Source organism: Sander vitreus, chromosome 6 (genome assembly GCF_031162955.1).
Source record: "Sander vitreus isolate 19-12246 chromosome 6, sanVit1, whole genome shotgun sequence".
NCBI lineage: Eukaryota > Metazoa > Chordata > Actinopteri > Perciformes > Percidae > Sander > Sander vitreus.
Window position 1 is genome coordinate 20242123 of NC_135860.1, and position 72089 is coordinate 20314211.

The 72089-nt window shown below is 39.7% G+C and overlaps 1 protein-coding gene and 1 pseudogene across 2 annotated transcripts; both read left to right on the plus strand.

Moving 5' to 3' along the window:
- The first annotated feature begins 13020 nt into the window (after nucleotides 1-13020).
- Nucleotides 13021-25462, plus strand: LOC144519898 (uncharacterized). 2 transcript variants are annotated; one of them, XM_078253411.1, is made up of 9 exons: nucleotides 13021-13117; nucleotides 13553-13570; nucleotides 20341-20405; nucleotides 22920-23202; nucleotides 23431-23594; nucleotides 23774-24056; nucleotides 24285-24448; nucleotides 24628-24910; nucleotides 25139-25462. In XM_078253411.1, the coding sequence occupies exons 3-9, from the start codon at nucleotides 20342-20344 to the stop codon at nucleotides 25311-25313; spliced, it is 1416 nt and encodes a 471-aa protein (XP_078109537.1). In that variant the 5' UTR covers nucleotides 13021-13117; nucleotides 13553-13570; nucleotide 20341; the 3' UTR covers nucleotides 25314-25462. The 2 variants fall into 2 exon arrangements, with proteins under 2 accessions (XP_078109537.1, XP_078109539.1); XM_078253413.1 differs by having other exon boundaries at nucleotides 13022-13117; nucleotides 13558-13570.
- Nucleotides 25463-38291: 12829 nt separating this feature from the next.
- LOC144519020 (uncharacterized) lies at nucleotides 38292-47192 on the plus strand (annotated as a pseudogene).
- Nucleotides 47193-72089: the final 24897 nt, after the last annotated feature.

Sequence of the window (72089 nt, forward strand, 5' to 3'; positions counted from 1 at the left end):
AGGGGTAAAAGAAAGAGAGAGAGAGATAGAGGAGGGAGAGGTAAGAAAGAGAGAGAGAGAGAGAGAGAGAGAGAGAGAGAGAATCGGGAGCGAGATCCAGATGACAGCCACACAGAAGTAGTCGGGTGGAAAGGGCCAAATGCTGGAGCCAATTAATTCCCTCCACATGTTTTGAGACAAAAGCCTGTGCACTTGACCCTCCTGTGAGCTGGGAGAAGAGAGGGATGGGTGTAGACATTGGGGGGAGGGAGGTGGGGGGAGCAGAAGGTTTAAAAACTGAAGAAGGACTAAGAGGATCAAGGGGCTAGAAGAGAACAATGGAAGAGGGGGACATAGGTACACTTCAACTTTGAGAGACAAAATGATAAGAAAAAAAATCCAGAAAATCACATTGTAGGATTTTTAATGAATTTATTTGCAAATTCCTCGGGAAAATAAGTATTTGGTCACCTACAAACAAGCAAGATTTCTGTCTCTCACAGACCTGTAACTTCTTCTTTAAGAGGCTCCTCTGTCCTCCACTAGTTACCTGTTTTAATGGCACCTGTTTGAACTTGTTATCAGTATAAAAGACACCTGTCCACAACCTCAAACAGTCACACTCCAAACTCCACTACGGCCAAGACCAAAGAGCTGTCAAAGGACACCAGAAACAAAATTGTAGACCTGCACCAGGCTGGGAAGACTGAATCTGCAATAGGTAAGCAGCTTGGTGTGAAGAAATCAACTGTGGGAAAAATTATAAGAAAATGGAAGACATACAAGAGCACTAATAATCTCCCTCGATCCGGGGCTCCACGCAAGATCTCACCCCGTGGGGTCAAAATGATCACAAGAACGGTGGGCAAAAATCCCAGAACCACACGGGGGGGACCTAGTGAATGACCTGCAGAGAGCTGGGACCAAAGTAACAAAGGCTACCATCAGTAACACACTACGCCGCCAGGGACTCAAATCCTGCAGTGCCAGACGTGTCCCCCTGCTTAAGCCAGTACATGTCCAGGCCCGTCTGGAGTTTGCTAGAGAGCATTTGGATGATCCAGAAAAGGACTGGGAGAATGTCATATGGTCAGATGAAACCAAAACAGAACTTTTTGGTAAAAACTCAACTTGTTGTGTTTGAAGGGGAAAGAATGCTGAGTTGCATCCAAAGAACACCATACCTACTGTGAGGCATGGGGGTGGAAACATCATGCTTTGGGGCTGTTTTTCTGCAAAGGGACCAGGACGACTGATCCGTGTAAAGGAAAGAATGAATGGGGCCATGTATCGTGAGATTTTGAGTGAAAACCTCCTTCCATCAGCAAGGGCATTGAAGATGAAACATGGCTGGGTCTATCAGCATGACAATGATCCCAAACACACCGCCTGGGGAACGAAGGAGTGGCTTCATAAGAAGCAGTTCAATGTCCTGGAGTGGCCTAGCCAGTCTCCAGATCTCAACCCCATAGAAAATCTTTGGAGGGAGTTGAAAGTCTGTGTTGCCCAGCGACAGCCCCAAAACATCACTGCTCTAGAGGAGATCTGCATGGAGGAATGGGCCAAAATACCAGCAACAGTGTGTGAAAACCTTGTGAAGACTTACAGAAAACGTTTGACCTCTGTCATTGCCAACAAAGGGTATATAACTAAGTATTGAGATGAACTTTTGTTATTGATCAAATACTTATTTTCCACCATAATTTGCAAATAAATTTATTAAAAATCCTATAATGTGATTTTCTGGATTTTTTTTCTCATTTTGTTTCTCATAGTTGAAGTGTACCTATGATGAAAATTACAGGCCTCTCTCATCTTTTTAAGTGGGAGAACTTGCACAATTGGTGGCTGACTAAATACAGACAGACAGACAGACAGACGTGGAAAGCAAAACATATAGACTAATGTTCATATTATTGCCTGTAGTATTCAATTCAACTGTCTGTGAAAGTGTTGTCATGGTAATGTATGACCAGTGAAAACATCCTTTGAAGTCTGTGATGAGATCTCTTTGATCTTTAATCAGGTTAATGACCGTGTCACCTGCTGAAACTGTCAGCTGTGCCACACTGGAGCTATTCAAAGACACAGAGCAAGCTCTCAAATAAAGGCTCAAATTGCTAAAACGATAAGGGGTATCAGTCAAATGATATAATCGTGACTACCACAACGCCTTTGTGAACGCATCAATATAAGTTTATGTGGATAAACCTAAAAATGTGGGCATATCAGCGATTTAAAAAAGTGGTTCGCTATGAGTTTTGCTGGGAAATGTGGAGGATGTTTAACATGGCAGCGAATGGAGGAAGATTTGGAACTGTTGTCATTTGGAAGCTCATTGAGCCAAATGTATAACTCAAATCGCATAAATGAGCACATTGGCTGAAACTAGACAATAATACCTACGTTTTGATGTATAAATTGTGTATGACAAGTATAAATTGTGGGTGTGAGAGCAATTTATAGAGAAGGGACAAAGATCATTTTTTAAGGCTCCACACTCTACTTGATGACATCACTCACTTTGGCAGATGCCATACACACTCTGTTTAATCGATAGAAAATTCCTGAAATGATCACTAAACTTAAACAGCTTCATCACAAAAACTGTAAAATATATCAAACAAGAAAAAAACATATATCCTAATACCTGAAGCTTTTGTAAACATTTTAAAGTTTGTTTGGTGTCTGTAGGTGAAAGTACAAAGGAGCTGAATCTTTTGGGAGCAGAAGAAGATTTTAAGGATTTGAAGCATGCTCTTATTGACTTCAAAGTTAAAAAAAAAGTGTTAAAAAGCTTAATATTTTAAAAAGTATAAATAGAAAAAAAGTTGAAGAAGTCCCATCATTAGCTGAAAGAGCTGAAAATCTTAAAAGTTGAATGGTTTTAATAGCAGAACGTATACAGAAGTTACGGAGAGCTAAAAAACTTACGGAATAACAAGAAGTTTATAAAGTACCAAATAACAATAGTGGGAATGCTGCTGACTCAACATTCCCACTAAAAAGAGGCAGTGTGGTGGTGAAGGGGGTAGGAGTGAGAGAAGGTGAAGGAGAGGGGGAGAAAACATGAGCATGGAAGAAGATAAGATAGGCAGAAATAAAATAGGGTTTAGAGTGAGCAAGACAGAGGACAGCAATAGATAAAGTTAGGAAATCAGATGCAAATTGTACCAGGATTTAGAAAAGGTCTTTATAATAATGTTGTTTTTGCAATCTTTTTTTTCTTTTGTTGTAAATGTTAAACCTTTGTACAGTATTTGGCACACTTATTCTTCTTCTGTGTCCCTCAATGGGATGTACTATTAGGGCGGTGTGTGGGCATAACAGTTGCACATGACAATGTGGCTCTAAGAGGTTAAAAACGTTTGTATTGTGTGCCAACTAAAAGCTTGGAACTTGGACATTGTGTTATTTTCTGGCTGCTAGACACTGGGCAGCCTTCTCCAAAAGGCAACCCCATTTTCGGTCAGTTCAGCTAGGTGTGGACTCTTGAGGGTGTTTTAAAGAAGAGTTAATATACTAGTCTTGAGTTTTGAAATGGCTGTAACATTAGAATTGTAAATAACTGTAACGGCACAGTAGTTTACATAGCACTGTTTGGAAAAGGGGATGGAGGCCTTGTTCACACAGTTAATAGCAATTTAAATATAGACAGGTGATGGTGCCATTGATGCTACAGGTATCAGTGAGAGGATCAAAGTTGAACCAGGACACTCATTTAAAGCAACATTTTACAACTCTGAAAAGCTATTGTGACAGCAATTATTTGCTCATTGGTTTGATGCTACAAACTACACATGGCTGATGAATGTGACCTTGATGTGGGCTAAACCTTTTGAAAAACATGGGGTAATCCAATGCTATTTACAATAACAACTCCGTCCTTCATGTTCAAGCAAAAGAATAATCACTGAACCTTCCGAGCTGCATGTGCAAGGTTGACCATAGTAGTGGATTATGAGCCATCAAAATGCAAAGTAAACACTATGTTTACTTACTTGTAGCCCAGCAGCACAGTCATATCTGAGCAACTACCTTTACTTTTGTACGCATAGTTTTACACTTTGCCACATATTCATTATTATTGCCTGTAGCTAGCTTACCAAAACTATGAGAACTGTACCATTAGATTATAACGGATATAGGTCTATGTGATAGGTCTATATGATCTTCATATGATTTTTAAAAAGTAAAATCACATAAAATCACAATTTAAAATCAAATAATACTTTTAGTCCAAGTCTAACTAAAGCAAGTCCTCCAAATGTTTGTTCATATCTCCAGAACTACAGATTTTCTGATGTCACACACCAATCTGTAGTACACATTCATCATTAGTTTGTGCCTTCCAAAACCACTACAAATCACTTTTGGAAAAACATAAATCAATTTTATGAGGTGTTATTTGCATGACTTTATCGCCACACTTCCTACCCAGTCTTCAATGAAATGAGTGTATCAAGTTGTGTGCTTATGGTCACGTAGGAACTAATCACTCTGCAGCACATTGATTTGGTTTAGTTACAAGTAGTTTTTTTTAGTTTTTTAATTAGTTTGAACTGGAGTAAAATCTGTGCTAATTGCTACCTGGCAACAGCTCAAGCATTCTGACTAGGTGTAGAGATGTGGTTTGGCAAAGCACTTTGAATTGCCCTGTTTCTGAAATGTGCTATACAAATAAAGCTGCCTTGCCTTGCCTTGCCTTTGGCGAGGGTGAGTCCTATCAGTGCTAAAATGACATTCAACACCTCCAAAATATCTTATAAAAAAAAAAAAGAAAATCAGTTTAGCATGATAATATTTAATCTGTAGATTTATTTGCTTAATTAAACCCACCTGTTTGGGATGAACATGACATTTATGAGTTTTGAACATACAGGAAAAGCACAAAACCTTCTCTAGTAGACTTAATCAGAGTAAGGTGTAATGTTATCAGCCAGCGTTATTATACCATGGAAAGAGAAGATTTAGACTCTTGATTTGGATAACTGATTGCTGCCACCAGGCTTGTGTGTGTGAAACAGCAGCCAGTGACAAGGAGAGCGCTGAGAGAAGCTGAAGAGGTAAAAAAGAGATTTGAGGTTGAGGGAAAAAAGAAAAGACAGATAGTCTGATAGTTTAAGTCCCTTCTTGGTCACAAATAGTTTTGCTTTATTCTGTCAAATCAGAGATATCGCCATCGGTAAATATCGGTATCGGCCATAACAGCAATATTAATATCGGTTATCGGCATCGGCCACAATTTTCACATCGGTGCATCACTAACTGTGTACATTAAAATAGCCATTAACTTGTTTTTGGCGTGCTCGTCTTAAACTTTAACCCTCTCACTGTGTGTTTATCTCCTACCCTCAGAGTTTTTAGTTTTCACTATTTTTAAGTATTTATTTATTCTCGGGTACGATTATTATTGACTATGCAGTCCCTCCAGGATTTCTCTGCCTTTTTTATAGATTGTTGCGGCCAAAAATTCTGGATTTTTTGGGAGCTTTTGTAAAAAATTGTGATTAAAAGTTGCAATGTCTTTTGTATTGTTGCAATGAAGCTGCGAAACAGTGAAAATTGCAAATAAAAAATTGAGATTTTTTTTTTTGGTATACTTCTTTAAAACTAAAAAAGAAACTTGTTTCAGGGAGAATAAAACTACTCTGGGCTGAGTTTTCCTAGTAACCTTACCAAAAAGGCTCAGGATGCTGCAAATGTTGGTATAATATGAAAATGGCTGGTGGATTTAAGACAAAAAAATATAATTCATTGAATGAATCAAATTTGAACATATCTGTCAGTGACTTGTTGATCTTTACATTGTTAGTTAATTTCCTATCCTGGGCTGTGACACACATTCATATGGTTTGATAAAGTACTTTTTGGACTTTAACTTATCATTGCACTTACAATAACGAGCGTAGCTGTCCTCAATTTAGGTCATCGTGTACGGCTCAGTAGTGGGGGGAACTGAGCAACAGCCCGGCCCGCTGCAGAGAACCGACAGGGTTGAAACAGCAGAAGCTTTCAGCGACTTTAGAGTGGAAAAATGTTATAGCTTACATTGACAGGTTGTCAGGACGTTCTGAAATTTTTGCACGGTCTTTCACTGTACATTTTGTTGGTAAATGTGAGATGTTTGAGGTACACATCGTCTTCATATCAGAAACAAAGAAATTTATTTGGCGACGTACGTGTGTTAAGTCAACCCGTTTTCACTCCTGCTTGGTCAGTGGCTCTCAGAGTCACATACTGACGCAAAGTCTGGCAAAGTGGGACTGCTGGGATTGGTCAAAATTGCGAGTCGCACCGAATTCACGGTTGGTTGAATTTGCGTGAATATTTGTGATCGCGACATCACGAAATCCTGTGATTTCCCTCACGGGAAAAGTTCCCTCACGGGAAAAATAAAGATCTTTGGATTTTTTGATTTGACTTTTTTGTTTACACGTCATCAAAGTTGATTGATACATTATGGTCACCTAAAAATGTCTTGTTTAGCATTCAGTAGCACCTTGCCAACCAAAGCTAGCTAGCTACCACTAGCATTAGCTGTTAACTTAAGGAAAAGTCTGCCGAGTTTAGCGCCATTGCAACCGTGTCATCCTCCACAGCTCTACCCTCTCATCCAAAAATTGTCAGGTCTGGTTTATAAAAAAAAAACAAGACGGAGATAGCATAAAAGAGAGTATAAAAATACTCAAGATGTAGGCCTACAGTTCCGTTTACCTCTTTTCCCTTCTTCCCTCATTATTTTATCATGGCTTGTGTTGTCGATTCAACCAGTGGGAACTGAAAATGCCTACCACATACATCCTGGAGAAGTTGTTGCTGACAGGAAATCAGACTTCATCCATCCATCCATCCATCCATCTTCATCCGCTTATCCGGGGTCGGGTCGCGGGGGTAGCAGCTCCAGCAGGGGACCCCAAACTTCCCTTTCCCGGGCCACATTAACCAGCTCCGACTGGGGGATCCCGAGGCGTTCCCAGGCCAGGTTAGAGATATAATCCCTCCACCTAGTCCTGGGTCTCCCCCGAGGCCTCCTCCCAGCTGGACGTGCCTGGAACACCTCCCTAGGGAGGCGCCCAGGGGGCATCCTTACCAGATGCTTTGCCTTCTGGCTCAGCTCTCTTTTCGTCACAACGGTGCGATAAATTGAATGTAATACCGCACCTGCTGTGCCGATTCTCCGACCAATCTCCCGCTCCATTGTCCCCTCACTCGCGAACAAGACCCCAAGGTACTTGAACTCCTTCGCTTGGGGTAAGGACTCATTCCCTACCTGGAGAAGGCACTCCATCGGTTTCCTGCTGAGAACCATGGCCTCCGATTTAGAGGTACTGATCCTCATCCCAACCGCTTCACACTCGGCTGCGAACCGATCCAGTGAGTGCTAAAGGTCACAGGCCGATGATGCCATCAGGACCACATCATCTGCAAAAAGCAGCGATGAGATCCCCAGCCCACCGAACTGCAACCCCTCTCCACCCCGACTACGCCTCGATATCCTGTCCATAAATACTACAAACAGGATTGGTGACAAAGCGCAGCCCTGGCGGAGGCCAACTCTCACCTGAAACGAGTCCGACTTACTGCCGAGAACCCGGACACAGCTCTCGCTTTGGTCGTACAGAGATCGGATGGCCCTGAGAAGGGACCCCCTCACCCCGTACTCCTGCAGCACCTCCCACAGTATCTCCCGGGGCACCCGGTCATACGCCTTCTCCAGATCCACAAAACACATGTAGACTGGTTGGGCATACTCCCAGGCTCCCTCCAGGATCCTTGCGAGAGTAAAGATCTGGTCCATTGTTCCACAACCAGGACGGAATCCGCATTGTTCCTCTTCAACCTGAGATTCGACTATCGACCGAACCCTCCTTTCCAGCACCTTGGAGTAGACTTTACCGGGAGGCTGAGAAGTGTGATACCCCTGTAATTGGCACACACCCTCTGGTCCCCCTTTTTTAAAAAGGGAACCACCACCCGGTCTGCCACTCCTTAGGCACCGTCCCAGACTTCCACGCAATGTTGAAGAGGCGTGTCAACCAAGACAACCCCTCCACACCCAGAGCTTTAAGCATTTCTGGACGGATCTCATCAATTCCTGGGGCTTTGCCACTGTGGAGTTGTTTAACTACCTCAGCAACCTCCACCAGGGAAATTGACGCCAATCCCCCATCATCAACATTTAGGAGTTCCTCAAAGTGCTCCTTCCACCGCCCTATTACCTCCTCAGTTGAGGTCAACAGCGTCCCATCCTTACTGTACACAGCTTGGATGGTTCCCCCGCTTTCCCCTCCTGAGGTGGCGAATGGTTTTCCAGAAGTACCTTGGTGCCGACCGAAAGTCCTTCTCCATGTCTTCTCCGAACTTCTCCCACACACGCTGCTTTGCCTCTTTCACGGCAGAGGCTGCAGCCCTTCGGGGCCCCTTCGGTACCTTGCAACTGCCTCCAGAGTCGTCTGGGATAACATATCCCGGAAAGACTCCTTCTTCAATCGGACGGCTTCCCTGACCACCGGTGTCCACCACGGTGTTCGTGGGTTACCGCCCCTTGAGGCACCTAAGACCCTAAGACCACAGCTCCTCACCGCAGCTTCAGCAATGGAAACTTTGAACATTGTCCACTCGGGTTCAATGCCCCCCAGCCTCCACAGGGATGCACGAAAAGCTCCGCCCGAGGTGTGAGTTGAAAGTCTGTCGGACAGGGCCTCCTCCAGGCGTTCCCAATTTACCCGCACTACCCGTTTGGGCTTACCAGGTCTGTCCAGAGTCTTCCCCCACCCTCTGACCCAACTCACCACCAGATGGTGATCGGTTGACAGCTCCGCCCCTCTCTTCACCCGAGTGTCCAAAACATATGGCCTCAGATCAGATGAAACGATTATAAAATCGATCATTGACCTTTGGCCTAGGGTGCTCTGGTACCAAGTACACTTATGAGCATCCCTGTGTTCGAACATGGTGTTCATTATAGACAATCCATGACTAGCACAGAAGTCCAACAACAAACAACCACTCTGGTTTAGATCAGGGAGGCCGTTCCTCCCAATCACGCCTCTCCATGTGTCTCCATCATTACCCACGTGCGCGTTGAAGTCCCCCAGCAGAACTATGGAGTCCCCGACTGGAGCCCCATGCAGGACTCCACTCAAGGTCTCCAAAAAGGCCGAATACTGTGAACTCTTGTTTGGTGCATATGCACAAACAACAGTCAGAGTTCCCCCCCCCCCACAACCCGCAGGCGTAGGGAGGCGACCCTCTCATTCACCGGGTTAAACTCCAACGTAGCGGCGCTCAGCCGGGGGCTTGTGAGTATCCCCACACCCGCCCGGCGCCTCACACCCTGGGCAAGAAAAGAGTCCAACCCCTATCCAGGAGTATGGTTCCAGAACCAAGACTGTGCGTAGAGGTAAGCCCCACCAGATCTAACCGGTAGCGCTCCACCTCCCGCACAAGTTCCGGCTCCTTCCCCCACAGAGAGGTGACATTCCACGTCCCCAGAGCCAGCCTCTGCTGCCCGGGTCTGGTCCGTTGAGGCCCCTGACCTTCACTGCCACCCATGGCATGACTTCAGTCAGAAATTTTTTTTTGTGTGGCATAGCGTCAGCTAAACAGTAGGCGAAAGTGCTAGTTGATGGTATATAACAGGAATGGCTACATTCTGCCACATTTTTGAGGCAGCATTACTTTTACTGCACTCTTAGAGAGGAGGGAGGAGCAACTATGCTCAGGAGTTGGACCCCTCTCTCACCATTTTGTGTTCAGTATTTTTCTGCTGGTTACTAAACGTCCGGAACGCATCAGATAGGTAGTTACATAGACTTTTCTACGTTTAATTTTTTTTTAAAGTTTTTTTAAAAAGAAATTATACGAAAGCTGGAGGAAGGACCTCTTACATATAATAGTGCAAGTACTTCAGTCAGCTAAGCCACCAGGCGTTGCTGGTTGTGGATAAGAGGTAGCTGACCATTGGTATTCAGATCTGTGGAAAGGAGAAATTAAAAATTACTTATCCAAAAAAATGGAACAACAAACGCTCTTTGTGGACCTGATGGCAAAGGACAAAAGGACAATTTAATTTTTTTTGCAATTTCTACTCCTCCCTTCTCTTTGCAGCACCAAAAGCCAGAGGAGAAGAAAAAGACACACTATCAAAAATGATTGGAAGAGAAAATGCTCTCATTTGATTGTCTGATAGACCGCCTCCCACCACCTACACATGCTCAACACCCCATGTTAGGAACATCTCTCTGGGACAATAGACTGATACAAATACTCCAGCCGGGGAGGCAATCGGGTGCAAGAGATGTCATTAAAGGGGACCTAAGAGCAAGCGATTGAGCAGAGAGTGCTTCCTTGGAGAGCCGGTGTAGAGTCTGTTCTTTCACTGAGATTCCTTCTTAACACCCATCTTTATTCTTCTTTTGTTCTTGCTTGCTTCTGTCAAATATGTGTTGTCCTTACTGGTATAAGTAAATATATTTTAGCAGTACTATTTCACACTATATAATGTTTTTGCCTGTTATGTTAACTTTATTGGGAAATAAAGACAGATTTTTGTTAACAAAATGTGTTTCTGAACATCACTGACATTCAAAACAGTGATAACTGAACCACATTTACAACACACCATGCAGTGTGTATACAAATATTTATTGCAAACAGACCTACGTAGTACACAGATAAGAACATCTGCATCTGCACCACCACCACCAAAGTGAACATAAAAGAACTATAAAATATATACATACATATGACACTGTTGTCAAAACCCACGCAATCGACATACACACACTTGCAGACGGCATCTTGGAAGTTTGTGATCAATACTTGTTGCCTCTGGTGATGTAGCAGCCAGCTAGCGACGATGTATGATGACGTAACCGTAACCAAGTGGTGTCTCATTTCATAGGGATATGTTTTCACCCCTAACCCTTACCACTCTGTTTCGAGGGACAAGGGCTAGGGGTAAGACAAAGGGGAAGGGGTAAGACAGAGAAATGGGATTCAGCCTTACTGTAAGTTAGTTTCTTACGAAAAAAATTGAGACAGCCAGTGAAGTGATACAGACTGGTGCTGGCTAACACCATCGTGCTAACACATGCTAACTGCTAACGTTACCGGAGGAGCGGGCAAGCTTATGACTTTCTCATAAGAGAAATATGCAATTTAATTTTGGCAAAACAACCGTGTTGCCTAATTAACATTCTTACGGGTTGCTCTGCAGTGTATGGTATGTTACATTATTCTTGTGGCTACCACTGCCAGGTTCACAGTTATGAAATGTTGGACGGTATGATTCCCACTGTTCTAAACTGGCATGCAACCTGTTGTGCCGAAAATCTCCCCCCTGCCAAAATTACTCCCCCTCCTTCTTATCAGTGGCCATAGCAGTTAAGTTTATCCAACAAAAGGTGACTATGAACTGGGTACAGAGCACCGCAAAGGTCTTTTATGACTGTTAACATAGCCAGCATCCAGCTGCTTTTTGATGTCCGCTTTTTTTGACCACTGACGTCGTGGGATGTTGGGTTCAGCGTTCTCAACCTGATAACTCACGTGCCATATGCGATTTGTGTGCTGCAATTTTGCCCGACTCAGTCAGACTGACTGAAGCTGAAGCCTGTAGAAACCGAGAGCAACACTGGAAAAAATGGGGTGCTATTTTGGTATAAGGAACCAGTTGTCTTAATATTGTACATCCATTGTTATTTCCACCAGGCGTAAGCTTTGAGGGAATCATGAGTTCAGTCATGTGTGTATATGTGTGTGGACTGCTCTGTTTTATACCGATTCACTCTTCTTTGTTTGGGAGGGGAAAGGGAGACACACCTGGAGGAGATCTACACTGTACTGAGTGCACTTTTCTAGTTAATCCTGACTCAGCAACTGAATACACCGTCTTATTGCAAGAAATTTGATTGAAATATTATCACCATATTAACTGTTTCCATATGAACCATCATCTTTATCATGATAATTACACAGTTAAGATTTAATACTTTTTTATACAGCCCTATAAAGCTTTTTGTATCTTGCCATTTACATCAAATAAAGTCAGTGCAGTCTACCTTAACAATCATTACCATCCTTAACTGAAGTTTAAAATACATGTCCAAATACATACATCACTATCAACTTCCAATGCCATATGATAATTCCTGTGTGATAATGTCTCCAAATTATCGCTGAGCATTTGACCAAGGACCAGATGGTGTGTACATCAACCATATCACACATTTTATTACTGTCCGCTCTTCTAACAAGAGGTTAAGTACTTAGAGAGAGCAGTCACTGCACACTCTGGAGTGTGTCCCATATGGGAGACTGTCAGCCAGTCAGTGTCCAGAATAATGTCTGGCTGATTTGACCGCTCTCTAACAAGGCAATATGTCAACGTGTCACCAGGAGATTGATACTTATTATTACAGTATGTAGCTGGGAAAACACTCACAATATGAACAGGAATCGCATGATATTTGAATAGCAGGCAAACCCCAACAATAAACAAGTCGGGTCAGCAGAGCGTGGCTTCATTAGAAAAGCAGGCCTGACCTACGTGGCTATGCGGCTTGTCACATGCAAACACACCAATACACACACACACACACACTAGAGAATATAATACGGGGAAGATGGGGTTTAAACAGAAAACAGGAAAACTAGGATAGGGATTGAATAGCAGGTTAGAGGTTGGAAAGAGGAATGGTGTTACTACTTATTTCTACCCCATTAAAGGACAATTCCAGCGTAAAATGAACATAGGGCTTAATAACATATGTGTACCGAGTCAAACGTTCTCTGGGATCTGTTTTCATGCTAATCGAATGCGTCTCTACAGACATTTTATTAAAAAGATAGTTTATAAAAACAGTAGCGTTCGTGTTTACATTCGGCCGCCATCTTAGCATGAAAACAGACAATGAGGGTTGGCTAAAACTGGGCCATTATTTGAACAGGCTGGGTGTGTCCTCTTAAGATATGAAGACGAATAGGGTATAAAAACAACACTTATTTGACCAGAGTTTAAATTAAAAAAGCAGTTGTCAATCATGCTTTGCAAAAAAAAGTATTAAAAGGAATTGCTCTCTATGACCGCATGCAAATCACATGTGCTTCCAGGACGCACGATAGCTTCCAGGTAGGTGGCTAGTAGAATTACTGATCAACTTTATTCTAACTTTTTTTCCATTTTCCATATTAACTGTAAAAAGTGAACTACATCAAATACCACTTTACATTACAGTTTGGTAATGACAAGGTAATAATCATACATGTGTGAAAATGAAAAAATGTTAAGGTCTGAATGTGCATCAGAGCTAGGGTTAAGCTTTCAGAAGATTCGGCTTTGCACAATTCAGCAGGAAGAGTAAAAAGAAGAGTTTGATTTTGAACTGTAAAATAACAATACATAAATACAACATGACTAATATACATACTTATAACCAAGTTATACTAATGTTTATGTGCATTTTACTGATGTTGAAGTTATTACTCTCTATATTGTTGTGATCATGTCCCTTTTTTCTTTTTTCTTACTCTTTATTCATATTTGGGACCTTGATGTCTGGATCAGGACAGATATCCTATAAGGGTAAGTTAGATCCAACAATGTGTTAGTTAAATGTTTTGTCTGAAACTGTTCAGGAAGGGATAGAGATTACTTCAGAGGGAAAACATGGGATTAAATGTATTTAAAATAAAAGTTATTGCAATAAACAAAGAAACAAACAAGAAGAAACACCGACAGTTAATGTTGAATTGTCGGCAGGAGACATCATTTTGTGTACATTGCTATGTACAGCATGCTTATGCGTATTTCAATTTTGTGCCGTGTGGACCCCACCAACAACTATTGAAAATAGCACATAGACAAGCATATCTTTAACTATAAGTAATTATTGAATATTTAGAACAAGTGTTGTAGAGATAACTCTGATTATATAATGTGCTCTGAACCAATGCACAATTTTCTGCCCCACCACCACTCCCTATTTCTTGACAACATTTACCACAAACGTAACATTGTCATAACTCAAATTACAACACATAGTCCCACCCTCAATAACGTTTTTAATCAGTTTTCACCAGATTAGTTGTCAATGTCTTCTTAAATAAAATGCACAAAGGCCCCTTTTAATGGCTTATGTTTTGTCAATGATTTCGTAATTTTTTAATCATCGACAATTTAGACCAATTTTACATCCATCTGGTCCACTTACCTTCCAGTTTTTAAATAAAATCATATAAGGACCATTGAAATTCTGACTTGTATATTTCTCACTAACCTCCCAGTCTAATATCACTAGTGACTTCCACCCAAGACCATTAACAGATACACTGCTTTAATTAAGAGTCACTTTTCTTTTGTTGAGGACGGGGTTTAAATAAGGACTAGAAAAATGTGTTTCCTGCAGAAAATGTGTGTGAATGCTGAATAGATAAATTGCAAAAGCTAAACTGGATTAATAGCTTAAAGGTACACTATGAGTTCCTGCATGGTTTCGGCGCGATTTCATTTTTGTCTCAAATCGTAGGCATCTCTCCTTGATCCGCTAGCTGCCTGCCCCCTGAATACACTGTGAAAAAGCCCGGTCTCAGGAGACAACACAGGGGTCGTAAACATCAAACAAACACTAGGGGCACAGGCTGTGCACCAAAATACAACAAAAACCACTCCAGCCAATCACCGACAAGATGGTTGGGGGTGGGGGTTAGTGACAGTTAGTCATGACAGTTACAGAAACCAAGGGGGTAAGCGTCTATCAACAACCCGTAGATCCTATGGTGCCATTTTGATGCTAACAAGCACTCACCCTCCGTTAGCATTCCATTGACTGCTATTCATTTTGACGTCACTTTGACAGCGAATAACTTTACATCTGAAGCATTTAAAGACTTTATTTGTCCATTGTTTATTTCTAAAGAAACACGACAATGTATGAAAGGCTCCATTACCTTGTATCTCACGGTACGGCTCCGTAGGACTAAACGGAATTACCGTATAGTACAGGAGAAGTTCGCAGGCAGTTTCAACTTACATTAGCTGTTTAAGTTTAATTACTAATGTTAACTAGCATTTTAATTGGCAATAATTAGCCCGTGCCTATGATATCTCCTTACATATACCTATGCTCTCCGTCTCTGCAAGATTCGGAATGATTGAGATTTTTCTTGGCACAGCTACCAGAAGACTTACAACTTTCAGACAGGTTGCTCACGTAACATTTACGTCGTCTCTCTCAGTTGGAGGCTGCGCAGTAACGCTCAGCACTCACCGGAAAAGTGCTTCTAATATCCTTCACTGGTCTCCGTCCAGAGCAACGGGATCTGTTGGTCCACTTTATATACTGTCTATGATGGAAACATGGGGGGAGGGGCGAGCTTGCGCTGTTTTGTTTGGTATTTACTTGGAATGTCAACATAAGCAATGTCATGCAGGGTGGCCTCTAGCTCACCCAGTAAGAGCGTTCGCCCCATGTTGGCTGAGTCCTGCAGCGGCGCACAGTTCAAATCCGACCTGCTGCCCTTTGCTTCGTGTCTTCCCCCATCTCTCTCCCCCTTTCATGTCTAAAAAGCTCCAAAAACTAATCTTGAAAGAAGTGATATCATGCAGGTTTTTTTTGTAATTTTTTTCAACTTGAAACACGTTGCAGGTTTAATCGGTCGCGATTCGGCTGTGGCTCATGTAGCAATTCAACGTGTCCGCTTTTTCATGTAGCAGTCACACATTGTGTTAGTTTTAGGCAATGTGGCCCAGGCGGTAGAAGCAGGGAACCCAGCTGAGCAGCGCTCAGTACTCATATTATGCTCATTTTCAGTTTCATAATTGTATTTAGAGGTTGTACCAGAATAGGTTTATGTGGTTTAATTTTCAAAAAACACCATATTTTTGTTGTACTACACATTGCTGCAGCTCCTCTTTTCACCCTGTGTGTTGAGCTCTCTGTTTTAGCTACAGAGTGAGACATCTTACTTCTGTTCCATCTTTGTTGGGAGTTACACATGCGCAGTACTTAGGTAAGCACAGCTAGCCAGTCAGTTGCAGAGTATGAGGGCGTGCCACACTAGCAGCTAGGCGAGCATTATAACGTGTGTTACAAATGCCGTTTTTCCATTACATGGTACCTGCTCGACTCGCCTCGACTCATTTTTTGGTTTTCCATTATGAAAAGAAGTCCCTGGTAGCTACTAACCAGACATGTATAAAGTACTACAGACCCATACTTGGGTAAAAGTGCTCTATCAAAAAAGTGACTTGAGTAGAAGTTGAAGTGCTCTTTAAGCACCACACTTAAGTAGAAATACTAAAGTATTCAACATTTTTTGTACTTAAGTATTGCATGTAGTTTATTTTAAAATGTACTACTGAAAGTAAAAGTATTGTGTTATGTAGTTATTAAAGAAAGCAGTCAAAAGTTTGAATATCATATTGTTTAAATTATGTCAAATGTTTAGCCATGGCTGTAGCCAAAGGAATTAACAAATATTAAATATATTATATTAAAAATAACAAATATTAACAAATACTGAAATAAAATGTACAATTATCACACTGTGCAAGTAAAATGAACATCCTCTCCAGCACAGTAACGATTAAAGGCCCAAAAAACATATCACACACTAGCTAGTAACATGTGTGATGAACAGGAAAGTTAGCAAGCTAGCAAAGTACAGATAAACCAACAGCTTCACATCACAGGGTAAAACGGTTAACATTCAGTACTCATGGCAGACTGAAACAACTCAGGAATAGCTTAACAATAGCTAAATAGAAAGAGTACAAACTTACATTGTCTCTGACTTCTGAACAGGCGACCGTAATGAAAAGAAACACGAAGCGATCTCGGGGATTTCTTACGTAACTTACGTAATTAGCGTACGTAACTAATGTAGCCGTAACTACACACACTGTAACCTACACAGTCTCTCCGTAGCGTGAGGAATTCACAACAGTAACGAGTAACAATGCAGCACATAAACAATTTATCGGAGTAAAAGTATTAAACTCATCGAAAATATGTGCTCAAGTAAAAGTGGAAGTAGGAGGAAAAAAATAATACTCCAGTAGAGTACAGATACAGCCTTTTGGTACTTAAAGGTGCAATATGTAGCTAATACTGACAGCTAGTGTTTAAAATAGTTACTGCAGTACAAATTCAAAATACTGGATAGAGTCGTCTCCCCCGCCCCCTCCTCCCCAGACTCGAAGTTCACGTTGGTTGCCAGGCTGAGACCGGAGCGTCCACAACAATGTTGCTAGGCGCTTGTCTCACATAGCCAGACATTACTTCACAGCACAGTGGAGTAGCTAACGTTAGATGCTGGCTATATTGACAGTCATAAAAGCCCATGCTCACGTGGAGCTCTGTACCCAACTGACTGACACACTTTTTCGGCTTAGAATTACTGTAGGAACTGCTAAAAATCCCACAACCTCGCCATCCTCTCCACACGCCAGACAGACACACTTCCTCGGTTTAGAATTACGATAGGAACCGCTAAAAATACCACTACCTTGCCGTCCTTTTCCACCCGACTGAAATACACACTTTATTGGCTTAGAATTACGGCAACAATCGCTAAACACACTGCAAACTCAAGGTCCTCTCTTTCCGATTTACAGCCCCCCTCTTTTGGCTTCAAATAACTCACCGTTGTCGGCTACAGCCACTGAACAGGCTACACGTAAACAGCCGTGGCTGCTTGCCTGGTCCTCCAGTAACGTTAGCTAGCAGTTAGCAGGGTTAGCATGGCGGCGTTAGCCAGGACCAGTCGGGATCACTTCACTGGCTGTGTCTCAATTGTTTTTGCGAGTAACCAACTCGGGTACTCTAGCAATATAATTCAATGTGAGTAGCTACACAAATGTTGAAATGACATAAAATACCCGTCCCTAGTAGCTGTGATAAATTAGCCTGAAGCTAATGCTTACCTGTTCAGGAGGAAATTAGCCAACTCTGCGTCCTTTTAGGCTCTAAGCTGTCGCCATCTTTCAAATACATCTCCAATATTTACACAGATGGGTTTGTTACCTCTCTGGTCACGCAACTATTAGAAACATGCCGTTTTTTTTGTCGGGTAAAATCAATCTCCATTGATCCTGCTTGGTTGCTGCTTTTATGGCTGTACTAACCTTACAGCTGTAGCGCGCTGGGTTTACGTGTTTACAGGTATATCTGGCAACCCGGCCTGGCTGTCAAACTGGAGGAGAAAATACTGGCATTAGCATTGTTGTCAGAAAAGATAGTATTTCAACTTAGCATGTTTCCTTAAAGGTCCCATGACATGGTGCTCTTTGGATGCTTTTATATAGACCTTAGTGGTCCCCATAATACTGTATCTGAAGTGTCTTTCCCGAAATTCAGCCTTGGTGCAGAATTACAGCCACTAGAGCCAGTCCCACAATGAGCTTTCCTTAGTATGAACCATTTCTGTGTCTGTAGCTATTGAGGAGGAGATGGGGGGGGCAAGGTGGAGGGTGGGGGTGTGGCCTTGACCAACTGCCACTTTGCTCGTTTGAAAGCCATGATGTCTCTCTCTCATGGGTGGGTCAAATTCTCTGGGCAGGCAAAGCAGAGAAAGGGGAGGTAACCTTTCCCCTTATGACCTCATAAGGAGCAGATTACAGATCGACCCATCTGAGCTTTCATTTTCTCAAAGGCAGAGCAAGATACCCAGGGCTTGGTTTACACCTATCGCCATTTCTAGCCACTGGGGGACCATAGGCAGGCTGGGGGAACGCATATTAATGTTAAAAAACCTTATAAAGTGAAATTTTCATGCCATGGGACCTTTAATATCTGATGACGCATTGGGGTAATTTTTGGATTTATTACAGTAAATATATAACATATTGTACCTTTAAGTACAGTAGTGAAGTAGTTCTACTTTGTTACTATACATCTATGCTGCTAACAGGTACTTTTTTTAGTATCACCTTCGTCAAGGTTCCAAGCGAGCTGAGGCGATTCCAAAAAGGTGACATGAAAACCTGCAGACTACTGATTGGTCGGAGAGAATCATCACTAATCACTGTGTCATCGTTGCTAGCAACAGATGAGGGTGTCCTGAACAAACCCACCATTTTTAAATAGTTTAGCCAGCTGTTTTTTTTTCACATACCCTTCACCATACCTAGAGATTGGCATGGTTTTTATTTCATGGTTAGCTGGTTTGATTTGCATTGAGAGATGATTTTATGGAAAGTACCCCATGCCAATCTCTAGGTATGGTGGAGGGTATGTGATGATGTGGGGCTTTTAATTTTAATTTCAAAGGCCAAGGGAACTTTATCAGGATACATAGTATCCTGGATCCATGAAATAACTGGCCTTTAAAAATAAAAATCTGCCTGCCTCTATGGGAATTTAACATAGGAGTGTACTTAGTTATGTCTTTTATTTATTTACGATACATTATTCATTCACAAAGAACATTGGTGTCGTTAAAGGTTGGATTTTTCCTTTTTTTTTTAATTAAGGCATTAAGATCAATTTCCAAAAGATGATTTTTTATTCCTATTTTTAGTCAACTTTAGCATGGGTTCATAAACTTATGAGCACCACTGTATAACCACGTATGTAGGCCATAGGCTATTATGAATATACTGTATAGGCCTATCTGTGTGTGTGTGTGTGTGTGTGTGTGTGTGTGTGTGTGTTAAATACAACAAATAAAAATGTACAACCCCCGTACATGCTCATCTATGTTGTGAATTAAATTCAAAGTAAATATTGTCATGAACACTTCTGCTCCTCTGACGGAGATCATAAAATGCAACGTATGACAAAACGATAGACAGCTGATGCAGTGGTGCTGCTGTCATATTTAATTGACATTGCTTTTAATGATGGCTCGGAGGCAGAGATGTCTCGTGTTTGTTAAACGGCTGTTGCCTCGACTCCTCTCTCCTCGCAGCTCTCCTCGACTCCTTCACTCGAATCTCCTGTGGGTGGGACTAAGATTCAAGGAGGGGAATCGAGGAGAGGAATCTGGAATGCAAAAACTGGGAAATGGGAAAGGCCCATAGTAGCTTTGTGTTCCAACCCCAGACCAGACATTCACAAGACACTTAATGGCTGGACCCCTTGATGTTTTAGGGAGGGGGAGAAGGTGCGGTGCAAGAAAAATACACAGAAACAGGTCGATTTGGGCATGTTTCTATAAAGATGGCAATGGTATAAGATGGAGTTCAAGTGTGGCTTCTTTACTGACCTTAAAATGAGACAAGCAAATGTTCCTCTTTAAAATGTATACACATATTTGTGTGTGTATTATGTTTATGTATACATGTTTAAAAACAATAATGCATAGGTATTTTATTTAATGTTTAATAACATTTTATGTGAATGTCCTCCACAGGATGATGACTCCATCTGTGGTCTTTGTCTTGTTGGCTGTTCTAGGACAGACAAATGGCCATTTTGGTGAGATTATTCTTTAATTGGTTGAATCAAATTATTGATATTTTCCCAATAAATTCACATTTTAATATTTAATGGATATATTTAATATGTGTGCCCATCTAGCTATCATCAATCTTATCATATTCCATAACTAAACACTGCCCCAACTGATGATTTGTACCATATAAAGATGACTTTGAGCAGATACATTCAAAGTTCAATCAAATACTGTATGCTCACTGCAGGGTTTCCCACAGCACTTTGCAGCTAAGCAGCACATGCCTGCCGCCTTAACTACGTCATCAAAAGAAAATGTATATGAGCAATATCTGCCGTGTTAATCTGTCCTTTTTTCTCCCTTTCATTCCAAACCGTGACCAACGCCAGACTCCCTTCTCTGCAGAACGCATAAAAAGACAAAAAACATGCCATGAGTTGGAAAATAATCAGTTTTTACAATCTTTAAATATGTGATATGCCTCTGAATCGTGTGATGCGTCCGAACAGTGGCATCTGATGGTTGAATGTCATCGCGCTCATCTATCATCGTTCACCAAACATTCTACAACATTCTTTATCTGGGGAAAAAAAAAAAAAACATTTTTGGGGGGAAGACCAGTAGCCGAGTGGCAATCGGGAGAGTCGGGACTTTTCCCAATGGGCAGTGTGTTTCGAGGTTGCGAGGGCCGGTCTGATAATAGTTATAAATTGCAAGTTCTTAGCAACACCATCCGGTGGCCTGGTGTGCGACTGCTGCCCGCTGGTCAAACTGTGCAGCCTCTGCTCAACCCGTACGGCGGGCCGCAGCAGCCTTTTATTTCAATACAAACATAGGCTAATCAGAAAGCACTAACGAAGCGCAGGTCACAACCACGTCTAGGATTTTCAGAAATATAAGGGGATCAGTGAGCGGCCCCTCCCCAATTGGCATAGTCCTGGTCGGCCTAAGACGTAAAGCCATTGAACACCTCTTTTTTTCGTCACGTTTGGAAGTCTATCGGTAACGTTAACAGTGTGTGAGTCTAATGATGGAAAGCCAAAAAAGAAAAGGGAAACATGGCGCTGAGAAGGTAAGACTCAAAAAGGAAAAAAAATATTGTGTTGCTGTGCTGTGTGTTGTTCATTAATCCGAACTCCGAATAGTGTTGTATAGTTTGTATGGTGTTTGTTAAAATTGCAACTGTTACTTAGAAAAGCTGGTTATTTATTAATTAGGGCACGAGCGCCGACAGCGGCAAAAGGCCCTATTGAAACTGAAGGAATTATTATAATTTTCCCGGCAAATGAATTGCCTTTTTGAGGGGCTTAACATATTCAAAAACTCACCAAAATTGGCAGTTGCATCAAGCCTGGTGAAAATTTACGTATCTTAAGGGTTTTGGGAAAGGCGCACAAAAATGGCTCGCTTGCGCCCCCTACAAAGTTAAAAAAATTGAGCCCCTGCAGTGCGTTTAACGTAGACTCACAAAACTTGGTACACATATGTATCATGTCAAGACGTACAAAACACATTGTTGGAGCCATACCCTAAACCCAACAGGAAGTCCGCCATTTTTAATTGAAAGTTCGAAATTCGTGCGATTTTGAACATTTCCACATGTCATACTTTAACGAACTCCTCCTAGAGATTTCATCCGATTAACTTCAAATTTGGTCTGTGCCATCTTAAGACGTTAAAGATGAAAAGTCATTAAAAGAAAAACTTGTCGTCATAGGGCATGGCCGTGGCAGGGCGGGCATTTTGTGCGTTTTGCCATCGAAACAGGAAGTGGGTGTAACTCGAGTGAACATTGTCCAATTGGCTCAAAACCCACTTACTCAGGCCACGCCCCCTTTCATAACATTTGAACCGTTTAAGGTAGCGTCTTGTGTGAGGTGTCATTGAACTCAGCAGAGAGTTCCTTCTTCATTGGTGATGGTTTGGCTCGCCCCTCTATGCTTAAGCCACGCCCCCTTTCATAACTGGTGATCCGTTTAAGGTAGAGTCTTATGTAAGGTATCAATGAACTCTGCAGAGACTTCCTTTTTTATTGGTAAAGGTTTGCCCCGACCCCTATGCTTTGGCCACGCCCCCTGTCGCAGCTAATGAACTGTATGACGTAGAGTCTTGTGTGAGGCATCATTGAACTCGGCACAGAGTTACTTTTCATTGGTGATGATTTGCAGTGTCTGAGTGCCGCGCAAATGCATGGTCGCAAGGAGCAGCGACCGCCAGTAACCCCGACAGGCGCAGAGGTGCGAGGGCCCGTCCAGCGCATAATTATTATTTATTATATATTATTATTTATTATATATTATTATTTAAATTTAATATTGAGTGTTTAATAAATAATTGTTAAATGTAATACAGAGTCTGTAGTCTATCGCAAAAACAAGCCACCCCCCCCCCCCCGGTCTGACGCAAACCCCACCCTACCACCTTAACTAACACATTTTCTGCCTGTTCTTTGGTGGCAAATATGGTCAGATCAACACATGTAATACGTCTGTGCCTTCCATATATATTTTAATGACACATTTTGTAAATTTTTCCAGATCCTAATATTGCTAAAGGTGGAAACGTGATTCAGTCCTCCCTGGGGTGGAATGGTGTCCCTGAAAGGGCCATTGATGGAAATCGTGCTAGCATTTATGGACAGGAATCCTGTAGCCACACACAAAACGATTTAAAACCATGGTGGAGACTGGACCTCCTGAAGACGTATAAAATCAACACTGTCACCATCACCAACAGAAAAGATTGTTGCCACGAAAGAATCAATGGGGCTGAGATCCGCATTGGAAATTCCCTCAATGACAATGGCAACAATAATCCCAGGTAACAGCACTTTCTGTTTTATATTAGATTCAAACAATTAACATTGGTTTTGCAAGTGACAGGGAATTAGTGCACTGGATATCTACATAACTCCCTAATAGAAAGCCATATTTTTCACAGCAATGGCATGATCAGTTTTTAAATATAACTAGAGGTAAGATTTATGCATAGGTTGTGTCTGGTAAACCAGTTTTATTAATGATTCTGTTTTATTTTATTGTTCGTCAGATGTGCTGTTATCTCGTCTATCGCAGCTGGCAACTCCGAAACCTTTACGTGTAATGGAATGGAAGGTCGTTATGTAAACATTGTGATTCCTGGTAGAGCAGAATACCTGACACTGTGTGAGGTGGAAGTCACTGGTCAGCCTTCAGGAAACACTGCTCCAACTGGTGATTTCTACTATATAATGTGACCAATAGATTACTTTGAGCAGACAGTCACATTCAAAGTTCAATCAAATATGCTCACTGCCTGTTCATTGGCAGCACATTTTGTCAGATCAACACATGTAATACGTCTGTGCCTTCCATAAACTATCTTTAATGACACATTTTGTAAATTTTTCCAGATCCTAATATTGCTAAAGGTGGAAATGTGATTCAGTCCTCCCTGGGGTGGAATGGCGTCCCTGAAAGGGCCATTGATGGAAATCGTGCTAGCATTTATGGACAGGAATCCTGTAGCCACACACAAAACGATTTAAAACCATGGTGGAGACTGGACCTCCTGAAGACGTATAAAATCAACACTGTCACCATCACCAACAGAAAAGATTGTTGCCACGAAAGAATCAATGGGGCTGAGATCCGCATTGGAAATTCCCTCAATGACAATGGCAACAATAATCCCAGGTAACAGCACTTTCTGTTTTATATTAGATTCAAACAATTAACATTGGTTTTGCAAGTGACAGGGAATTAGTGCACTGGATATCTACATAACTCCCTAATAGAAAGCCATATTTTTCACAGCAATGGCATGATCAGTTTTTAAATATAACTAGAGGTAAGATTTATGCATAGGTTGTGTCTGTTAACCCAGTTTTACTCATAATTCTGTTTTATTTTATTGTTCGTCAGATGTGCTGTTATCTCGTCTATCGCAGCTGGCAACTCCGAAACCTTTACGTGTAATGGAATGGAAGGTCGTTACGTAAACATTGTGATTCCTGGTAGAGCAGAATACCTGACACTGTGTGAGGTGGAAGTCACTGGTCAGCCTTCAGGAAACACTGCTCCAACTGGTGATTTCTACTATATAATGTGACCAATAGATTACTTTGAGCAGACAGTCACATTCAAAGTTCAATCAAATATGCTCACTGCCTGTTCATTGGCAGCACATTTTGTCAGATCAACACATGTAATACGTCTGTGCCTTCCATAAACTATCTTTAATGACACATTTTGTAAATTTTTCCAGATCCTAATATTGCTAAAGGTGGAAATGTGATTCAGTCCTCCCTGGGGTGGAATGGCGTCCCTGAAAGGGCCATTGATGGAAATCGTGCTAGCATTTATGGACAGGAATCCTGTAGCCACACACAAAACGATTTAAAACCATGGTGGAGACTGGACCTCCTGAAGACGTATAAAATCAACACTGTCACCATCACCAACAGAAAAGATTGTTGCCACGAAAGAATCAATGGGGCTGAGATCCGCGTTGGAAATTCCCTCAATGACAATGGCAACGATAATCCCAGGTAACAGCACTTTCTGTCTTATATTAGATTCAAACAATTAACATTGGTTGTGCAAGTGACAGGGAATTAGTGCACTGGTTATATACATAACTCCCTATTAGAAAGCCATATTTTTCACAGAAATAGCATGATCAATATTTGACTACAAGCATTGGTAAGATTGACGTATAGTTTGTGTCCGGTAAACCAGTTTTATTAATAATTCTGTTTTATTTTATTGTTCGACAGATGTGCTGTTATCTCGTCTATCGCAGCTGGCAACTCCGAAACCTTTACGTGTAATGGAATGGAAGGTCGTTATGTAAACATTGTGATTCCTGGAAGACAAGAATACCTGACACTGTGTGAGGTGGAAGTCACTGGGATAGAATCAGATGATTCCATTGAATATGCCTGTGGCTGAGTCTGAAGTAATTCCTCAGTTCATGTCCACATCATTTTAATGCTAATCTACACAAGTTCCTGCTTCTTTTGCTTCAATAGAATATTTGTAATTATGGTCAATGACATTATATCTTTCCCATCAATAAAATATTCATTTTATGACCGTTATAGCAAGGTTTAATTGATGTCAAGAGGTTTGGTTGCCTTATAGTACCAGGCATTCAACATAACTTGCGCTCATATTCACAACAGTGTTGTTGCAGTTCCTCCAACGTGAATTTTATTAACTCTTCTGTAAAGTTTATGGTTTGTGTACTTTTAAGAAATAGTTCCAATGTTTTGGGAAATTATCATTTTTTCTTCTTGCCAAGACTCAGATGAGAAGATTGATATCCCCTCATATTTGCACAATAACTATGAATCTACCATCAGTAGCTGGCTAATTTAGCACAAAGACTGTACACAAACGGAAAACAATGAGCCTGGCTTGGTCCAAATGTAACCTACCTCCAGCCTATCAGCTAGAGTTACACAATCTGAGCCAAACCTGACAGCTTAATGCCACTTTCCAAAGCACATATGTAACCTTATATATAAATATAAAGCCAAGGTGTGGGTCTCAATTACAGCAACAACAGGTAGGTTTGGTCGGGTCTTTTGAAAGGCACAGGTACAGGCTGAGTTTGAATCCCAATTTTAGGCCTGTGGAGGACTCTGAAAATTACTTTTCTGTTACTGGTAAAAAAAGTATTGAACAATATTGAATAGTCATAATACAAATGTATCAAATTACATTGTGGCAAGGGGTGAAAGGGGTTGCTCAGATGAACCTACAAATAATTAGCACCAGAACTGTTAAGAGCAACTGCACCCTACCTGCTCAGCAGCTCAGAAAGACAGTTAGTGACTGGTGGGCAGACATAGAGGAGCCAACACGCCGGTACAGCAACACGACAAATTGACACAATGTTTTTAACAAATTAAAAAATAAAAATAAATAATCACAAATAAAATATCTGACATAGATATTGTTTCACAAAGTTTCCTCTAACTCAACAATTCAAAGACCTGCGCGATTTTTAAGGGAGTGTATGCGGACACTTTTGTATTTTTTTTTTTTTTTTTGTAAAATCTGACATGTTTGCTGTCATGAAGTTAGAAAGTTTTGTATTTTTTCATAAATGTAATGGGAATTGTGAAATCAGTTGACCTTACAAGGGCTCCTCAGTCTCTCATGGATTCTGTTCCTGATCCTATGCCATGGGAAAAAGCAGCAAAATAGTTCTCTTGGCTGTGTCTGGCAGTGTGTGTTGTAATTTTTCTTGGGCTTGCAAAATAAACATTACTTTCCTCCCACAAAACAACACTCATTGTCTGTTTTTGATGATATGAAGAGTTCACAAAGCCATTCTTACAATTGATATCCTACACAAACACCTGTTTGATCGATCTGCAGTGTTCTGTAATTATATTGGCATGTTATGTAAGTTATTCTCATAAATACGGTAAACAATGTGTAAAACTGATGCTGTACTTGATACCTCCATCTGGTGGAGCATATAGTTTTAATATCGTTATCATATTCAAAAATCAATCGTGTTTATTTGTATGGCTTTATTAAATGTGTTTTCATTGTAACGCATGTCTTAACCTTTTTGAAAGGTGCAAAAAATAACATCTGAACAGAAATATCTTCCATTTACAATCAGATTAATTCCGACACCTGTAGCTTATTAGATGCTATCAAATTGATTGGTATAAAAAGAGTTGCTGGTTTCATTGTTGGTTCAATCATTGGTCAGTTCTTTCAGATGTAGCTTTTTCCTTGCTTTCACAAGACTTAACTGTGTTTTCCATTTATCTGTTATCGTCAGCCTTGGACTTTTGGAAAACCCCCAGCAGCAAGGTCTATGCCGTGAAAAGCACAGATCAAACCAAGCTGCACAAACAGGGTGCACCGTCTAAAAAAAAAAAGGTGTGTCTTTCTAATGAGACGCAGCACTTAAAGAATCATCCATAGAAATGCATGGGGTTTCATGGGGTAGTCTCTACACATATCCCACCCCTACCTGTATGCCTCCCCAGTAACTTGAATAGGAAAATAGCTGCCCGATAACTGCCCAAAGTGTGCTGTAAAATGGCCGCAGAGTGGGATGATTTGCCTAAAAGGACTTTGTTGTTACCCTCTGCATGTTACATTGTTTTTTAAGTAGTTGTCAACATTTTTAAAAGTTCACATCTTCTGACTGTAAAATATTTTTTTGGGGGGTGGGGGTCTGTTTGCAGAAGCAAACAAGCTGAGGATTACAACTCTTCACTGGAAAACCTGGATACTCTGACTGAGATCAAAAATGCAACTGCAGCCATGCGAGATGATGTGGTGGAGAAATTTGAAAGGATTATTGTTGATGTTAGTCAAATGAAGGGTAGTCTTAATCAGGCTGTTTTGAAACTGCAGGCATTAGACACAGTGACCCAAACAATGAGTGCATTATCTGAGAGTGTTCAGGTTGTTTCAATTCTGCGAGTGTCTGTGACCTGCACAATGTGCATGCAGATCCCTGATACTTTCTTGCTGGTGACAGCTTGCTGTGGCCAGGTGGCAGGGTGTGGAGAATGTGTGCAGAAATACCTCATTGACAATGACGTGTGTCTTTATTGTAAGACCATCTCCTTCTCTACCAAACTTGTTCAATTTAGGGGCCTGACTGAAGTCATTTCCAAACTAGTTTAATGTTGGCACCCTCCAGCATCCTTGGTTAGATTCTCACAATGGAAACATAGGGGGAAAGGTTTCAGTTGTACTGTAAACAGTACAGTTTATGCAAATTGGGCATTTTCAGACAAATACCTATTTTAGCCAGGTCAGAGGTAAAAACACGTTTTAGGACTCACTTTTGTAATACTGCAGTTAGTCACATTCTCACTTTATTTTTGAAATGTGCAAAATGTTTGTAAGTTTGTAATTTCAAAAACCAAAAAGACTTGACAAAAAAAGTCTATACATGTTTTAAGACTCACTTTTGTAATACTGCAGTTAATGAAGTTGTTGCCATGTTGTAATAAAGGCACATCAATGTCACATTCTCACTTTTTCTTTAAAATGTGCAAAATGTTTGTAATTTCAAAAACCTAAAAGACTTGACAAAAAAAGTCTTGACAAAATAAAAATGTTTTTTTTTACAGCAGTACTGTATTTTGTCAGTCTGGGAAAATGATGTCTTTCATTAAGTTAACATGGCTACTTGGTTGCCTGTATAAACTTGACTCATGTCATCTCTTCACAAAAGTCTAAAGCTTGAATAGGTCTGCACGACCAATAACTGCACAGCAAAATATATCTTCAAAGTTAAATCTGTTTGAGAACAGTGCTTCCCTTTGCTCTTGCAGTTCAGGTTGTCCCTCAAGAGGATCAGTTCCATATGCTGTTGGATGTGTAAGGCATCCTCCATACATTGTGTACTCTGCAGCCATAACCTCCACAGGTGGGAGAAGACCTTCAGGGACGGAAGTTGTTGCCTTGTAAACTTGGAATAACACATCAGGAATGCCTTTCTGAGGAATTGTATGAGCATTCCATGCAGACACAAACTTCTGTATACCAGTTGTGCAACAGCTCTGTGCAAATTCAGAGATGCAGAATTTAGTACATTGATCATCCATGTCAATCAGGTCTTCATTTGCCATCTCTGATAAGAGTGATTTTATGGGATAATTAACTCTAGAATTAACTTCTACCCACTTGCGCTCTGCTGTATGATTTTGCTTTGACTGGCTCTGTATATATGGTGGTCTGGTAGTGTTTCTTCTGTATGCCTGCAGATTGTCAAACAACCCATGCCTGAGACATAGGTCACGGTATACCTCATCATATATTATCAAATAGTTTTTTATGGGCATCACTGAATAACCCATTATCTTACTACGGAAACCATCAGTTGCAAGCACCTCTGTGACCCCAAAGTCTATCAGTTTTTCATTTTGGTCCACATGTAGTTTATGACCTGCATACTCTGCATAGTACACATGAGGGTTAATCTGCCTCGCTGTGCCTTCTCTCCTCATTTCAGTGTACACTGGGGTCATCTGTGCAAGTGCATGTCTGACACTTCTCTCACCTAACCGGAACCCTGCCGCTCTCAGTAAACCGGTCGTATCCTCCGCCCATACACAGGACCACTTGAGGCTGCCGCAGATGCGACAAGTTGATGTGTCCCTTCTCTTCCTAGTCTTGCATAATCAAGCCTGTGTATGTTGCGCTCTGTGCAAAACTTATATAATGACGAGATGCTTGCCCCCCTGTTCAGTCCAAAGTCCTTGCCCGCAAGTATAACCTAAATTAAAAAACAAGATTCCGAATTATATTCTCGTAATTATCCAGCATCAACATGACTGCCCCGAGTCTTCTTGAAGCTGGGGTGGAGTGGGATACCTTTGCAGCAGATGTTGGCCTAGTTGATTGTAGGGCAGCTGGTTGATCGTAGATGCGTGATGCGCACCAGGATGCCCACCAGCAAAGTCTGTGGCTGATCCACAAACGGCAAATGATCCTTGATTTCTCATTAGTTCTGTCTGGAAGGATCCGTTTGGTCTTGGGAAAAATGTGTCGTGGGTGATGTCATCTTCTAGATAAATTCCATCTCGTGAGATATGCAGACATGTTTCACTATGAAACAAAACCCCTTAATTTTACCCCTTATTGATGCCTTACTTTTGACCTTAAAACCCTTCTATAATTAAGTAGTTTTTTAGTAGAAATGTGCATAGATTAAGATCGACCAAGGAGAAAAACCTTTTGAATTTAACCCTTACTTTTTCCATTTCCCCCATCAAAAAATCCCTGAATTGACACCTTAAAATAAAATTAAGATATACTTACAGGGTCCTTAATTACCCCTTAATCACAACAAATAAAGGGAACCCCTTACTTGACACCTTAAATGTAACCAGATTAAGGGGTCACGCTATTATTATTATAAAATAGGCCCTTCATTTTACCTTAAAATGCCATTTTAAGCTAAAATTAAGGGCCTATTTTATAAAAATAATGCGCACCAGGTATGTTTTCAGGGGTAATTTAAGGTAAATTTGAGTACATCACGTTTTGTAGTGTTTAGTACAATACTCTGCAGTTTAGCCATTCAACAGTTTGCTAATCTCCATCAACACTAGCAGGGCTGCACTTGAACTTTTTTTTACTAACTTAGCTAGTGCTATGGAGGTCGATAGTTTTGTAGCACAAGCCACAAAATATCTAGCCTTAGTATGTAGTTACAAACCCCACATCTGTAGGCTACACCTTAGAAAACATTTTAATTAAGGTGTTAAGCTGCTAAATTATCCATAACACCGACAAATTTTTTGAAGCACATGCTACGTAGCACTGTACAGCCCTCACTTAGCTAGCTAACATTAATTTAGCTAGCTAGCTAGTCCGTGAACATGGTTAAAATGAAATTAGCTATTAAGTTAAAAGCACAAAACTTACTTACTTTAAATATAGACACTAGGCGATCTTGATTCAAGTCTGTGCTGGATATTGACAAGCGTTTCACCTCTCGGTGAACGCTGAATGTATTTGGATATTCGACTTCCAACACGTCGTCCATTTTCACATGGTTGTGGCTGCTCGCTGCTGTGCTCGAGTGGGGGGCGGGGCGTAGCTAGGCGGAACAAGGGAGAGAATATCATTGCAGTATTGAATAATTGGAGCCCAGACTCAATTTTCTACATTTCTGATCCTCTGAATAAAAACAGAAAATTGGAAAAAAGTTTAAAGATCCAATTTTTTTATTTGTCAAGGCGGAAAAAAATGAAAAATTGGATATTTGAACCCATTTTTATGTTTTTCCAAATATCCGTTTGTGCTTAGAAAATTGAACTGTTAAGCGTTACACGGACCCAGTGGCTTATGAGCCGGTTTCGACTTCCTCTGACTGTCCTGTTGGATAGGGCCCAGCGTTACAGAGGAGCATTATTCTATCAACACAGACATTTACATCGATAGTCTGGCGTTATAATTTATTTGCCTCTGGTGTACTGTGGAGTGGGTAAGCCTGTTTTTAGTGGCAGGCTAGCATAAACCGTTGACTTGCGCTAGCCTAGCACCAGCAAACTCTGCAACTAGAAGGACTGGATGAAACGAGTTGAAAACGGTCTCCACTGATAAATAACCAAGGGGGTAATAAGCCTCTCCCCAGAACGCGTAGCTCCTATGGCGCCATTTTGATGCTACTAAGCCATCACCTCCCGTTAGCATCCCATTGACTGCCATTCATTTTTGGCGCCACTTTGACAGCGAATAACTTTACATCAAGTGTGTAAAGACTCTATTTGTCCATTATTTATTTCTAAAGAAACAAGACAATGTATAAAAGGCTCCATTACCTTGTATCTCACGTTATGGCTCCGTAGTAGACGTTTTTGTAAAAATAGGCTAACGATTGTGTCATAACCACGCGACTTACTGTCGCATAGTAGAGGAATTACCGTATAGTACAGGATAATCTCGCAGGCACTTTCAACTTACATTAGCTGCTTAAGTTTATTTACTAATGTTAACTAGCATTTTAGTTAGCAATAATTAGCCTGTGCCTATGTTATCTCCTTACATATACTAACGCACTCTGTCTCTGCAAGATTGGGAATGATTGAGATTTCTCTTGGCACAGCTACCAGGAGACTTACAATTTTCAGACAGCTTGCTCACGTCACATTTACTTCGTCTTTCTCAGTTGGAGGCTGCGCAGTAACGCTCAGCCATCACCGGTAAAGTGCTTCTAATATCCTTTACTGGTCTCCGTCCAGGGCAACGGGATCTGTTGGTCCAGTTTATATACTGTCTTTGTAAATAACACACTGGCTAGTAACTTGGAAATGAGGCCCTATGTCCAAAATTCTGAACCACCCCTTTAAATATGAAATTCTAAATATAGATATATATAAAATATATATTAAATAAATAAATAAATAATAAATAGATATTTTAAATTTTAAAAAACAACACACCAGAGTTAACCAAAGCCTAAGATGGTTTTAGGTTAGCAAATATAACAGTTTTTCACGATTTGTCTAGTGCAGGAACCCAAAAGCAGACCAGGACAAGGTAAGTAGAAAATACAAGGTGAGTATTTATTTGGAAATTGAATGTGGAAAACGATTTGGTCCAGTTGGTCGGCAGGGAGTGAGGCTAGAAGGTTGCAGGGTTTTGTGCTGATCCAAATGTGCTGCAGTGAAGTAGACAGCCAGGCAGGTGAGAGTGACAATCCAGGTGAGTAACTGTAGACAGAGGAACAGGCGGCAGATTAGCGACAGGCAGAGAGACAAAAACAGCAAAAGACTTTCCAAAACTAGAAGCTTGATACGAGAGCTAAACATAATGGTTACGCTAACGAGCCGGCAGGGAATGGATGTCTGGTCACGGCTTATATGGTGCAGAGGATGATAATCAGGACCAGGTGTGCAGATAGCAGCAGGTGTAAGTGGTTGGAGATGGAAAATGGTGTTCAGGAAAACTCAGGAAAAACGAACTTCTGGTTAGAGCAAAAACAAAACACTGGCAAAACAGGCTCAAGATGCTGGATTCATGACACAGTTAACACTAGGGGTGCACCGATCCGATATTAAGATCAGATATCGGCCCCGATATTGACAAAATAGCTGGATCGGGGATCGGAAATATTAACAGATCCACAGGCCGAACCAATATTTTTTTTTTTCCCCTCCATCACAGCACTGGGACCCCTGTGAAACAGGCAATTTCATTGTTTAAAAAATGAGTGGAATAATTACGTCTGACATGATCAGATATTTTATAAATATCTTAAATAACACAAAACAACTAAATGGTGGTAGGTAATACATCTGATTTCATATACTGCTTTAGCAAAAAAAAGTATTACCTGGCTGACGATGGCAGCAGCAGGACGTAAAAAACTAAAATGACTGTTGCACTATGTTTGGACATCTTACCGTGCCAAGGTTGCAATAAAGGTTTCCTAAATGCCACATTTGATGTTAGCTTACTAATTGCGGGTTTTGTGTAGATTTTGACTTTTATACGTTTATTCCACTTTGTTTAAACGGCAAAGTGGAGGAAGCTTAGTGACGAGTCCATAGCAACCAGTTTGTGTGTTGAATGTTACCCAGAGTGCCTTGCTGAATGGTCTCAATATTTTATTGTTGTATTTCATGTGAATACTAGTTTACTAGAGGAGTAACTTAGTATTTGAAGTAATGCAGTAATGCAGGAAGTGTGTATTTAGTTTCCATGCTTATTGTGTTTCCACAACAATGTTAGTGAGTAAATCTACTGAAATGGCCACCACACCATAACAGAGGAGTGTGATGCGTCAGATGAGAATGCAGAGGTTTAGGCACGTTGGTCATGGCTGTAAAAAACAATGGGAATCTGTATATTTGCCAAGGGCAAACCAGTTTTTTCCAAATTGATTTGGAGGACCGTAGAAATTTTTTTACTGGCAAGGGGAGGGTCGTGTCTTTTTTGGCTAAAGGTCCCAAAACTCCTCCGGTGGTCCCATAAATAAATAATGAACAGTCCCTAAGGAAGAAAAGGAGTGGCAATTACACTGTCCTCCAGCGAAGTCCTCGGTGAAAGCTGCGGTTGGCGTTTACAGCGGACTGTCTGGACGGCGCTAACTTAACGTTAACACTTAAAACTTTTCCAAATATAGTGAAAACAACAAACGCGGTTAACCTGGTTGCACTTCACTTAAAACTGCGGGATAACAAGTTACCACACGACTGTGTTAGCTGCAAAATGGTACTTGTGGCAATATTTTAAAAGTACTTTAGTCTACGAACATCAGTCAAGCTCAGACTTCCCTGTTTTTCCTACTTCCCAACATAGTGATCTCTGATTAGCTTAGATTATCCAGTCAGAAAATACATTGCAATTCACGTCCAAACAAAGGATTATGGGAAATTTCAATTTCATTGAATTTACCAAGATATCAGAATCAGAATACTTTATTGATTCCTTTAGAGAAATTATTTAGTTGCAGTTGCTCACAGTCAAATTCAAGGTAAAATAAGAGTAAGAAAAGAGCAAGTCAATAAGTGTATAAAGTAACATAGCCACAGTAATAAATAAATAAAAATGTTAAATAGAAGTAAACTGAGATTAGGTTACAAGTAAGATTAGGTTTAAATGATTGTTACAAATTGATTGTACAAATTATATTGTAATGTAGTGTCAACATAAATACGGTACGAACATAAATAAGTGTGAATATATGAAATGAAACAATTTATTCATATATTTAGCTGTATGAAATAAACACTTCTGTATTTATTTAGCTGTATTTCTGTAGGTCCCTACACATACTCAGGAGAGAATGTCACTATTCTGGACCCACAGCACATTCTGCAGACTGGTATAACCACACACCTAGCGTAGGATTCCTGGCATGGTTTTAATCCACTGAGATATGATATAGAGTCATAACAGAGTCATAGAGTCATAACAGTTGTTATGAAAGTTTAATACAGAAAAACACAACAAGGCATAGTGTTAATCCTACTGTGTACTGGTCCCAGATGAGAAATAGTATTCCAGTTTTGGTGGGCACATTTCAGTCAAAAAATAATCTACTGGGTCATGTCATCCTCAGATGATTGACTACAGGAAGACTTTTCTGTTGGTTTTTGCAGCCGACAACAGAACAAGTACCATGCTTTGCTTACACCCTGTTACCAGGTCCACGATATAGGAAATAACAAAATTCTCTAAAGATAAATCTCTTCCTGCTGACTTTTAACTGGCTACCATATTACTCACTGCAAAACTTTGCTTGGGTAAACGTAAACATAGGCTCTTCTGGTCTGTGTGCCGTAAATTGTCTGGTCTGATTTTGTGGGGATTGGTATCCGGTAACAGGCATTAAGAGTAACTATATAGAAATAGCTAATCTTCTGGCTGATGTTTTTTTTTTTTTTTTTTTGCTAATGCAGGTCATAAAGAGGCATCAGTAGTAAATTGAGATACGCTTCATAACAAGTTAAAAACTCCTTGTATTTGCTTTAAGCTATCATCATGGTATTATCTTAGCAACAACATCCACTCTACAGCAAATAAGCTACAAACTATAAACACTAAAATATAAACACTAGATGTACGAGTGCATTTACACATATACTCAGTTGCCAGTTTTTAGCTACACCTAGCCAAAACTAATTCAGTTTACTGTAATACAGCCGTCCTGCAATAGGACCTACCTTCGTGGAAGCTATAAGGTTCAGTTTTAGGTGAAACAGTTTGAGAGAGGTGTAAATAAACGGTATGATAATTTTGGAGGTGGCAATTTGTAGGGCCTTTGAATTATATTGCATCATACTGTCAGGTGTTGGTGTCAACCCCATTCATATCAATGAGGTCGGGCTTAGTAACAAACATATCTCTGTATAATGCAATGCAGTTCAACACCACCACAAACTACATGCTCGAAAAGGATCTATGATGCAGTCAGCTACTCTATTTACTTACAGTGGGACAAAAAAGTATTTAGTCAGCAACCAATTGTTAAGTTCTCCCACTTAAAAAGATGAGAGAGGCCTGTAATTGTCATCATAGGTACACTTCAACTATGAGAGACAAAATGAGAAAAAAAATCCAGAAAATGACATTGTAGGATTTTTAATTAATTTATTTGCAAATTCCTCGGGAAAATAAGTATTTGGTCACCTACAAACAAGCAAGATTTCTGGCTCTCACAGACCTGTAACTTCTTCTTTAAGAGGCTCCTCTGTCCTCCACTCGTTACCTGTTTTAATGGCACCTGTTTGAACTTGTTGTCAGTATAAAAGACACCTGTCCACAACCTCAAACAGTCACACTCCAAACTCCACTATGGCCAAGACCAAAGAGCTGTCCAAGGACACCAGAAACAAAATTGTAGACCTGCACCAGGCTGGGAAGACTGAATCTGCAATAGGTAAGCAGCTTGGTGTGAATAAATCAACTGTGGGAGAAATTATAAGGAAATGGAAGACATACAAGACCACTAATAATCTCCCTCGATCCGGGGCTCCACGCAAGATCTCACCCCGTGGGGTCAAAATGATCACAAGAACGGTGAGCAAAAATCCCAGAACCACACGGGGGGACCTAGTGAATGACCTGCAGAGAGCTGGGACCAAAGTAACAAAGGCTACCATCAGTAACACACTACGCCGCCAGGGACTCAAATCCTGCAATGCCAGACGTGTCCCCCTACTTAAGCCAGTACATGTCAAGGCCCGTCTGGAGTTTGCTAGAGAGCATTTGGATGATCCAGAAGAGGATTGGAAGAATGTCATATGGTCAGATGAAACCAAAATAGAACTTTTTGGTAAAAACTCAACTCGTTGTGTTTGGAGGGGAAAGAATGCTGAGTTGCATCCAAAGAACACCATACCTACTGTGAGGCATGGGGGTGGAAACATCATGCTTTGGGGCTGTTTTTCTGCAAAGGGACCAGGACGACTGATCCGTGTAAAGGAAAGAATGAATGGGGCCATGTATCGTGAGATTTTGAGTGAAAACCTCCTTCCATCAGCAAGGGCATTGAAGATGAAACGTGGCTGGGTTTTTCAGCATGACAATGATCCCAAACACACTGCCTGGGCAACGAAGGAGTGGATTCGTAAGAAGCATTTCAAGGTCCCGGAGTGGCCTAGCCAGTCTCCAGATCTCAACCCCATAGAAAATCTTTGGAGGGAGTTGAAAGTCCGTGTTGCCCAGCGACAGCCCCAAAACATCACTGCTCTAGAGGAGATGTGCATGGAGGAATGGGCCAAAATACCAGCAACAGTGTGTAAAAACCTTGTGACGACTTACAGAAAACGTTTGACCTCTGTCATTGCCAACAAAGGGTATATAACAAAGTATTGAGATGAACTTTTGTTATTTACCAAATACTTATTTTCCACCATAATTTGCAAATAAATTCATTAAAAATCCTACAATGCGATTTTCTCATTTTGTCTCTCATAGTTGAAGTGTACCTATGATGAAAATTACAGTCCTCTCTCATCTTTTTAAGTGGTTGAACTTGCACAATTGTTGGCTGACTAAATCCGTTTTTGCCCCTCTGTATTTATGCTTACATTAATGAGTTGTTGCATTTAAAAATCTTAAAATAATGTTGTGTACACACATTTCTTGCATTACATTTAACCTGTAACATATATATCTCTTCTAATAAGCCTTGCTCCTGAACTTATGCCCTGTGTATAGTTGTAGATTGTCTCTACTACCTGTCACAAACTTTGTCTTTTATTTTAGCACACAGTGTGCCCCCTAAATCATTAGGTCATACAGGAGCATTGAAATTTGAAGAGTTATGAAAACAACATGTGTTATTTGACCAGAGTATATATTAATCCAACAGTTGTCAATCATGTTCTGTACAAATGTATGATATAATATGATTCACCGTTATGCACGCATGCAAATCAAAGCTGGTAGGTCTTTGGTAGAATTACTGATCTTTATACTTCCTTTTCCATATTTTCCATATGTAATTTTGACAGTAAAAATGAACTAACTCAGGTATAACTTTACATTACAGCTTTGTAATGACATGGTAATAATCATAACTATGTAAAAAACAAAAGAATTTTCAGGATCTGAAGGTATGGATCACAGCTAGGGTAAAGAGGTTTGTGAGATGAAAACAATCTTCCAGAAAATACACATTTCTACACAAAGTAAGAGAGAAAGAACGTTTTTTCAACCGTTATGAGCACAATGCAGCAATACTGATAATAATGTTTTAGTCCATGTTATTTATTTTTTTGTTTTGTGGTCATGTCCCATTTTGTTTCATTTGTTTTATGTTTGTTTATATTAGAGACCTTGATGTCTTAATCAGGACAGGAATCTTATGAGGGTAAATTTGACATGTGTCAGTTAAATGTTTTGTCTGAAACTATTCTAGATGGGATGGAGATTACTTCAGAGGAAAGACATGAGATAGAGGGAAACTGTACGGAAGCCATGAAAGGCAAGGTGAAAAAGAAATTGCGGCCAATGTTGGCCAAATTCTACCAACGGCAAATCCGAATGGCTATTACTACTCACTTACATGATGTCATCGGACTACATGTGACTATTGTTTGCTGTTGTTTAAGAACCATGGACAGCGCAGTTTGCTTTGTGTAGGGGCCGGCCAGCTCAACCGGTATAGGATGTCTGGCCCCGTATCTGATCTTCTGTAGTACCAGAAGTTCCTTTCTTGTGTACACTACTCTTCTCAAAGTAGTCATGTGCCATTCATACAACACAGGGAAACTCACGCAAAAACAATACATACTACAGAGCTACTTGGACCTGCTGCCACTCAGACGCACACATGCGAGACTAATATGCAAGAAAATATGCACACATGCTGTCACGTGCACGTGGATTCTGTGCAAATCACAGCTGCTACCAGTGCGTTGGAAAGCACATGGAAAAAATTGAACAAAGCATGTATCACCTTACATTACAGCTTTGTAATGACAAGGTAATAATCATAACTAAGTAAAAAAAATTGAAACTAAAGGTGTGGCTGTGCATCACAGCTAGGGTAAAAAGGTTTGTGAGATGATCCTCAACATTCCTGATATTGATAAAAACAAGCTTCCAGAAGATATACATTTCTACACTACCGAAGAGGATTAGGGCCACATGTGAAACTTGTATTTGAGCACTGAATTTAAAGTCAGAATTCTGAGAATAGTCCTACAAAACTAGGCGACCGCTGGCTGATCACGTGATGCCTGCTACAGAGCTCCGTGAGTCCGAGCGGCAGTTGCTGGTTGTTTTCAGCAGCTACAGAGCTCTGTTACAATGACTTCAGAGCTCCGTCACAGCTCTGTTCTATTAGCGGCAGTTGGTAGTTCAGTTAACCCTATAAAAATCGTCTGTGAGCGGGTTACAGGGGACTGTGGGCTGCTCATCATTTCGGTGGACATTAAAGTTAAGTTCTTCTCTGCACCTTGAAGATACTGTGTTTTATAACCCACACATCCACCCCAACCTCCTCCCTACCCGGTCTACAGCATTATTATGTAGCAGCAGTCATTGTGGTGCAAACAGCAAAAAAAAAACGTGGAATGCTTACAAATTACAGTGCTACTTTTCGTAGTTATATGTATGTGTGGTTCATGCTTTTAGAAATCTCAAAACAGGTTGGTTTACATTTTTTTTAATTTACATTTATTGCATTATTTTTAACTGGTAACAGATATATCGCTTCTCATATGCCTTGCACCAGAACTCATGTACTGTATGTTGTTGGACATTGTCTTTACTTCCTGCCACAAACTTTGTCTTTTATTTGAGCAAACACAGTGTGTGTCCTCAAAATCACGTGGTCAGACAGAAACATTGACCTTTGAAAGGTAAACAAAAACACCAGGATGTTTGATCAGGGTATTTATTAATCTAACATTTGTTAATCATCCTTGGAAAAAAAGTATAAAAAGACTTGAACTCTCTTTGCAGACATTCAAATCACAGCTGCTTCCAGTGTACTCAAGAGAGATTTAAGGTAGGTCTTATCAACTTTATTCTTCCTTTTATTTTATATTTGCAATTTTGTCAGTAAAATAAACTAAATCTGGAATCACTTAGAATTACAGCTTGGTAACGAAAAGGTAATAAACATTACTATTAAACATTTTTTTTTTTAGATCTGAAGGTCTGAATGTGCATCAGAGCTAGGGTAAAGAGTTTTGTGAGAGGATCCTCGATATTCCTGATATTGATAAAAACAGGCCTCCAAAGATACATAATTCTGCACAAAGCCAGAGAGAAAGAAAGTTTCTCAATTTTTATGTTTTTTATTTTTCATGTTTGCTGCATGATTCAATGGGAGAGCGGTGCTCATCAGTGGCTGGCGTTATCATTGGGTTACTGCGTTAACTCTGTGTTTGCACCGACTTTATGCAGTAACCCGACCTGGGCAGCGAGCAGTGCAGATTGGCATCCCCATGTCCTCAAATACTGATGCCAAAGGGAGCAACACACATGCACTGAGATCCACCAACATGCACGTGTGAATGGACAGGTTACCAATACATAATACAGAGAAACTCTGATTACAACACACACGGAAAAAGTGTGACTTCATTCTCTGTTCAGAACACCACTACTCTGCTATATTTTATAGCACATATTTGTTTACTGCTATATTATTGTTCTGCATGTTGAGTACAAGATATTTAAGGTTGAATAATATTATATGAGTGTGAACTTGCTCCACAGGATGATGACTCCAGTCGTGGTTTTTGTGTTGTTGGCTGTTCTAGGACAGACAAGTGGCCAATTTGGTGAGATTATTCTTTCAATTTGTTCAATCAAATTATTGACTTTTCCCCAATAATTTCAATTGTTTAGTATGTAATAGGCATCTGTAATATGTGTGCCTTTCTCAATCTATCATTTTAAATCATTTCATAACTAAACACTGCAGTCCTCCGTGTTTGAAAATGCTGTCCCTGAAAGAGCCGTTGATGGAAATAGTGCTAGCGACTGGGGACAGGGATCCTGTAGCCACACAGATAACAATTTAAAACCATGGTGGAGACTGGACCTCCTGAAGTCATATCAAATCAACACTGTCACCATCACCAACAGAAGAGATGCTCTCAACAATAGAATCAATGGTGCTGAGATCCGCATTGAAAATTCTCTCAATGACAATGGCAACGATAATCCCAGGTAAAAGCACTTTCTGTTTTATATTAGATTAGAATATTTACCATTGGTTGTGTAAATAACAGAAAATTAGTGCACTGGATATCTAAATTATTCCCTAATAGAAAGCAACATTTTTCACAGCAATAGCATGATCAGTATCTAAATTACAACTATTGGTAAGATGTATGGATAGTCTATGTCTGGTAAATCAGTTTTACTCTTAATTATGTTTTAATTTATTGTTTGCAGATGTACTGTTATCACGTCTATCACAGCTGGGACCTCCAAAACCTTTACGTGTAATGAAATGGAAAGTCGTTATGTAAACATTGTGATTCCCGGTAGACAAGAATACCTGACACTGTGTGAAGTGGAAGTCACTGGTCAGCCTTCACTAAACACTGCTCCAATTGGTAATTTATACCATTTTACATGACCAACAGATGACTTTGAGCACACACTCACTGGCTGTTCTTTGGAGGCAAATTTGGTCAGAACAACACATTATAATCTGTGGTTTCCTCAAACTATCTCTAATGCCACATTTCATAACTTTGTCTAGATCCTACTATTGCTAAAAGTGGGATAGTGAGTCAGTCCTCCGTGTTTGAAAATACCGGCACTGAAATGGCCATTGATGGAAATCGTGCTAGCATTTATGGACAGGAATCCTTTCTCAATCTATCTTTTTAAATCATTTCATAACTAAACACTGCTCCAGCTCATGATGTGTACCATATAATGTTTCCAATACATGACTTACATGACAGTCACAGTAAAAGTTATAGTAAAAGTAAAACTATGATGACTGCCTGTTCTTTGGCAGCTCTGGTAAAATCAACACATGTAATAATCTGTGGCTTCCTCAAACTATCTTTAATGACACATTTTGTAAATTTGTACAGATCTTAATATTGCTAAAGGTGGACAAGTGACTCAGTCCTCCGTGAAAGACACTGACATCCCTGAAAGGACCGTTGATGGAAATAGTGCTAGCGACTGGGACAGGGATCCTGTAGCCACACAGATAACGATTTAAAACCATGGTGGAGACTGGACCTCCTGAAGATGTATAAAATCGACACTGTCACCATCACCAACAGAAGAGATGCTGTCTCCGACAGAATCAATGGTGCTGAGATCCGCATTGGAAATTCCATCAATGACAATGGTAACGATAATCCCAGGTAAAAGCACTTTCTGTCAATATTTTTCACAGCAATAGCATCATCTGTATCTAAATACAGCTACTGTTGATAATAATGTTTTTTCATCTGGAAACATAGTTATTCATAATTATGTTTTTCTTCTTCTTTTCCATCAGATGTGCTGTTATCCCATCTATCGCAGCTGGGACCTCTAAAACCTTTCATTGTAATGGAATGGAAGGTCAATATGTAAACATTGTGATTCCAAGACAAGAATACCTGACACTGTGTGAGGTGGTAGTCACTGGAACTGGTCTCTGTGGCTGAGTCTGAAACAATTCCTCAGTTCATGTCCACTTAATTCAGGGGAGGGGCTAGAAGGGGGGCACGAGGTGGTAGCCGCTCCCCCCTGAAATATGTTTTGGTAGAAAATCTGTATTGTATACATTTTATAGAATTTGTTTAAAAGTAAAACAAATGTAATTAATAATGAATGTGATGTTTTATTTAGCAGAATTACATTGTGTTGTTCTATCCAATATTTCAAATAGTTCCTATATTTCTAAGCACTTTTTTAATGCTTTATTCTGATAAAATGTTTCCATTTATTGTGCAACCAGTAAATGAAGAGTCTGTTGTTGACAGTCCCTTTGGTGGCATGTGTGACTCCGACGACTTAACAGCTTGATCAGACAGTGATGTTACCTTGCCCCATCTTTTCCTGCTGTCCAGACTGTATTCAGCTCTGTCTTCCTTACATTGTGGTGGAAACTTACTACTGTCATGTGGAAAACAATCATATATTCAAAGCTTCTACATTGTACAACTTAACCAATACCCTAGCATTGTGTATTATCAGACCAATAGCAAACACATCAATTTGTATTTAGCTGGATAATAATTTGTCATAATATCGTAGCTCTGCTTGGGTACTGTAGGTCCCACAATGTTTCATTGTTCTACAGAGAGAAGACGATAATTAAAACAGCTCAATTGAGTAAGGCCTCACTAAACCTACATGATTCCCATGGCAAATTAGCTCAGTAAAGTAGCTACAGTAAGCCAACGTTACTTGGCTTGGCTAGCATTTGTTTTAGATAACGTTAGCAGTTAGCTAACGTTAAATGCTAACATTAAATGCTAACTTACACAGCTTTACAAGCTAGCTAGTAACTTAACACAATGAAAAAACAACTGCTATAGTAGCCATGCTTGCAACGTAGATCACAGACAATATATATGATCAATACTCACACTTTATCAATCTTGTATGAATCCGCTGTGTAGAGTGGTTTGTGTGTCCTCCAAATTCTCTAATGTTAGCTGCACTGAAATAACAGGTCAGGCAGGCACTGAGCTGTCACTCAAATGTAGTCCCAAAACTCATTAACCAATGGGGACGCACCCCTCTAAGACCCACCCACATTAGAGGTTTGTGCCAGAATTGCAAACAAAGAGTTTGGAAGCACAAACGAGAAAACTGGGAGCACAACTGCAAACGTGACGGAGAGAGCAAAAGACTGATCATTGAGAAAGAAGCAGAGGGAACTGTAAACAAAAGGACATACATTACACAAATGTTTTGTTTGCAAGTTCTAAGTTTTACCTTTGAGGTGACACTTTTTTTGCTTCAGTTAGTGATTTTTGTTTGATACTTGATAATTTTTGCTTGGAATTAAGGACACAAACATTATCCCATAAGTCCCTACACAGTAGACATACTAAGGAGAAAATGTCACTATTCTGGATCCACAGCCCGTTCTGCAGATTGATATAACCACACACCTAGCGTAGGATTCCTGGCATGGTTTTAATACACTGACATAACTATGTAGAGTCATAACATTTTTGAAAGGTCAACACAGAAAAACACAACAAAGCACAGTGTTAATCCTACTGTGTACTGGTCCCAGTTGAGAAATTAAAAACTTAGTATTTGAAGTAATGCAGTAATGCAGGAAGTGTGCATTTAGTTTCCATGCTTATTGTGTTTCCACAACTATGTTAGTGAGCAAATCTACTGAAATGGCCACCACACCATAACAGAGGAGTGTGATGTACAAGATGAGAATGCAGAGGTTTAGGGACGTAAGTCATGGCTGTAAAAAAACAATGGGTATTTGTACATTTTTGCCAAGTGCAGACCAGTACAGAATGCATCAATAAATTGTCAGGGAGGGTCATCCCTTTTTTTAATTTAATTTTGGAGGGTCATCCAAATTTTTTTGTTGGTGAAGGGAGGGTCAGGTCTATTTTAATTAAAGATCCAAAAAACCCTCCGGTGGCCCCTGAAATAAATAACAGTCTCTTAGTGCTATAGTGTAATAATTAGACTTTCTTTAGTTTGTTTTCACATTTGTGTGATGAAGGATTTGTGCTATTTAGAATATGTATTCTATATTTTATTTGTATATTATTCTGAATATTTTATATTATTGTTGCTCTCTGCTCTTGTTATACTTCTCAGTTGCACATGTCTTTCATTAGAACATTTGAAAAACAAAACTATTACAATAACAACAGGAAACACACTTTTTAAGGAGTACAATCTCCACCTCCTCCTCCGCTCGAAGGGGGTCTTGCCCAGGGTGTAATTCAATGTAGAACCGCCACTGCAGTTAAAAACTCCTTGTATTTGCTTTATCATCATGGTATTATCTTAGCAACAACATCCACTCTACATCAAATAAGCTACAAACTATAAACACTGAAATATAAATACTAGATGTACGAGTGCATTTACACATATACTCAGTTGCCAGGTTTTAGCTACACCTAGCCAGAACTAATTCAGTCTACTGTAATAATGTATAATGCAATGCAGTTCAACACATACCACAAACTACATGCTCGAAAAGGATCTATAGTGCAGTCAGCTACTCTATTGACTTTATTTACTATTTATGCTTACATTAATGAGTTGTTGCATTTAAAAATCTTAAAACAATTTTGTGTACACATTTTTATTCATATTTATTGCTTTACATTTAACCCTTAACACACACACGCATATATATATATATATATATATATATATATACAGTCAGGTATAAAAATTAGGACACCCATGCTAAAGTTGACTAAAAAGACGAATACAAAAAATCATCTTTTGGAAATAAATCTTAATGCCTTAATTAAAAATAATGAGGAAAAATCCAACCTTTAAGGACACCAATTTTCTTTGTGAATGAATAATGTATAGTAAATAAATAAATGTTCTTCCTTAAAATACAGGGGGCATAAGTAAGTACTCCCCTATGTTAAATCCCCATAGAGGCAGACAGATTTTTATGGATGAAGGCCAGTTATTTCATGGATCCAGGATACTATGCAGGCATGGGGTACTTTCCATAAAATCATCTCTCTATCATCTCTTTATCAGGATGCATAATATCCAGGATACTATGCATCCTGATAAAGTTCCCTTGGTCTTTGGAATTAAAATAGCCCCACATCATCACATCCCCTTCACCATACCTAGAGACTGGCATGGTTTTATTTCAGTTAGCCTAATAGCTGGTTTGATTTGCATTGAGAGATGATCTTATCTTATCTTATCTATGGATTTTTCCTTTTTTTAACTAAGGCATTAACATCAATTTCCAAAAGATGTTTTTTTATTCCTCTTTTTAGTCAACTTTAGCGTGGGTGTGTACTTGCAAGCCACTGTATTCTTTCAGACTTGTGGTGAAAAAAAACACCAAAATATTCATTTAGGTCTTTATTTTACTACACTTTGTTTGCGTTTGTAGATTTCTCCTAAATTCAATAAAAGTTGGCGTTCTAAATCATCATGCTGCGTCACGATCGCTGTCTGCACCCTGTCATGACATATACCGTTAGAAAGCTCTCTCTCCCCTGTGCAATGTTGTCAGATCCAAATATGGTCATGTCCTTTTCACCAGCAACCAATTGTGAAAGTAAAAGGGGGGATTTAACTCTAATGCATAACGGCTGCGGGATCCACTCCGGAATGTTATTAGATTCATTAGGTTTCCATTAAAGTCAATGTGTGTATTTCCACTGACTACGGAACAGCTGCGTTCTGATTCTGTCCCAGCTCCGGTGGTCTGCAGCCCTCCGGAGCAGATATGCAGAGCTTCTATTTTTGCTCCGCAGCAATTCAGCACACGGCAGGACAGGAAGTCGAGCACAGAAACAAAATAAAAATCCGGTTAATTTTCAAAATAGTAGGTAGGAGGTAATGAGAGCGCCACACAGCAGTGACTGATAATTCATGTAGCGCATTTGAATGAACTGATTGGTGATTTAATTTGTCCTAATTGCACAGGGACAGGGCTTAAAGTTAGTATCGATCCGCAGAATCATGGGTTCTGTAGCAGTTTACTACTAGAGTGCAGTCTTTGCAAAGAAGATACGTACAGGCAAAGTGTCTACACATCTACTTGTCTTCAAGACGTATCGAGGAACGATGTAGCGTTTGATGTAAATGTGCAAATGGTGCTGTTAGCGCACAAGTTAGGCTTGAGATATGCAGCTCTCAAAAAAATCAGCAAAGTGTTAGGGATTCCTAGCAGAGTGACTCAGTCCTCCGTGAAAGACAATGGTGTCCCTGAAAGGGCCATTGATGGAAATCGTGCTAGCGACTGGGGACAGGGATCCTGTAGCCACTCAGGAAATGATGTAAAACCATGGTGGAGACTGGACCTCCTGAAGACGTATAAAATCAACACTGTCACCATCACCAACAGAAGAGATGCTGTCTCGTAAAGAATCAATGGCGCTGAGATCCGCACTGGAAATTCCATCAATGACAATGGTAACGATAATCCCAGGTAACATCAATTTCTGTCAATAGTTTTCACAGCAATAGCATCATCAATATCTAAAAACAGCTACTGTTGATAATATTGTTTTCATCTTGAAACATAGTTTCTCATAATTATGTTTTTCTTCTTCTTTTCCATCAGATGTGCTGTTATCCGGTCTATTGCAGCTGGGACCTCCAAAACCTTTCATTGGAATGGAATGTCAATATGTAAACATTGTGATTCCAAGACAAGAATACCTGACACTGTGTGAGGTGGTAGTCACTGGAACTTAACAGCTTGATCAGACAGTGACTTTACCTTGCTCCATCTTGTCCTGCTCTCCAGACTATAATTAAACATACAATTGCTTGCTCAGGAATGAGGCACATATATAACGCCATAAAACGTTTATTTATTCAGGGAAGGTTCACTGAGAGGCAACCTCTCTTTTGCAGGAACGCCCTGATCACATTCACACAGTTACACATTCATACCTGGAAGCTGCCCGGTACAACCACAGTCTGATCTGCTGGCCACTGGGCAGCTCCACTGGAGCGGTTTGGGGTTAAGGGCCTTGCTCAAGGGCACCTCAGTGGTGGTAATGAGGCAGGGACAAACGCTGCTCTTTAACTTCCCCCACCCAGATTTTATCCTGTCGGTCAGGGGATTGGACCGACAACCTCCCTGTCACAAGCTCGCTTCTTTAACCTTTAGGCCACTACTGCCCCTCTCTAAGACCAGTGTACCTCACACCTGTTGTGCAGCGCCTTTGTGTCATTAAGTGATTAGGACAGTAAAAAAACCTTGACACAAACACATTTTGGTTAAAATAACGTGAGTCAGGAAATCACAAAGAGCAAGAGAGGGAGAAAGATGAGAAACATGCTTTATGAAGGGTTAAGACTTACTACTAGATTAGTCAGAAACTACACATATTGGTCCCAAATACATATGCTTATAAGCACCTACACAATCCATGCTCATACAAAGTTCTTAACCTACAAAAAGTATTGTGCTCACGTTCTCATTGCACACAAAATACACAAAGGAAACATGCACTAATAACACGCACACACACACACACACACATACACACACACACACACACACACACACACACACACACACACACACACACACACACACATAGCCATCAGAGCAAGGTCAAGCCTGACAGCAGGCAGATGAAGAGCCACTTAGGAGACCTGCCTCTTGTCTTTATCCTGTGCCTCCCCTCTGAGAGCGTGATGCTCAAAGAGTCTATTGATAGGAAATAAACGATGAAGTCATAGTTGCTCTCAATGTCAAATGGAAGATAAATTAACGGATTAAGGTAGAGTGAAAAAGTAGAACAAAATTGTGTAAAATTACAATTAATCCCATAATTAGTGGAGAATTCCGGTCGATTTCAACATGTAGCTCTGTTGTTTGGAAATGTGGAGTGCTGTCAGTAGCAAGAAAAACTTAAACAATCAGTGCTGCCTACACCGTGTTATTCCCCTGCTAGCGTTAGCACCCAACAGGCTTAAACAGGGCAAGTTTTAAACGTGTTTTTAGCCTCTAAACATGCTCGAAATGTCATTACAAGTGCCTACCCATGTGCAGTGATTCCTTCCGAGGGAACACAACAAATTTGACTGGAATATTGGATTGTATGAGTTCGACAATCGACTAGTGTTGACTTGACCGGAAAACAGGAAATAAACAGAGATATGTGCACTGGCTGGATTAACACAACTATCTGTTCTACTGATCTACTGCAGTCACATTTGCTGTGTTCCCTTGGAAGGAATCACTGCACATGGGTAGGCACTTGTAATGACATTTCGAGCATGTTCAGAGGCTTAAAACACGTTTAAAACTTGCCCTGTTTAAGTCTGTTGGGTGCTAACGTTAGCAGGGTGATATCACGGTGTAGGCAGCACCGATTGTTTTTGTTGTTTTTGCTAAAGAGCACTCCAAATTTCCAAATAACAGAGCTACGTGTTGAAATTGACCGAAATTCTCCTTTAATCGTGTTGGGTGTCTTTGGGGGATGCTGTCTCATCAAAGTGCCATAAACCAGCTTGAAGACATATAATCACATCTAATGGCATGCAGAAAGAATATAAACTGTAGAGTTTAATAGGCAATAACATATGACTGTATGTAAGATTGTATGCCAATGCATACAATTCAGAAACTGTAGCACAATGGAGTACATACATCTATATTAAATTGGATTTAGAGAATAAAACTGAAAAGAGAAGCAAGAATAAATAATGCTTGACCGCAACATAAAACCAACCTTCCACCACACCCAAGGTACACAATGCCCCGAACAAACTAGAGTTGGAATTGAATACTTCACATCATCAGAGCTTAGAGGAGGGATTGGAGAGTCTGTGTATGTTCAATATTGTTGATTCTGCTCCACCAAGCAGGCCTATCACCTCTGAAAACACTGGAGATCCACTGTGCAGATTATAAATATGCATGGAAATCAATACATATTTGGCAATGGGGGAGAGAAACATTGAGAAAAACACAGGACGAGAGCAGATGCCCTGGAATGTTCACCTTCAATTATCACAGTCATTTATTCTCTTTCTCTGTCTTCCCTCTGCTGCACATGTGCACATACTCACTTTCCTACCTTTGCACACACACACACACACACACACACACACACACACACACACAGAGAGACTCAGGCACAGACACACATATGCATCCACAGCAGGAGAGGGAGAAAAAGAATATGTCCAGATCAGCAAATTATCCATTATTTTCTCTTTGACCGTCCCTGTGGGGCTGTGCAGTGTGTAATAGCAAGTGCACTCCTCTGACGATTAGCCAGACTGTATATTTGTCATTAAAGGTCCATAAGGGAGGTCAGGGAGCACTCTGAAACACAGCTCCATTCATCCATTGACTTCCATCCTACATAGTAAGTCCACAATTCAACACAATTTGAATTATTTTTTAAATTTAGAAAAATACAAACTATAGAAGAGTGCTTGCACAATTATTAAAGGATCTTAAAGTAAATACGAATGTTTTACTTGCAGTGTGTCATCTTGAGCTGCAGATTTAACAGGACCGTAGCCAGGAGCAATTTGTAACTGAGGTCCAGTGGCAGCAGTAGGGTTTGTGTAGTTTTTTTTTTTTTTTAAATCAATTTCCTGCATTCCAGAGTAGTAGCTTCCATCTACTCCTAAAACATCATCATACTCTGTCTCTGGATCATCTTTTCTTTCTTTCAGTCTTAGATGACTCTGTAACACTAGTCTCGCATTGACAGACCTTCCTCCACCTCACTGCGGAGGAGGGTCTGGCTAGTCCACACAACATTCCGGGATGGGAGAAAAACATGCTCTGGTTTATTGACATTTCTTTAAACCAATCACAATCGTCTTGGTTGTCGCTAAGCGCCAGACTCAATGACGGTGTCACTGCAAAATAGCCTCAGTAAGGAACTTGTTTTGATGGAATATGTGTACGTTCAAAAATTGTTTTAGTCATGCAACAGAAAAGTCAGATTGGACAGATAGTCTAGCTAGCTGTCTGGATTTACCCTGCAGATATCTGAGGAGAAGTTTACCATAGTCCTCATAAATCGACCAGAATCTAGAATGGCAACACAAAGAAAGCGGAAGGTAGCGGACATTCGGCGGAATTTCTGGCAGCACCTGAACAATCCTGGAAATGAAACATCGTCGATATAGACTACTGTGACACTAAAGTCTTTTGCAGAGAAGGTGATTTTTCTACACCCTCAGTTGTGTTAAAAAAATTGTTTTTGTGTTCAAAACATTTTAAAATGAAGTTTTAACTTGAGATATTGCAGCTGTAGTCTTGGCCCAAAATGATACATCTCAGCTTTTGAAAATTAAACCATGTAAACCTACTCTAAATACAATTATGAACCTGAAAATGAGCATAATATGAGCACTTTAACATTGCTGTTATTTGCTGACAATGGACATCAGCATTGTACGTTATTTGGTATTTTTTTATTGGCGCTCTGACATGGACAGGTCAGCATCTCTGTTTTGACAAGTCAAGTAAGCATGAACAGTGTCATCAATGGAATCTCCCCATTTGCAGGGTCAGTCTTGTATGGATCATCTGGTCTTGTGCGTACAGCAACTACTGTACCCTCAGTGTCATCTGCCGCAGGCTCTCCATTTTGCTGGTGCGGGGGCGGAAGCTGCCCTTCGGCGTACAGATGTACTTCTTTAACTCAGATACTCTTCACAACCTGCATTTTCAATACGGAGATCTGCTTGTCGGCTTCTTGGCTAACACCACTCTATTGACACACAATGCTAGCGTTAGCACTAGCTGCCGCAGAGTTGTCGGGTAGCTGAGTCACTTTGGTATTTTATAAGTAACTCCTGGTCTTGTTTTTCTTTTCTTTTTCTGGACATTTCACTTTTGAGCACCGGAGCTCTCATTTCTCTGCATTGTCATTGAAAATTATTATTGTTTTGTTATAATAGTATGATATTATTTATAGACATTCAGATGCTCTTTTGCCAAGAGGAGCAGTGGTTAGGACATTTACTCACTTTGTGTCCTGTTAAAATTAATATAAACACTACCACTAGTTAACAAGAGAAACTACTGTCTCTGTTAATGGCAATGGCTGTAAGGGTGTCTTGTCATTATGTCATTATTATATAAATTATGCTTCTTTATTGTCTTTATTGTGAACCTTGCTCTGTAATGGACATTAATTTATAGTAAACCCAACACAATGGCCTATGTGATAATAATATACACATTGTGGCATCTATGTACATGTATCTGATTAATTTAGTATGCTTTCTGGGAGCACTTGGTCTAATACTGATAATAATAATACGTTTATTTGAGCACCTTTTACAGACAAAATCACAAAATGCTTCACATGATAAACATTTGTAAAAATACAGTAGGGTCCAACAGAAGAGGAAAAGAAATTGAAAGACCAATGAAAATCATTTAAAAAATGAACTATTCACTTTCTCCCATTCTGTCTCTCTTTTCCCATTTGGTCTGTTATCTATTCCTTCCTCCTACTGTCTTCTTCCCTTTCTTTTTTTCTTTTCTTTCACTTATGCTTTTTTTCTTCTTCATTTTCTCTCTCATATCCTCTTATTCTCTCTTTTAATTTCCATCTCCCATGAACCACTCTCCTTCTCTTCATTGCTGGCCTCTTAATAAGCTCAAATATATGCAAGCCATTGGCTTTTAATGTGTACTCCATATAGACCAAACAGGTGCATCATTAATCTAAGCTCTTTGCAGTGCTAGCTCTTTGAAATGGTAACTGGATAATACATTGTTTCCTGTGTGAGCCAGGGCATCCATATTATCTACCATCACTCCTTAATAAATTACACCTGGAGATGTGGCATTTTGTCTCTGTGTGCCAAAGCATTGTGTTACTGGACTTCCCTGGTGGATGAATGAATATAATACAAGCGTGTTTTCTAATTACCCCTTCTTCTCTCTTGCTAACACCCACACATATTTCCAATCTCTCTCGCTCTCTAAGGGTTTCAACAGGTAACACATGCATAATAGACTTGATGAAATTACCTCAATAGTTTAGAAAACTGTGCACTGTACTTAGACAATTACATTTTAGAGCAAACTGGCAGACTTAAAACATGTGAAACTGGCTTCTTACAGTATTTTGTGTGTTATATGGGCAGCAACTTGTATTACTGTAGTAATGTTGTTTGTGAAAATTGTTACAGTGTGCCAGTGGACAATATTTATCTACAGAAACTGAATCATGGAAAAGGAAAAAAAAACATTTTGGGAAATGCATAACCAAATCTCGTATCTACCTAGATTTAGGGAGATTGGTAGGGTTGGGTTATGATAACTGCTTACATGTTGGATTCACTGGATTCAGGTCCTGGTTGGCAAAATACACATTTTTGCTAAGCTCTGATGCTTAAAAATATATCAAACTTTTTAGCACGTGTCTCTTCACCAGCGAATCAATCAAGTGCCACTAGTACTCATTAGTACTGAGTACCAGCAAATTCTTGTTCACATGAGTACCCTTAATTGTTACAGTATTATTAATGTGCTGATATTTATACCAAAATAAATAATAATAAATACATCATGAGTTATAGAAATTCAGCACCCTCATATAGCCCAATGGAATGATCCTTTGTTTCATAACCACCTTTTCAGACACTGCAAAGATTCAACTGTGAGATTGGCAGTCTGATCAGGATCCCTTAAATCAAACAATTGAATAATCGTGTTCAAGCCTAAAATACATACTTATGAATATAAATGTATACAAGACACAAGCGATGAACATGTCATGTAACTGCTGAATCAGGGTACTGGCACCTTTTTTGGACCAATACTCTAAAAAAAAATTAGGCATTAGTGGAACGCTTCCTTTAAGCGGATAGTATTGACAAAGCTACTATGCATCTGTGGTGTCCGTGTACATGTGCGTCTGGTCTGGAGTATATTCAAGCCTTAGTCAACAAAAGCTTACAGATCTTTGAATTAGCTGCTACATAGTCTATATCCTTGACGCTCCACTTCCGGGATTGCTCCAGTGCCGCAGAAAATTCGCTGGATGCATGTATTTTCTGTTTCCTTACGCTTTCTTTGTGTTGGAATTTTAAATTTGCTGGATTTATGAGGACTATGGTTAACTGCTCCTCAGATCTCTGCAGGGTAAATCAAGACAGCTAGCTAGTCTATCTGTCCAATCTGAGTTTTCTGTTGCACGACTAGCTAGTTGTCTGGATTTACCCTGCAGAGATCTGAGGAGCAGTTAACCGTAGTCCTCATAAATCGACCGGAGTTTAAAATTCCAACACAAAGAAAGTGGAAGGAAACGGACATCGGGCCGTAAAGAGGTGCATCCGGCGGAATTTCCGACTGCACCGGAGCAATCCAGGAAGTGGAACATCGTGGATATAGACTAGGACAACGCCAGAGAAGAGAAGGCATGGAGTTTAATTGCAGGTGTGCTTGGAGTGGAACGTATACTAGCTTAATCAAGATGTGATTATTCTTTCAAGCTCTTGTAGAGACAATACAAATTGCTAGTTGGGCAGGCAAGACACTCCGCTTCTGAGACGCTCCCAGTGGTACGGCACCGAGGCACCTGGTGGAAAATCCAGGTAAGACAGCAAGTCTATTTTCCAAAATGAGAATTCCTTTAAAAGACACTGAGAAGGGCCTTATGTTAAAACCTGCAGTGCTTACTGTGATCTAAGCAAATTGTGTAATAGGCTCTTTAACCTTGCACTCTTTATGGCGTTTCATTTGTCCCAGGGCGGATCACAGAAATATTCTCATCAGCCATGTCATCTAACTACATCACTCCCTAGAAATAAATAAAAAATGATAACACACCATCTGGAAGCTGACGGTTCTTAAAGCGAGTGCAGTGAAATGGGAAAAAAAAATTTTTTTTACTTCCATATGCCTGTCTATTTCTTTCTTACAGTATTTGACAAAAAACAATCTTTTCTTTCTTTTCTCTCAGATCTCTACCAGTGATTAATTTTCCAGTATGCCAATGATGTGTAAAGAACCTTTTGTCTTTACAAGCAAATGGCACCCTGTGGTTTTCATTTATGTGGGGTTTAGTAAAATATAGGGTTACAGCCTTATGGTAGTCCTAAAATGGGGTTACTACTTATTAATCTCTGTCAAAGGCACAGTTAGATGTCTGGAGAACAGACAAACATACATGCACGCCTGACTGAGCACACACACACACACACACACACACACACACACACACACACACACACACACACATAAGAACTTATTCAATTTTTTTAATTAGACACACACCTGGACAGAGACAATCAGTAGGCTTCAGTTATTGACAGAAATGGCTGTTTTAAATGTGACTCGTTTTAAAGTCGAAATGCTTGGGTCATTATGACCTAATTTTCAAAGAAAATATACATAACATTGTATACACAATTTTATTCTAGTTTGGTTGACAGGGAGGAGGGGGACACTTTTTTTGACACAAACCTGACAAGCAATCACAGAAGAAAAATACTACTCTGGCATTATTTGAGTGCTGCAACCAACATACTGTATAATGAATATATGAAAAAGGCCCTTCAGGGAGCCTGATTAGCTCACTGGCGCCCATATAGAGAGGTTTATTCCTCGAAGCAGCGGCAGCGGGTTTGACTCCGACCTGCGGCCCTTTGCTGCATGTCATTCCCCTTCTCTTTCCCCTTTCAAGTCTAAGCTGTCCTATACAAATAAAGATAAAAATAATCTTTATTATCTTATTGCATGTTTTGTCCAATTAACAGTGTAAACCCCAGATTTGCAAAGGCATTGGTTGTTTTCTGCTTGATAAATTACTCAAAAAATTTGCCATTCATCAAAATTGTATGTTAATTTTCTGTCTATCGACTGTACTAATTAATGAATTGCTTCAGCATTAATATAGTGTGACCTGACATTGATCCACTGGTAACCACATGATGTCTGAACACATGAAGAGATTAAATGCAATTCACCATTTCATCATCAATTCGTCATTTCTCTACACACACATGCACAACCTCAAGTCACCTGCATCCCTCTATGCTATTCTTTGCAGTTCTTTTATCTCACAAACCCACTGTTGTCTGTGGTCCTTCTCCAGTGTACACGCACAAAGAAATGCAAACATGCACACCACAATGATACAATTTGTTGTACTCGGGCCAAGTCCAGGGATAGCCTGAGGATGTGAAACAGTTGCCTGCCACATTTGGCTGGTTCCACACTGTTAGTCAGATATGGGCTCAAGTGTACAGGGGGAATAGTCTTTTAAATGATACCTACCCCACTGTCTCTGTCTCACATGTTTGTGCACAGTATGCAAATGTGTAAGAGATACATATGTACTGTGCCTGCATGTGTTTATACATGTGTATGTAAAGGATTGTGTGTGTGCATGTGTGTGTGTGTGTGTGTGTGTGTGTGTGTGTGTGTGTCATTATTTTACATGTTTTTTTCCTGAACATAAGCAAGCTGTCCTGTCCAACTGGTCCATTACGCCCAGTATTGAAAATGTGTGTGTGTACTCATGCAGGCTTAATTTCCCAACTCTAACATCTTCTTGTTCACAACGTCTTTTTTTGTAATAGATCTGTTAGGCTTTTCAAAGAAAATGAAAATGTGTGTTAATGTTTACTGCTTTGCAACTACCACAATCATTAGTGAAATCTCTAATGTGTTGTTAAGCCATTCTTTGGCCCACAGCATGCTCACATCGCCAAGTTATTACCTTGGTTCATTTGAATACGTTGTTACTATACACAGCCTTCTTTTGTGTTTGTGCAGACCACAGTTTTTCTCTTTCCTGTTATAATCTGTTCTTTGAACTTCTCACCCCTATCCATCGTTGTTCACTGTCACATCCCATGCACATTCCGAATACAACAAAGGTTTTTTTTATTGTTGTAACATGAATAAACCATACATTTTATCTCTTATTTTGGTTCCTCTCCCTGGGTAACTACTTAGATAGACAATAGTCAGTTTTTTTGATCACCTTTAAAGCACAATGAGGTACTTACCTTGGCTTAAATTACAGACTTTGTAGTTTCCTATAAATGTAGTACATGCTATGATCCATAGGCAGCAACTTGGTTACTGCCAATCAGTTAAGACAAGAACGGGATTATGTCTTTGCCATCACTTGATTATAAACAAATATGAATATATATTTAAATAATTAAATAGGTAGAAAACTAGAAAAGCAACTACCCATGCATCCCCAAAAATTCTGCACGTGATAATATTACAAGTAAGACATTTTAATTAGTTAAGTAAAATGTGCAAAACATTTGAACATTTTCTCTGCAGAAATATCGCTCCCGTCTCTTTGTTAGGCTTTGGTAGGCTCTTTATTGTGCAATACTGTATGAGGAAGGTACTTAATTGTCCCATTTAGAAAGCTTGACCTTGCTGGAATCTAATTAATTAGTGTGGTATGAAGGTTAATTAGTAACGAAGGATGTCCATGCATCATAAAGCCCCTTGTCTTAACCCACTGTGGCAGTCAGGCAGAAAAACAGTCATCAGTCATCCTCTGGTGAGAAAAATCTGAAGTGATACTCACACATTTACATCCAAGTTCATTTCTCTCCAGGTCTTGATCTTTGACCCCTTCTGCCATGAAAGCCAAAAGGATCTACCAGGTGGGATTGTGTATTTTAATAATCAATGAGTTAATGGGATGTCCCATTGTATTTGATGGATGATGTTTGTGATGCAGAAGGTGAAAGTTGTAGCCATCATTGCTGCACAAAGCAGAATGTACAATATACCAGTAAGGTTTTGACATTTCTGGATCATTTGGAGAAACTGTCATCTGGACTAAAACTGCATCTTTTGGAAATGTTGGGGAGGAATTGACATCAGGACAGCTGAAAGTCTACACATCTTCCGACTGCTAAGAAGATGTTCAGATCAACCTGGCCCTACACTACATCCTCCGGCACCTGGACTCCGCAAGAACCTACGCCATGATCCTGTTTGTGGACTTCAGCTCTGCCTTTAATACCATCATCCCGGCTCTGCTCCAGGAGAAACTCTCCCAGCTTGGTGTGCCTGACTCCACATGCAGGTGGATCACTGACTTCCTGTCTGACAGGAAGCAGCATGTGAAGCTGGGGAAAGACATCGCCGACTCACAGACCATCAGCACCGGATCCCCTCAGGGCTGTGTTCTTTCTCCTCTGCTCTTCTCCCTGTACACCAACAGCTGCACCTCCAGTCACCAGTCTGTCAAGCTTCTGAAGTTCGCGGACGACACCTCCATCATCAGACTCATCTCTGATGGTGACGAGTCCGCCTACAGACCAACTGGTGAAGTGGTGCAAGCAAAACAACCTAGAGTTCAATGCTCTAAAGACAGTGGAGATGGTTGTGGACTTCAGGAGGAACTCAGCCCCACCTGCCCCATCACGGAGTCTTACCGCTTCCTGGGAACTATCATCTCCCAGGACCTCACGTGGGAGCTGAACACCAGCTCCCTCATCAAGAAAGCACAACAAAGGATGCACTTCCTGCAGCAGCTGAAGAAATTCAACCTGCCAAAGACAATGATGGTGCACTTCTACACAGCCATCATTGAGTGCATCCTCACATCCTCCATCACCATCTGGTACGCTGCTAGCACAGCCAAGGACAAGGGCAGACTGCAGCGTGTCATTCGGTCAGCTGAGAAGGTGATTGGCAGCAATCTGCCGCCGCTCCAGGACCTTTACGCCACCAGGACTCTGAAGCGTGCTGGAAAGATTGTAGCTGACCCATCCCACCCTGGGCACAAACTCTTTGAGACACTCCCCTCTGGCAGGAGGCTGAGGTCCATCAGGACCAAAACCTCACGTCACAAGGACAGTTTTTTCCCCTCCGCCACTAGCCTTATCAACAAGGCCCGGAAACCACCCTGACTCTCTCCACACCCCACCTCTGGCTCTACATGCCACTGTACTTAATCTGCTGTTCTGCTCTTTTTATCTTAAAGGAGAACAATTTTTACGTTAATCTTGATCGCTATAAGTATGTGAGTACTGTCAGTAGCAAAAAAAAACGAGCCAAATCGGTGCTAGCAATATGGGCTGCTGCAGCTAATGCCGAGAGCTCCCACTTAGCTAAAATGGCAGTTTTGGGGGCATATCATAAAGAGTGCCTTTGTGCCTCTTTAACAGACACAAAATGCAATTAAAATGTCTGTGCAACATCAACAGGGCCCTTACATGACAACAAGATGCGTTTTCAACTCAGACATTGTTTAAATTCACTTACCCTGTTAGCTGCTAGCTGCCATCTGGGATGAGTGAGTGTGTTCAGCCAGGCTTCAGTAATAATCATCACGCAGCAGTTCTGTGTGTATTTGTAGCATATATATCCATTTTGTGTGCGATCCATCTGGTGTTGGTGAATAGTTGTCTCTGCAGTGGCGAACTGTGTGTTAGTTGCCTTAGCCAGGCTAGCAGGCCAGACCGGCATCCTTCTACTTCCTCCCCGCATTCCCTGCCTGCCGTGGCCGACAACAATCCACGGGCGCCCGCTGGTCTGGTGGATGTCCTCCAGAGGACAGTTCATGCTTTCGCGGCAAAATATTTGCGGCGAAAAAAGTTTATTTCCCCCTCAAAAATAGGTAATTGAGCACTGTAGTGGTTATAATCATATCAGTGACTATGTAACTACATGGAAAAGGGCCAAATGATGCCTGTTTCTTGTACAGTAATAGCGTTACTATATATATATATATATATATATATATATATATATATATATATATATATATATATATATATATACTTATATTGTTTGTTCTCTTTAACCTGTTTGTTTAACTTATTTTAGAGAATGTGTGCCATGCACCTACAACACCAAAACAAATTCCTTGTATGTGTAAAAAACGTACTTGGCAATAAAGCTTTTCTGATTCTGATTCTGATGATGGTTATGAAAAATAAATAATAATTGCACTTACATGTTTCACTTATGTGACACATTGTAGTTTGACTTATTGAAGCTAATGTACCTTTATGGTTGAATGGACTTATTGGAAGACGCTTTGAATAAAAGCATCAGCTAAATGAAAATGTAATGTAGTTCAGGCTAGCTGTTTCCTCCTGTTTCCATTCGTTATGCTAAGCTAAGCTAACCAGCTGCTAGCTCTAGCTACATATTTACCATACAAACATGAGAGTGGTAACAATTTTCTTAAGTAACTCTCGGCAGGAAAGGAAATAAGCATACTTCCCAAAATGTCAAACCATTCTTTAATGAAACACTTCAGTAAAAAAATTGAAATATGTAGTAATTGGGCCATTGCTTTGGTTGGGTTCAGTAGTCATTCCTTGTCACACACGCTCAAACTGGATACAGCCAGTAAAGGTGGCTTACCAGCAGCATCATACCAATGTCAGTCCTGATTGCCTTATTAGGCGGAGTAGAGCAGGGTAATGGCTATCAGTTGGGGTTCTTTTAATATTTATAACCCCAACCAGCTAGTGTGGCATCAAAAGCACTTCTTGTTATTCCTGTACAGTATGACGTGATGTGTAAATTAGATTCTAAAATGAAATGGTTATTATGAAAAAAGGGGCAGATTTAATGGCTAGCTACCCATGGCTTTTAAATCCTAAGTGAACTTCATGCGTGGTGGTGGTGGGCTGCACTGATAGATGCTAATCACACAGGTCTATACATAAAGCTGTAATTGACTATCAAGTAGTGAGGAAACAACTACTTTATGGGCAGGGCTCCAACCGCTTTCTGTGGAATCAATGTCAATTACGTTTAAATACACAGACGCGTCACTAAAATGTAAATAGGGACAAACAAAACAATAGCAAACTAATTGACATGGTAATGAATCTTCAGTTTAAGTTAACCTTCTGGACAGTCATCGAGCCAGTGCTGGGATAGAATTATATTTTATGTCGGTAATAAAATCATGGCTATTTACAACGCCATACAGAAATATACTGTCCTTTGTGCATTGTTTATGGGAGTGGAACATGTTCATACATACAGTATTTTTGTACAATACCCAAGTAGATGTATTTACCACAGCAGCAGGGATATTTATGCTTGTAGTGCTCAATTTAGCATCTTAACTGACCAATTTCTAATCCAGCATCAATGAGAGTGTCTGTAGGGGTGAACATCACTGCCTGCTAAGGAAACAGCACCAAGCAGGACCACAAGTCCCTGCAAAGAGGATCCTAAATAAGGACACTACCCCCCTAAATTTCGCTTTCTGATAAAACATGGAGAATTTGAAGAAGCTGATGGGATTACATTTCACTGTAATTGTACCTTTGATAACACATTTGAATGTGCTAAATTACTACAATAGCAAAACTATGTTTTTGGATAATAAAGTCAACATCATTTACGTGCATTGCAGGTAACACAGAGTTGATTATAATAATGGATTTCCTGTTCCTGCCAAAATGAAGTCAAGTAATATTTTTAACAGCAAGGTTAATTTATTATTTCTTTCATATAAATTTTAATTATTGTGCAGTTGATTCATCGTGTGGATTTGCAACAAAGCCATTCACTAAAACTGAGAATTTAACATCCATTGCTCCATTTTTCTCTCCATTTTATCTTCCCTTTAAAGGTTTTTCATGAAGGAAAACTGATTTAACTGATTTTAATGTGATGCTCTTTATAGCGTGACATCAATTATTTTGTAGTGGGCACACACACTGTTGTTGTGAAATAAATGGTTATTTTAATTTGAAAAATATTGTCCCAGCAAAATTACATTTTTAGTCTTAGTTTTTCCAATAAAAATGTGTTTCCCTCGTTTCCTCAACTCCAGTCAACCTCTCCCTGCGCTTTATTGCTTTTGAACTCCAGGGCCTTGTTATGTTCAGTTAGGACTTAACGGCAGCCATTTGTAAGTCCTTACATTGCTGAGGGAACCATCCTCAAAAGCCACTACCTCAAGCTTTTCATATCATTTTGCAAATCAAACCTTGGGAAATGCTCAAGTGAGGTGGCTCTCAAACTGCTTAGATGTGCAGTTTTCCATCTATGTGTAGAGTGGTAATTGACAGGAAAGGTAGGTGAGAGGAAAGCAGAAGGGAGGGAGTCTTTTCATCACTGTCCCAGGTGTAGCATTGCATGCCTGATGTTAAGTCTGCATAGTAAGTCTGTGATTGGGCCAATTCACAGCAGGGAATAGGAGATTCCAGGGCATGTGGATGGATTGCCTGTTTGCCTTATTGCCTCAAATAACACAAAGGATTTAGAGTTGTGTGACAAGGACAATATATCAAGTCACACAACTAGTGGTGCTTTTTATGTAGTTGGTACATTTTTCTTACATCTTTTTGTTGTATAGAAAGAGGAAAAATAATAATATGCAGCAATATTTTTATGCTGTTGACACTTCTGCAACTGATTTAATAGACTTCAGTTTCAAAAACAACAATTACAGTAATTACAAAGTAATTAAACTAAGTCTTTATACCCGAGCTGCCCTTAACTTCTTTAGGCCAATAAGAGTCAATGCAACTTAGCAGTCATAGCTTTAAACTTTAACGACAAGAAAATTGTCTCTATACATTAAAAGAGCTAACTCCATGTTGTTGGATTATTCAATATAATAAAGCTGGGGACAAATTAGAAGATTTTGGTTATGCCACTTCACTACACTATCTTACTTTTGATATTTGATATTTTTCACTTGATTATATTAAAAACATACTTGTTGACACTGCATATTTAGCTTCCAATAACTACTCCTCTAAAAAAAACATGCTCCTCATTCTCTATGAAATAGCAAGCTGAAATGGTTGTAATAAAAACTTTAAGGAGACCAAATTAACTAATGATATAAGAATAATAATGTTAAAAAGGATACATTTTAAATAAAAGGGATCCCATGGCATGCTGCCCTCCTTTACAGCTAAATGGAAGATTAAGAGAAATTACAGACAATACACTTTGCCAATACAATGAGCAGATGGTCTATTCATTAAGAATTCTTGAAGACTTGATTCTAATAAAACAAATATTTAGCTTTTAAGAGTACTTTAGAGTATTTGCACATTCAGCTGTTCCCTCTCTTTTTTTTGGAAAAGTTCAAATGCAGGCAGTAAAAAACTGCGAATGAACAACCTCAGTACCAGATAAACAGATGGACTAAACAGTGATAATGGCCAATTCAAGCATTACAGAATACCTTTTTTTATCATTATTTTAAACTCACTTTCGCAACACTCTACATTGTAAGGAAAAGACATTAAGTTCACTACTCTGACTTTTTTCTTCATGGTACACCTGCATCCACCAAGGAATCATGCAATAATCATTTAGTTCAGTTCAGTTTCAGTAATTCTGTTAATTTAGAAAAACTTCATGTCACAAAGTAATGCAGGAACAGTGTACCACATTGTAGTTTGACTTATTGAAGCTAATGTACCTTTATGGTTGAATGGACTTATTGGAAGACGCATTGGATAAAAGCATCAGCTAAATGAAAATGTATAACGTAGTTCAGGCTAGCTGTTTCCTCCTGTTTCCATTCGTAATGCTAAGCTAAGCTAACCAGCTGCTGGCTCTAGCTACATATTTACCATACAAACATGAGAGTGGTATCAATTTTCTTATGTATGTAACTCTCGGCAGGAAAGGAAATAAGCATACTTCCCAAAATGTCAAACCATTCTTTTAAGAAACACTTATATGTAGAAATTGGGCCATTGCTTTTGTTGGGTTCAGTAGTCATTCCTTGTCACACACGCTCAAACTGGATACAGCCTAAAGGTGGCTTACCAGCAGCATCATACCAATGCAAGTCCTGATTGCCTTATTAGGCAGAGTAGATCAGGGTAACGGCTATCACTATATCATATCAAGTTGCTATGAGCTGTACATTCACCACTTGTAAACAGAGCCAGAACATAACGTAATCTCAGAGCTTATTCCTCCACAGCACTGTGTATTGCGATACAATCTCGGAGCTGACTGGGGAGACATAGCAGTTTTCATCAGACTCACCCTGGGTCCGGTTAATTCTACTGCTAACTTATAACACTAATAACATTACCGTCGCCTAAATACCCCCCGTATCAAATCCATACTTCACAGTTAACTGTCAAGCCACAAGTTTTGAATTTGTTAACGATCATACGAGATGAGACCACACGGCCGTCATTATAAACGCTGACTGTGGTGATATCAACATGCAACATTGTTAATGAAAAAGACAACACTAATATGCTCCCTCTCCCTCTCTCTCTCTCTCTCTCTCTCTCTCTCTCTCTCTCTCTCTCTCCCTCTATCCCTCTCACTCCCTCTCTCTCTCTCTCTCTCTCTCTCTCTCTCTCTCTCTCTCTCTCTCTCTCTCACTCTCTCTCTCTCTCTCTCTCTCTCTGGTGGTTGATTAACGCAGATATACGCTGATTAGCTCTCATAACGGTCCAGGTGGGTAGCACACTGCCATGAGTCCGTGAGGCTAATGTCTGATTACACCACATTTACATTGTGATATTTTGTGATTACATTCTGAATCTGCAACGTTCTCTGTCAGATAAATATAGTAGTACAATATCTTCCTCTGATGTAGAATTAGCCTACACTTTAAGTCAGTCGTAGGCTATACAGTGGAGTTGCATATTAAGTGGTTTGGGGTCCTTATGTAAGTCATTTTGGGGTACAATTTGGTTTTGAAGCAAAAACTACAAGCAGCAATACCACAGGCCAAGTAATAACATTTGTTCTAATCAAGTAGACAGCTGCCAAAAAAGGGTCTACAATAAAGCTATAGGCCTACAGCTTGTGGCTTAGCCTTACATAAATTACAGTATAAAGTCTGCACAGTATCCACATCAGTCAGTATTTTATTTTCTAATACGTTCAAAACATTTTTGAAGAGTACAGAATAGATCATCGACTTTTTCTTTAATGGTTTCTGTCTGCAGCCTTGTAAAATTGTTTGCGTACCTGTTCATGTCCTTGTGTAAGTGTGTGTGTGTGTGTGTGTGTGTGTGTGTGTGTGTATGTGTGTGTGTGTACTATGTATGTATGTATGCATGTATGTATGTGTGTGTGTGTGTGGGTGTGTGTGTGTGTGTGTGTGTGTGTGTGTGTGTGTGTGTGTGTGTGTGTGTGTGTGTGTGTGTGTGTGAGAGAGACAGATAGAGAAAGATTGTGTGTTGTATGTGTAAGTTTAAAGCAGAGATAAGCCGAGAAATTGCAGAGGACTTGCATGGCATGATGTTTGTGTGTGCGAGAGAGAAAGAAGAGATAAAGCAAGATAGAGAGCAGTGGATGGAGGAGGGAGGCAGAGTGAGCAAGAACAAGAAATTTAAAGACTGTTATGAAACAGAATCTCCTGTCTTAAATCACAGGCCTTGCCCCAGTGGAGGTAGGCTGTGATTACTATGATGTAAGGTGTTGGCTGAATACATTTACATGTTCTTAATGACAAATTCATCAAATTCATCTTTACACTAAAATCTCAATGGCTTGAGCTCCACTCAAGCCGTTGAGATTTTAGTGTAAAGAGGCATTGTACATACGGTACATCTGTTTTCATTGTCTCCCACTCTGCAATAAAGCTTTTTGTTGCATTCATTCCTCCTCAGGTGATGATGTGTTTGCCTTTGGAGCATATCAGACATACTGACAGGCGCAGTTAATCAATGACTTACAAACCTTAATCAATTATATCAAACCATCCATCTCAGCCATTTTATATATATATTCCCTATGGAAAAAAGGCCCCTTAGATGTTTTAATTGTCAGTGTATTTTTTTTCCAACTTTGCAGGCAATCATTCAAAAACCACATGGGGTCTTGAACCAGTAATGTCACTTTGCTAATGGCATTTAGTTGTATTGATTTTCTATATATCAGTTTGACAAAAAACAATCTTTTCTGTATCGACAAAATCTGTAGATTTCTCAGTGTGGATCGTACACATTGCTTACAGAAACTTTTGAATGAGAAAAGTTATTGGAACCTTGTGGTTTTGCCATAAACAGATATGCAAAGATAAGAGAAATGACTGAAAAGAAACATAATAATACATACATGTATATCAAAATGAAAATAGACTGCATCTGTTTTGGGCTTTTCTACTCAGTTGTAGCTGGTCACAAATATTGTTTGGGTAATGTAGTTGACTTAATTGTCAGGGTCAGTCTTATTTAGTGACCTGTGAAGGTGTCTGTTTACACACAGGACAGCAGCTTTGTAACAGCTCTAGGTGTGTGGCTTCAAAGCTGGCATTAACCTATGTTTTCTGTAATATTGCATTAGCTATTTATATGAGAATACTTTAATTAATATTTTATAGTGGAGGTTTACTGCAGAAACTTCCTATACAACAAATGTAGAATAAATTGCACTGAAGAAATGCTTTTCATAAATATTGCTTATCCCCATTTACTGTGAATGTGTTTTTTCCATGACCTTTAGTCACTTGTATTTCGCATTGACTCAATCAATAACCTTCTAACAATACATCACCTTTAAGTTTCTATACTGCAATGATTCAGTTTCCTTCTCAGTGTTTCATGACATCCATTAAGCTCACTATGGTTGATGTTACTATGGTAAAGAAATAACAATCGTAAAAGCTGTCCTTTGGTGTCCTTAATTACCAGGGTATATTACGGCCTGTTTGTTGATATTGTAACCTACCTCCCTCATGAACTGTGAGACTTCTAACCCTTTTAAAGATGATTTATTGCAGATACTCATTCGTTTTAATTATCCCTGCAGCTAGGTGTCCAACAGATTTGTAAAGCCATTACTGAAAATCAATACTCAGCTTTTAGGTGATGAATTAATTAATGAAGTGCGAAGTTTACCCTGAGTGTGGGCCCATTGATGAAGGGGGAAGGACACAGAGAAGGAGAGGAAGAAAGAAGGAAGGAAATGTAGTTCAGGTGACTCCTAATGATTCCATATCAGTTGGTTCGGAGCGTTTTAGCACTCCGTTAATTGCACTTAATTTGTGTTTTGATTGAAATAATTTGAGGGCAGAGCTGGGAAACAAACATTTCTCCGCTTGAGACGGGTGAGTAATTTCCCCCTCATGCCTTTGGCAGCCAATCTCTCAGACTGGCTAAATGGATCATTATCGTAGGACCAATTCAACCGAAAGAATTTAGTCTTTGAAGCTTCTTTTTCCACCCTTTGTCTTCTTCATTTTGCCTTAAGCCCCAATCACAACAGTCCTTTGATAATCTGGGAATGTTTTTTTTAACTTATTTTTGTGACTATAAATTAACAGTAACACTTTATAATAGCATTATTAATAAATGGTAAATTAATAGTTATTTTACTGCTAACAAACAATGAAATGATGATAAATGTTTACTAATTAGTAATGTTATAATGTACCCCTATGTTTATTTATCATTAGTGTAGTGTAATATAAAATAATTAGTTGAACATTTGAAAGATGCAAAACATGCATCAAATAATTAGTTCATAATTAAGTGGTTTATAAAGCATCATTATGTCGGCCCAATTAAATCTTCATTTGTTTTATAGATGCTCAAAGTAATTATTAACTATTAACAAGATATTATAATGATCAGTTGCAATGTTATAATAGCCATCCAAATAATGGTTATTGACGGTTTACAAACAATTTCCTAAAGGTTTACAAATAATTTGGTAACCATTAACAAATACTTAATATAATATATAAAATGTTATGATGTGTGAAACAAACTGTTAACATTGCATTAGTCATAGCAGTACCAATAATTAGTAAACATTATAAATCATCATGCCATTGTTTAAACTAAAATACAATTCACTTAAGTATAATTAACTATCAATTTGTGTTAGTGTTGGCTATTAAAGAGTGTTACCCAATTGACAACAAAGCCATGGTAACTGAGCTCTAACAAATTTGCTACTTTATGATTCATTCATAAAAAACCCTACATGACTACCGATTGATTGATTGATTGATTGATTGATTGATTTTATTTGACCACTTAAATATAAAATATGAAACAGTACTCTGTGTCATACATTAAAATACATACATAGTCAGGGATGACACAATAAAGCCCAAAGACTTATTTCCATTGTGGTCCCTATAAGGGCAGGGGGAGAGGACAAATGGCAGCAGGTCACACATCAATCATTCATCATACATTAAAAAAATTCATCCAAGTTATACAAAAAAGAAAGAAAAATAAAAAATAGGTAATGACTATAATTGGCACCTAAGCCATACTTTCAAACCTTGTTTAAAACTACCTATGCTTCTGACTGTCTTGAGTGCATGTTTGATCAGGATGGAGGTAGAGGAAAAAACAGAATGAAATTCAGTGTGCACCTGTGGGAATGAGAAAAGAAGCAAGTGATATATGTTTGTGACCTGCAGCATGTTCTACATACAACTAGATATATATTTTTTAACCTATGCAAAACATTTGGCAACATGTCTCATCCCATGCCATGTCTAAATTAAACAGCCCTGTGGCTGAAATGACTTCTTTTCTCAGAGTGCACTACCTTGCAACTAATAGTCCCCATTATTCATGGCCCTACAGCAGAGGTCACTGCCATGGGGTTTACTTTTTTTTTACCCCTCTAAATTGGAAGTCAAGAGAAAATGAATCGAGACACCCACACATGGAATGAGCTATAGGTTTGACTTTGACTTGTCCTCAAACTGCAAAGTGAAAAAATAGTTTCATATATGTCATGTTGACTGTTGGAGATTGTGCTGGAGGTCAGTATAGGTGTTGATGCCAGGAAGGAATTTTGGTTGAAATATAAGGATGTTGTGATTTGATTTGATTTTTCACCAAGGTTGCTTTTTTCTCCTTGACAAAAAAAGATTTAATGCCATACATTTAATTTGAAAAAAAACAACCATCCCTTGTTCATCGTGATGATTTCCTTGGCTAGACCTCAAACGATAGACACAGCTTTTTTGTACTACTGTGAACCAGAGTCAATATACTAACACTACATGCTGCTGTATCACGGTGTGCCCCCTGGTTTCTGATCAACTATGATGAGCGTATAAAACACCAAGCTAATGCATATTTGCATTGATGCTCATCAGCGGCTACTTAACCAGAAAGGTTCTGACTATAATGCCACTTAAGTGATTGGCAGCAGGGTTCAAAGTTAACATTTTCCTCCACCAGCCAAATAGTTAGCATTTTTTTTTATTTTTACCAGCCACACAATAGATTACCATTGTTTTTTTGGCTAGTGAGTAAAGCAAATCTACCAGCCACTTACATATTTTACGGCATTTGGCTGGTAGATGATGCTAATTTTGAACCCTGATTGGCAGTAACAATTACAAAATCAAATATAAGTTATAATGTAAATAATACATTATGTAAACAATAATAATAATAATAATAATAATAATAATAATAAGTTATACGTAAGTAAGTAAGTAAGTAAGTAAGTTAAAATTAAAAATTAAAAAACACAAAACTGTCACTGAAATAAAGAAAGACCATATCTAGGAAAGGGTTGTATGAGATTTTAAAGAGTCCAATTTTCCAAACTATAAAGTTTATTGGCAGATAAGAGTTCATTTTATCTTAAAATCAGATATTTCTGAGGTCTCCAAGAAAAGAGCTTCATGAAGGAATAATTCACCTCAAGCAGAAACTAACCACCCAATCCAGAGTGAGTCTTCAATTTTCCACTGCCAAGAGCAAGTTATTTCTGATAACACAGACATCTGATAAATTGGTGATTTTTACAACTAGCGGTTGAATTAAGGTGATGGGTTGAAGCCTGGAACTGTTTGTCACCTTGCGAGTTCAAGGTCTGGCTTTTCAAAATGGAAACATTTTACCATAAGATTGAAAAATCTTCTTCAGCTAATGTACACTTTGTTGAGCGTGACCTTTTCATCTTCCAGGCAGGAATATTACAGTATGTTATCACAGAGAGGGACAGAGTCATCTGGCTGGCTCTCTGCTACATGTAAACACAACTGATAGATTAAGGCTTTCATGAACAAGTGCAGTTACATTTCTGTTTAATCATTTCTGTGTTTTATGGCATGGAGCAGATTCTAGTCAAACATGCATATATGCCTCGATAAATATAATCAGCGCAAAGATTCAGCAGATTCCACACTGGACAATTATACAGATTATTATTATGGGATATTACATCTTGAATCAAGCAAAATCAGACTTTTAAAACTATAGGGTTCATCTTTTGTTTATGCATATCCATGCACACATCACTAGCACACATACATATGCCATGGCTTTATTTCAGATACAAAAAGCATTGCTCATACCAAACTATCTACTATGTTTTATAATCCCGTCCACATTCCCTCTATAATATGCACATTTGCCTGTTTCATTACTTTTAATTACAGGCGAATGGTGGAGTCTGATAGGATTTTATGTCTTTCAGTAGCTCCATTGTCTGTCAGGCAAGATGGATTCCCCCTTGGGGTGAGCAATATATCAGCTTTGCAAGTCCATATATTGTCTTAAGCATGAGGTAATGTAGCACTGATCCACCCAGGTACTCTAATATCAGCATGTTAATTTATGGAGCATTCAGACATTGCAACAAGATATTTCCTGTTTATAGGCCTCTGGACCCACTCAGTGTTTTGTGTTTCCATTTTTAAGTAGTTAAGTTTCAGGGTTTACACAATTCAGATGACTTAACTTACTAGTAGAAATACAATTTCTGAGTATGTGGTCATGTATGCCTCCGCTATCTAAGGATTATTGCATGCAAGATAAGAAAAACACTACACATTAAACTCAAATGTTATGTTGTCAATATGATAAGCTGCATTCTTTTCAATTAATAGACGGGAAAAAAAAAATGTTGGCATTATTTAGGGCTTTATTAGATAGGACAGCTGAAGACAGGAAAGGCAGGGGGATGACATGCAGCAAAGGCTATTGGTCAGAATTGAACCCTCTGCTACTGCAGGGCGAGGACCGAGCCTCTGCACATGGGTTGCACACTACGGGTGAGCTATCCAGGCACCCCAGGATTTTTTTTTTTTAACAGATATTACACATGTACATACACAACCCATTAATGGGATATGATTAGACAACAGAAACCCCATTATAAAGAATGGGATTTCTAAAATGTTAGTCATAGTTATAGGCTACAGTGTGAAAGGGCATTTTTAGGTTCAACAACTGCATATTTTATGCTTATATACTTCTTTTCACAGGACCTCGATTTGACAATACCCTGCCACTGCTCAGCACAGAGAGATTTAAAGACTTGAATGAATCAGTTAAGGAAGGGAATGTGCTACAGAATAAAATCTGTCACAAATCAAATTAGAAAGATTAATGCTGAGAGGTGTGAAGTGTACAATAAAATGTCAGAGAGTGAAAGACCTACATTTAAAGTGGGATGTCTTTCACTGGAATAAATCTTTTCTGGACTTTGTGCCAAGATACTTTAATTTCAAGGTATTGTAAGTCAGGACAGGCACGGGGGCTATTAAAGTTCATGAAGCAAAGGTTTCACTGAGAGAGGGGTTTAAACTGTTCAATTTCAAAATAGTAAAAGCTATAAAAGTTATTTCCTAAATACATTTTAATGATATTTTTGACACATCACTGCAGTTTCACTGCCATTTTGACAAATGCTTCTGTGCTTCCAACTGTGATTGAGATTTTCAAGTAGGATTTTCAAATTTGTGAAGTGTGTGTGATAGAGAGGGAATGGGAGAGGAGGGAGAGAGAGAGAAAGAAAGAAAGAAAGAAAGAAAGAAAGAAAGAAAGAAAGAAAGAAAGAAAGAAAGAAAGAAAGAAAGAAAGAAAAAGAAACTTTATCTAAATCTTAAATTGTCTCTCACCTCATATGGAACTAGTAAAATTAAAATATAAACTACATTAATGTAAATTAACACAATAAGTGAAATGAATGTCTAAATTTGCATGGTGCAATCACACAGCATCCTTGTAAAGTGTTTCATATTGTCATAGTTGATAAAGTAATACAATTCAGATATGCAAAAAGCTGCTTTGCATTGGACATTTTCTTTTATAAGTGGCCTACTGTATTGCGCTTGGTCAGGGGAAGCCTAAAAGTTTACATATAAACTTAACACAAAAACTAAGGAAATTTGTGTTTGGTAGATTATTTCTCTGTGGTAACAATGCTTTTGGCAATTAATCTTATACCGTTGGAAAGCCTGTTTGGTTCACTTTGGGATGTCAAAGATAGGTCGAAAAGTGGGCGTCCCAAGAAGACGACACCCCACGAAGACCATTTCCTCACCCTGTCAGCGCTTAGGTGCCGTAGGCTGTCTTCTACAGATTTGCAGTCAAGGTTTGCAGGACAATATGGCCGACGGCTCTCTGCCCAGACAATCCGGATCAGACTGCACACAGCCAATCTCTGGTCTCATAGGGCTGCCAGGAGTCCTGCCATGACTGCCCTTCACTGTCAGGCCTGTTTGCGCTGGTGTCGGCAACACGTGCACTGGAACCTGAACACGTTATGTTTAGTGATGAGTCCAGATTCGGCCTACGGCAGCTGGATCGTAGGGTCAAAGTGTGGAGAAGACGAAGAGAACGCTATGCTGATTGCTGCACCGATAGAGTAACACCTTTTGGTAGACGCAGTGTGATGGTGTGGGGCGGCATCTCCCTCACTGGAAAAACGAGGCTTGTCATCATTGGAGGCAACCAGTGGCAATCCCATATCTCCACAGT

Bases quoted from the DNA above. Each gene is read 5' to 3' on its own strand.
- LOC144519898 (XM_078253411.1), top strand. From the start codon at position 20,342: ATGATGACTCCATCTGTGGTCTTTGTCTTGTTGGCTGTTCTAGGACAG. The intron at 24,057-24,284 runs GTAACAGCACTT...ATTGTTCGTCAG, and splicing joins AATGGCAACAATAATCCCAG to ATGTGCTGTTATCTCGTCTA. The intron at 24,449-24,627 runs GTGATTTCTACT...AAATTTTTCCAG, and splicing joins AGGAAACACTGCTCCAACTG to ATCCTAATATTGCTAAAGGT.